The sequence below is a fragment of the Ostrinia furnacalis genome, unplaced genomic scaffold (genome assembly GCF_004193835.3).
Source record: "Ostrinia furnacalis isolate ACB-3 unplaced genomic scaffold, ASM419383v2 OfSCF0629, whole genome shotgun sequence".
Classification (NCBI taxonomy): Eukaryota; Metazoa; Arthropoda; class Insecta; order Lepidoptera; family Crambidae; genus Ostrinia; species Ostrinia furnacalis.
The window spans coordinates 117635-189723 of NW_021130868.1; the positions used below are offsets into that span (position 1 = coordinate 117635).

The window sequence follows — 72089 nt, forward strand, 5'->3', positions numbered from 1 at the left end:
AGAGTTTTAATATTACAGTATGTTTTGATTCATTATTTCCAAATCAATAAACTTCTCTTCACTAATCTCGACATTCGCAAATATTACTAGGTCTCACAGTACGCGTGGACGCACAGGGTCACACACGAACCAATCACAGAGGTCTATTTAACGCTATACGTTTGATTTGCTGCTTCACTTAAGCAAGCATCGTTTGTGAATACGGGTGTAACTCTACATTTTTTCTTTTGGCCACCAAATCCAGTCGATGGACAAATCAGCTTTAAGTTACAATTATCTTGAGTAACATTGGGAAATTCGAAGTTGCCTTGAACTTTAAACGTTGTATTAATGTGATTTTTTACTGTTCTAAGTTTCCCTAAAAAATTCAAAGTCACCCAAGAAAACTGTAACTTTTTAAGCACCTACATATACGAGAATTTAGATTTAAAGGTACTCTTAATAGATACTGCAAATACAAATAACTAAACTGACATAACTTAGTGAAAGTTAAATCTGTAAACTGGTACGAAACTGTAAGCCATCGCGCGTAGGGTTGCCAGGTCCAGAAACACATAAGCCGGACTCGGTGCTTCGTTCGTTCGTTTCAGCCAAATGTCGTTCACTGCTGGACAAAGGCCTCCCCCAAGGTTTTCCACAATAACGGTGCATAATAACCACATAAAAAGCCTAACAAAAGACGGACCGGCTGGACAAAAGAATATTTGGCCGGACAAGTCCGTCAAAAACCAAGCATGTCCGGCTAAATCCGGACACCTGGCAACCCTATGCACGACCTATTTTAAATGCACTCCGGTGCACCGCTTATGCAAATACAGCAGAGATTAGAACTTGCCACGTGATGCGAATTCTCAAAAATCTGTACACTGGACGCGGAGTTCCTAAGTTGTAGCGTTTAATAAATTAAAGAGTACTGGAAAACCAGATAAGTACGTGGGCCTTAGAGCACAGTGTTTAGAATAAGCATCATATTCTAAGATTTAATGTAACTTAAGTTGCAAGAGGTAAACGCCATCGCAGTCATTAAAAAAAATCGTTTATTACCAAAATAACATTACATATTTTCTCATAATAACGTTGGACTCCACACTAGTCAAGCCTGTGTCCTTTATTCATAATCAGGTGTTTTATAGGTATTTTTTAAGCTTGTTTTTTTACCTCTACTTAAACAGTATACGAAAACTTAATAATTAGGTTTAGTAAATTTCTTTACGACTTTTTATAAATACTCTACCCATAGACTATACCATACTGACTGCTCTTTTAATAAAACAGAACTGGAGGTCTAATTCAAGAAACATAAATATTTATCTTTGTAACCACTACACTAAAAGTTGTGCGCTCAACATTGCAGATATAGTAGGTATCTATAAATAAAAACTCATAACTCTTTTTTTTTGCAAGTAACCTTACAGGCTTTTACAGGTATTAGTTTAACCCTAACACTGCTTTGGGACAATAAATGGGCCTGTGCTGAGAAGAAGCAGCGCAAGGAACTCAGTCGCCTTTTTTAAGTTTTTTAACTGCCTACTATGCAGTATTTACATAAAATAACCATTCCACACACAACGGACGCAAACTGCGCAAACTGACAAACACATCATCGCAGAATCACTGAATATTCCTTCGAAGTTTAATTGAGACGACAAACAGCGGGATTACCATAACGCAAAACTTATGTAAACGACTTACCGTGAAATATGAAGAGCAAACTCCACCCTTAACCTAGCTGTTAGACGGAACGATTTGTCGCAGATGCGTCTAATCGCAGATGAAAAACCGACTAAGAGAGAGTTGGACTCGCGGACTAAGCGTTCCGTACGATGCGTTGTTGTATGGGAGCCCCCCTTAAATATTTATTTTAATATCAATAATAATTGAATTATTTATTTCTAGAGGGAATATACTCGTACAACTGAATATTCTACATGTCGAGCAAAATACGGCAAAAAATCACATTTTTTGTATATTTTTATTGTTTTTTTTTTTTTTTTTTATTTGCTAGACAAGGCAGGTATTTGACCGCAATCGCACCTGGTGTTAAGTGAGATGCAGTCTAGGATGGTACATATGTTATTTTAATCTGTTTTTATTGTATCTTTTCAGCCAAATGACGCCCACTGCTGGACAAAGGCCTCCCCCAAGGTTTTCCACAACAAACGGCCCTGCGCTGCCCGCATCCAGGTTCTTCCTGCGACCTTTATCGTCGGTTCACCTAGTAGGTAGTGGGTAGACGTAACGTGGGTAGGCCACGCTACGTCTTCCGGCCCGTGGTCGCCACTCGAGAACTTTTCTGCCCCAACGGCCATCGTCTCTACGAGCTATGTGCCCCGCCCACTGCCACTTGATTTTAGCAATTCTATTGTGTATTGTTATATATTTCAACTGTGTAGCTATCAGGGTTCATGAGATACAGCCTAGTGACAGACAGTGTGAAGACTTAGAAATTGGGTCCCGTTTTTAAGCTTCAGGTACGGAACCCTAAAAGTTTTCGTGAATGGTTTAGGCTGTCGTTAAGTTCTATTTATTTTTATAGGCGGCGATCGCAACGGAAATGGCAAGGTTACCTGCAGAAATACCAGTTTCTGGCTTACGAGGTTAGAAAAAGATGTAAGTTTATTTGCTTAAACGCCCGTGTGGCATCTCTAATAGCCATTTGAATTTCATAGAAGAATTGAGCGAAAAGTCGAACAGTCTATGTAACCCATATTTTCTAACGGGACGGAATGTGAGTCGCAATATCCGACGAATAGCGCGCATCGTAAATAACTGCTTACATTTTATACGTGTTTTTGTAAAAGTTTACTTTAACCCTTAAGTAACACCGTGGGGTAATTTTTTACCCCAGGCGTATAAAAATTGGCATATCTTTTTTTCTAGTGAAGCTAGAACAATATCGTTTTGTGTATTCTCAATGCAGAGCGTGCGCTTTAAGCTCGTAGACGTGGGATGTGAAAAAAATCATCCGTTTGGCTTTTACAGGTAGGTGGGGTAGAAATTTACCCCAGGGTGTTAGTTACGCATGTTTTAATTTATCATCACCTAACATGTAATTAATAGGTTTTTATGATATTTAAACAAAATGAATAAAAACTTATATGACGATCAAGTAGCACATTGTCTCGAGAATGCAGAGAGATAAAAAGAGCTAGATTTACATGATACTTTTCGAACTTTGAAGACATCCCCTCAGAACAGAGCGTTTATAAATTCGAAACAGAAATAGAACTCGAAGGTGATAATTACGTAATAATTCAGTGTGTTTGATGTGTTCTGAAAATAATAATTAGGAATAAAATAATATAAAAATTAATTTCTCACAATTTTATAAAAAACATTTTTTTTTTATTTTGCTTTGTTATAAGTCCAGAAATTTTCGTTTTATTTAACTTTGAGTTCAAAATGTGTATAAAGCAGCTATTCGATGTCCGATTAGTGCAAGTTTTTGGTTCCCACAATAACTTTCCAAGATTTTTCTAGAAGACCATTGTCGACACTATTAGTTGCAAATGGAAAATTCTTTGTTTTCTGTTATGGTTGATTTAAGATGTTTCTTTACGCTAGATAGACGATTTTTTAAGGCAATCGTATAATGTAGTGAGCCCGCTAATACATATAAATCACAAATTGAATTTATTTTCAATATTTATTTAAAAATTTTCAATTTCCGTTTGGGGTATTTTTTTTACCCCAGGGTGTTCAATGTGTAACCAAAAATAAGGATGTTACTTAAGGGTTAAAGATATTATCTTGTGCGCCGCTAGACGATTTTGAGACGGGGACTGGTTTTCAGCGGCAAATGGGTTAATACACTGGACCGCAAAGAAAAAGGGCCGGTTAAAAATATTTTATATCTGTATTTGACCTAGCTTTATGAAAAAAAAAATATACTGGAAAACCTCGTCTTTATTTCATAATGCTAGGTTGGGTTTTTTTTTATGTGACAGGAGGCAAACGAGCAGACGGTTAGGTACTTTTGAAGATATTGAAGATTTTTTGAACCTTTTTTTTATGCGGTCTAAGTAATGTATTTCGTATCGTATCGTATCGTTTCAGCCATAGGTTCTTCCCGCGACCTTTACCAGATCGTCGGTCCACCTAGTAGGGCGTGCCCACGCTACATCTTCCAGCCCGTGGTCGTCACTGGAGAACTTTTCTGCCCCAACGGCCATCGTCTCTACGATCTATATCTAAATCTATTTCGTATATTCGGGATCAATTTGTCTAGCAGACGTCTTTAAATTATAGGAACTAAGTTATTTATTGATTGGTTTGGTGAGATAGATACAAAGAAAAAATTTAACCTTTAAGATAACATAAAACTCTTATGGCACACACAAAAAGAAAATACCTGTAACAAGAAAAAGCTAAAGAACCAAATTTTTCTTTTGGTCGCGCATTATCATTATTTCTATTTGTGTATAAAAATCCTGTCGTTAGAATTACGGCACCCACACAGCTTGGTAGAAAGGGCTTATATTAATCATTAGAATTGTAATATAAATGATGCGAACATATTTGAAGGAATGAAGGCAGCTTATTCTTATTTTTTGTCAAAAATATAAATGACTTTTCAGTTCCCTGAGTTTAAAATTATGGGTTGATAAGATATTTTTAAGAGCATAAAAATTAAAAACATTAAATTAGCTTTGAACTTAACCCTCCGTGTACGAGGTGACTAAAAGTTACGTCCCGTACCAGGTGGGGTGTATGACACACCCCAATATACAAAGTGATAAAATGTTCATTCAACATTTTTTTAGGTGGAATTTAATATTTAATATTGATTATTTACGTATGCTAATTAGGTTTAAGAAATGCTCTGAGCTGAAAATATGTATTATAACATTTTTATCATAAAAAAACAAAAAGACAATTTCCGTTGTTCTTGTAATTTAGGAATCAGTTTCCTATGTATAATTTTTAATTAGTGCCTTTTATTATGACAACCGTTTTTATTTAACAAAGTACAAGTATTTACTTATAATATAAAAGTAAATTAAAAACTGGAAGGGTATAAATTTGTTTTGATCATCGGTTTTCAATTTACCACAATCCTGATGAAAGAAAATGAGTATGCTCAATGCATAAAATGGGAGCGTAACAATTTTATTTATTTATAAAATATGTTATTCCATTTCAGTAGCCCATAAATTGTATCACCAAGTATAAATTGTAGCCCATAAGTGTATGTTCACATACATCTTCGGATCTCAGTACTAAACTTCCAGATTCGCACTAAAAGTCATCTCATTTGACTAAAAGTGCTTGAAAATTTCAGATACCGTAAAAATCACGAAAAATAATATTTGTATTGAATTTTATTCAATTGACAAAGCTAAAAATATATAAATTACACCAAAACTGTTAGATTTTTTTTTAAACTTTTTAACAACGTCCCGTACCAGGTGGGGTGTGTGACACCCACACGCACTTTAAAGGCATGTAACTCAGTTGGTAGTCACCGCTGGACTGATTTTGCAACGCTGATCGAAGCAGCAGTGTCATAATTCCAGTTACTGAGAATTTCAAATGCAGCACTTGCAAATTTTTAAAATTGTGGCTATTTTTAATGGACTGGGGTGTGTCACACCCCACCTCGTACAGCGAGGGTTAATTATGTAAAAACTAAGAATATATTAAAATAAAAAATAAATAAATAAATAAAAGTTTATTTAACAACTTTAACATTTTACATTGCATTGTACATATTTTTCCAAAGACCCGTTTAATACTAAGGTTGTACCGACATACGCTTCAGTTCATAAAGTAACTGAGATACTGAGGCTAAGCCTGTCATGTAGAAGAAATATTTCAAGTTCGATGTTATTTGGGTCTTCATTTTGAGAAAAGAAAAAATAAAAGTACCTATCAGTTATCTGACTTAAAAAAAGACTGCCAAATACTGCGGTCAAAAACCTGCCTTGTCTTGCATAAAAAAACTTGCAAACTCTACTTCGGTTACCTATCAAAAAACCGTTAACAATAACACAAGTTTAATTTTACATATTGTATTTTTCCAATTTCATAAAAAAAATATTTTTTCTAAACTTTTTTTTATTCCAGCCATCCATTTGTTCAGCGTACTACCTCTATTTTTTTTTGCTCGTTAAAACCCGATATGAAAAAGCGTTAAAAACCGCTGTCAGTGGAGCTCCAATATTGTTTATAGTGGAGCGACGATCTTCAATAACTGATGGGTATCGTTATTTACCTTATACTTATTTTATAGTTCGCCGTAAAAGCTTTGAGACCCCGAACGATGAACTTGGACCAGGCATACGGTCCGTGATAGAGTTTGTTAGTATTGTCTATAAATCGGTCCGCTTATTTATTTTAGTACTCAAGAATATCGCCTTGAAAGAGAAGAACTCGATGGCTTAGAACCATAACCATCGAATTTTTGATGAGATATGCCGTTGTCAAATACTTAGCGATTTTGAAAACGAGTCTATATATTTTATGGACTTCTTAAACGAAAAGTGAAGCGTCATGTTAAGCCATTTTGGTTTTATTCTTCTAGGTTAATAATGTGTAAAATGGTGGATTTATTAACCATTATGACGTGTTCATGAATGTGCATGTGTAGGCAAATAAAACAAAACAGTTCAACATCACATAAGTTCTCTCAAGAAGTATTCGTGAATTCGTGAGGTTTCAGTAAAATGCCACACCTTTAAATTAATAATTTATCGTCCATTCAATAATTATTTGCATGTTTTGATTATTTTACTTAACACCGGATCACACGATGCCTTAAAAATAAAAAATAACATTAGTAGGTATCTACTAATAAATCTCAGAACTGGCATTAAAGAAAAAAAACTACCGAAATGATTTAAAAAAATATTCTTTCGTCTTGAAGTCAATTGGCGTCTGTTCTCTATATTTTCCCAAGAACAGTGAGGGAATACAAAAGATAAATCTTAAAGATACATCCATTATACTGCAAGACAACCTCAAAGCATGCTTTACTTAGAAAATCTATTCCGGCAACGTCTTTGAAAAATATCTCGCTGGAGGGAAATTAATATTCCAGGATAATAAAAGATAATTGGATTATCACAACGTAAGATCAAAGAAAATAGGTGCTACTTAGCAAGGATTGGCGACCTTCGAGGAGATTGCTATTGGCTATCTTAAAACTAAAGACTTGAAAAAACTCAAGACCGAGACCGACAAGCTTTTGGCTCTGGGTAAACAGAGGTCACATTAATTTGAACTTTATGCTGTGAAGATACGGTTGAACAGCAATGATTTTTTTAGCCTGGTTAAGGGTAAAGGCTTTACCAAATAGAGCGCGCGTGCTAGTCGACTCGCTTGTGTCTTGTGGACGCAATGTATTGGCTGCCAGTATCTCGCCAACGCGCGTATGATTCTACGCGCGTAGGATTCGCGGCGAATTTGCCCTCCTGGACAAGACCTTAGCCTGAAGTCGCACAGTTTTAGTGCTAGTACACAACGTGCTGCAACTCTATTAACGTTATTAATGCGTTATAATATAATGTTAATATAGATTTTAGTGTAGAATTTCACGCTAACATACATACATAATAATTCATATTTTCTATATTTCGGCGTTTCTGAGTAGGACAGAACTGTTAACGTCAAGCCTTATAATGATATCACAATGTCTGTCTGAAATTTAGAATAATTTCATGCAATTTACTTCACCTAAACTGATGTTTGAACAGCCATTGTTTTAATGTAAAATAATATACCTACAGTACTATAAATACGTTGTCTCCTCAACACCATATTTTAGTAGTTTCATAGAACCACTACAGTTACTTACCAACCGGGCGATGTGGAAATCATTAGGGGAGGTTTTTGTTCTGGAGTGGTCCCGTGGCTGAAATGATGATGATGATAAAAATGCGAATAGAATCAACTGATAAGAAGATAGTGCACGTTCTTTCGGACTTTTTTATTTTTTTTCTTACTAAAATATACAGTGGTTTGTGTACAGACTAATGTTAATTATTTTGAGTCATAATCGTCATGACTGACTTATTTGCCTCTAGGATTATTAGTACCCAAAACTAGAGAACTAGAGTAATTCACTACACAAATCAGACAGTTACTGAAATATGCCAGTAATCCTGGATTACCTATTTTACGAATAAACTTTTTAAGTTTTAGTATTAGTTCAGATAAGACAGTAAAACTGAGCAGTTCTAAAGAATAAATCTTCTTTCTTTATACAGGGCGATTTTGTTATCAGTATCCAATTTTTTTTAATAAGCTCTATAGAAAAATTAACAATACAAATCTTAAATATTTTTATTCGTGGTATATTTCGCGAAAAAAATATTGAAAATCTAATCCGCGGGTGCCCCTATCTTAATTTTTAAAGGTTAAGGCTTATTTTCGCGCACCATTATTTCTATTAAGCTTTGCAGTTATCTGTGTGTACGTATTTTTCTATGAACGAAGCAAATTATCCACGTATGACAATGTTACAACTGCGCGCAGCGGATAAAAATAATTAAATATGAAAAAAAAATATTTTTCTTATATAAATCGATCTTACGTAAATCGATTAAGTTACTGATTATGAAAATTTTGAGTTTGAAATTCGCTCCTAAAAATTTGGATAATGATAACAAAATCATACTATATTAACTTCCAAAACATTAGTATAAAAGCCAAGTTTATTGAGTGTAAAAACTCTTAGAGATATATCAAGCAAGGTATAAGTCATGACGCTTAAAACGGATTCCGTTCTTACGGGCGAAATTTATGGCTATTTTTGTGTTACTCTTATTTTTTGAATGGGAAATGCTTCTGAAAAACGGCATTTCCCTTTGTAAATCGTGTTTTTGCTTTGTTAGCGTAGTAAGCGGCTTGTTGATTCTTTTCGCTTTCATATTTTTTCCGCTGTGGAACGTTCCGATTTAAATGTGACCTATCATAACAAATTAACTGCGTTTCAGGTCGGAATAATGTTTTTGGTACTGAAATTTTGTTTTTGAGTGTAATTTAATATTTTTGAAATAAAAATGAGCATTAAAAAACGGTAATACTATTCACACATATTAAATCCAACGCAATGTAGAGCATTTTAGATTATTTAAGTTGAGTTGCTGTGGTTGCACCACCTAACTTTGACCGTAACTATGACGATAACCGGTGTTTTTATATGGAGTTTGGCAGATTTTTGACGTTTGTCAAAGTTAAAGTAGGATGGTGCAACCCAGCCTTAATATTTTTCAGTTTTAAAATCAGTAAAGTAGCCTCTACCTATTTTACTCTTAGACAACACATATCATGTTATATGTATACTGTCTCATCTTAAAAAAATGTAAATAGAGCTTTTTTGTAATATTAATACACCAGCACATCAGACTGTGCATTCTTGTTGAAAAATTACAAGTATACATAAGATACCATACTGTTTACGTTGATGTACCGCCGTCTGTACATTGCGCATGTGTACATCAACACGGCCCCAGACCATCCCTTCAAAGTCAGCTTAATACGGCAGTAATATGATGGTAATATTTCATTGGCCCCCATGGGACTGCACGGAATCGATGTGCCCAGCTATTTGGCAATCAGGCCGACTCCTGTTGATGATGGGGCATTTGGCACTGTTTAGAAGTTACAAATAAAGTTTTATTTGGAAAGTTCCTACAACACATACAATGCAGGCTGTATTGTGTCAGAATGAAAATCAGATTTTTTTGTTGTAAACTAGAAACTCTGCTCGCGTGGATTTTGGTAATTTAATGACACGATTTTAAAAAATAGCTTCAGCAACAATGTGCGTATATTACAGCCTGTTTAAATTTCAGTTGTTTTTCAACCAGTTGCATTTGAATAATTATGATTTTTTTTTGTATTAAGTACTTTGTCCAGCAGTGGACATCATTCGGCTAATCGCTCAGCTGATAAAAGCGCGCCAAAACGTATGAGACAACCTGAAAATCGTTGGATACTACCCGTACCCAATAGCATGCTACAGGCTAAAACGAAGTACTACTTTATAGATACCGCAGTATAGACCAAATTGGCATAAATGTAGGAATTCCCACGTATTTATTTGCCCGAGATAGAAAATAATAAAAATAATAATTCAAAACAATCGTCGTTCGTCTACACGTCGTCGTACGTCACACTCACACACTCTCCCTTCTCTTTCACACATCCTTACGTTCCGTTTCGCACTCATATCCTACATAAATATTCATAGAAGTAAGTGAGAGATAGAGGTAAGATGTTGACTGTAAAGTTACATTTTTTATTTAGTCGTCGAACATCTACCGTGACCAATCAAATTGACTTTTAAAAATCCACTTAACAATCTACTACGACTTATCTTTGAAACTGTTATTACCTAAGACAGCAGAAGCCAACTCTTTACCGGCTCATTTTGGCAGCGGTTCAAGTAATGGAAACTTGATGAGCTGCGAATGACACGTAAGTACAATTCCGTACTTTTGGGAAACAGGATCTGGAGAATCAATTATTATTTGTGGAGAAATGAGGAGTTATTTCTTCCTTACCTTCAATTGACTGTACTTCATGGCTTTTTAGCAAATGGAAACTACTCTGAATCAAGAAAACGAAAACCATAACTTTTGATTATTGTTTGGAGGACTGACAACAGCAGCTGTTGTCAGTCCTCCAAACATTTTCACCACAATCACAATAAAATATTTGGTAGTTAATAGTTTGGTGATATTTTATGTGGTTTAATATACTCATAACAATCTCACGAACCCACACGCACAATTGTTTTTTCAACGACGAAAGCATTATTTTACTATCGACTACATAAACGTTTGTTATTACTATGACTATTCATATTATATTTTTGCAAATTCGCACAAGTGTATTACAACTACTCAAGGTGCTGCAGCTACAGTCATGCCTACGTCCGTCATCTATAATAATCCTACATTAATTAAATTCCACTCCCATATTACTTTTTATAAAATAAATAGAAAATAATCTACCCCTAATAATATAAAAACACAGCGGAGATCCTGTAACTGAATCAAATGTCCCGATTGTCACCATAAGCATTCGGAAAATGTTATACTTTCCACATTTCACTTTCCGCGGTAGGAAAGGGTCAGGGTTCGCGTCCCTTAGGAGACGTCAGGGAAAAAATAATCCCGGTGATGGATATTACAGGCCCAGTCGTTGGAAATAAAAATATGAAACTTTGCACAGTTTCAAGGAATAGGTATACTCCAATGGGATTTCAGGATTAGATTGGTAAAATATACTTCACAAGTTAAATAGAATTCGTAACGTTATAAGTGTTCGTTTCATTGTTTTAAAAGTAAATTGGAATTTTGTTGAGCTTGTATTCAAAAACGGCCTGAAAATTCTTATGAAATAATTCTATTAACCTCTCGAGGTGAATCAAAAGTAGGTAGGTATACTCGTTTATTTGAAACGAATATTAAATTATAACCTAAATAGGTAACTTCTATCGTATAATTAACTAATTAGTACGTCTGACTTAGGTTGATTAAACCCATAAGGCACACTTGCGTTTCACAGCTTGTAATTTTATTATTTAATGTGTTTTTTTATGTCTGACCATGTTTACTATCTACATCTATTATGTACTAAGGAAAATCTATTATGTACTCGTCTTAATGCCAGGAATTTAACCCAAGAAAGATTTAGATATTTTTTGTCACCATAGAATCAACAAAAATGATCTCCACCAAGTAAAAATCTATCAAACAAGCATCACCTTACACTTTCAAGGAAATTTAGTTCAAAAACCATTACCCTCCTTCACCCAGTCGGTTGCAAATTGTTGTCCCGTTGTACCGAATCCGTTGACAGCAAGTGGAATGCACGGTCCCAGCTGCACATTTCCCCGTGAGCGCCGAAACAAAATGCCGTACCTGAATATTTTATGAAATTGTGCCACGTCGAGACAAGTCTTAGAGAAAATGACACGATGCGTTGCGGCGGCAGTGCGACCCTGGAGCGGTGTCGCTGCGTCGTCAGGGCGGTTTCTGACTAGTCGACGCGGTCGACGCGGCAGCGGCATGACAACAGCACGCTCGGCATACGCGGTACCGAAATCTTGTGCCGCAAGAGCCGAAAGTCTGTGCCACGCCGCTGCCGCGTATGCCGTGCTAATCAGGAACACTCCATTTAAATATAGGCGTCCGATAAGCTTCATAGAGTATTATTTTAGTAAGCTTTCGGTACCGCGTATGCCGATCGTACAGATGTAGTGCCGTTGCCGCACTGACCAAATCAGGGGGTGTAGTGCGAGTTTACATTAAACGTATTCGATATCGAGTAGGTACTTAAAAAATGACATTAAATGTATGACGGATTGTACAGCGTCCCTAGCGAATACTTTCAAGAACAAAAATCTTCACAGATTTTTTTGACGCACTCGATATTTATTAGCCGCCAGAAAGTGGCTTACATATAAATATCTGTAGCGAGCATAAGAGCGATGCGGCGCCAAGTCGCGGGATACGGCGAAATCATTGCGGTGCGGCGCCGCAACGCATCGTGTGTTATGGCTCTTAAGATGGAGTGATCTTGAAGGTGCAGATATTTCTCGGTAATACGGTTATCGTGGCCGTTTTACGGTAACTTGGTAAACAGTTGGTTTATAGAATGTTTCAGTTTAAGGCAAGACTACCATACATAAATTATGTGATATTACCTATATGTCTGTCGTGTGAACTTTGAATAGCTTTATCGATAAGTCATTTTTAATATTTAGGTAACATAATCTCTTTTTTTTACTCATCTAAAAAAGGAATATTTAGTCAGTGATTTTTTTCCCTGGAAATCGAATCCAGGACCAAATCAAAAAGTCCACTATTCACAAATAGACAAATTCCTACCCACGCTTTACACCTCACAAAACAATTCCTATTTCTAGGTATGATAAAACCGCAACTGTAAAATAGTAGCAGCTAGTTTAATCCGGCTTAAACTCAATTTCCAGGTAGACAGGTATTCGACAGAAATACCTTTGTAATTACTATTAGAGGAACTCATTTATAGCTGTGTAAAATACTATTTTAACTAGAACTGTAAACTTTACATTCGTCGCAGAATAATTGCTAAAATCAAGTGGCAGTGGGTGGGGCACATAGCTCGTGGAGACGATGGCCGTTGGGGCAGGAAAGTTCTCGAGTGGCGACCACGGGCTGGAAGACGTGGCGTGGGCAGGCCTCCTACTAGGTGGAGCGACGATCTGGTAAAGGTCGCGGGTAGAGCCTGGATGCGGGCAGCGCAGGACCGCTCATTATGGAAAACCTTGTGGGAGGCCTTTGTCCAGCAGTGGACGTCATTTGGCTGAAACGAACTAACGAAACGTTACATACAACCCGATCGAGCTAACTATAGCGCACCTCGCTGGAATGCGACTCTCCCTCGCACTCACCCGCACACCTCCCCGCGTTCGCCCCGTTCGTACCAGAGCGTCGATGTGACGTCACGGCTGCCAGGTGCACAGTTAACTCAACCGGCTTCTAACTATTGTGCTATTATCAATCACTAGCTTTCTGCCCGCGGCTTCGCCCGCGTGGACTACATATTTTTTCCAAAATAAAATGTAGCCTATGTTACTCGTGGATAATGTAGCTTTCGAAAGGTGAAAGATTTTTAAAAACGGTCCAGTAGTTTTTGAGCCTATTCGTTACAACAAACAAAAAAAACAAAGTTTTCCTCTTTATAATATTAGTGTAGGTAGATAAGTAAAACATTTTTGCTGTGCAATTCCCACTCACAACATTCGTTCTTTCTTAAATGTTGACATGCTTATTAAACATCAAACATTCATGTTGAACGAAACATAAAAAGAATGAGTCATAACATAAAGCTGTCATAAACAATACCATTCTATACCAAACCAGAGTAGAAGAACACCGCAGCTGCAACTCGACCGGCGAAAACGAAAATGGTGCAACTGAATATTTTATAAAATTGCATTTCCCTCCTTCTGCGTGGGAGGACTGCGCGACGGGGTGGAAAATAAATAGGTGAATTATTCGAGTGCAAATGACATTTTCGCAGTTTTAAAGGCAAACCAGAATATTACTTTGAGTAAATAGTGCTTGAGAATATTAGTCCTTATGAACAGACGCGATGCGACCCTCGTTAACTAATCAGAGTTATTATGTAATCATTAATTATAAACTAAGTCTCTTCAAGGTAACACATTATTACATTACATAACATTATGTCAAACTATGTACTTAGGTCCAATAAAATATCTTACATTTTGTATTGAGCATACTCAATTAATATTAAAATAAACCCAATATTCTGATAAAAAGATTAACCGGTAGAACTGTAAACATCCACTTACCTTTTCATAAGCTTTCAATATTGAAATATCAAATTTAAAACTCATTGAAACACGGGTAGGGCGAGTAAAACGGCGCTGTACATTATTATCATTTCATTTTATTTTTTGTAAACAGTCTTATAATCGAGAGATGAGTTTACACACAAAAATGTAAACAATACTTCCATTTTGGCGGTTCTAAGCGAAACATCGGTTACACGAACTAATAATCAGGATATCTACATCGTTGTGTACTTTAATTTACAATGAACATCCTTAGTCTAATATTTACAACAATTGAAACATGTAATTGAATTACGTTCCACTTTTAAAGCATAAAACGATCTTAACATTTATTTACATGTCGTTATGTAAACTACGTGAATATGAACAAGTATGTCGTTAATAATAACAACGTCCAGATGGCTTGGCTGTTTGCAGAGTTCCCCTTAGCCGGTTCGGTCAGTCCTAGTGGGAAAAAAATGGTTTTTAATAAAGTTTCTTAAGTATTTTTCATTTTTTATTAAAAAGTCGGTACGAGGTCTTATTAAAATAAAGTAAATGTTATAACCTCGATAAGTACCAATAACTAATATTTGTATTTAGCTTCTATGAATGATTATTTAGTAGATTTGCGCAGTTTTGGACTTATAGTTTTTTGATTTTATTACTATAGATTAGTTTGTATTTTTGTTAGCATATATTGTTACTCAGTCCTATGAACTTCAAAGAAAACCTTAACTCCAAAACTACCCTTAAGCGCGGAACTTAAATGTGGGCTTAATCGATAGATAAGTATGATAATTTATGTATAAATTAACGGCCTTTATAAGCTTTTTATTTTAGTGTGATAATAAGTTTTTAATTAGCATAGTATTTATGCAGTTATCACAATATAAATCAGACGCCATCTTTCTGTCAGATCCGATAAATTTGATATTGTCAATTGACAATATATTTATGCATGGTCATGCAGCTGACTTATTTGAATTGGAAATCAACTTACAGGTTAATTGTATAATTTAGACATGAGTATGAATATGGCTCCAACATTATAGAACTAGGTATCGACCTTGTCATGAATCCGCACAAAATACTGACTTACGTATTAAAATAATAATGTAAGCAGTGTGTGGATGGTCTTCATTTGAAGACCAAAACAAAGATTCTAAATTAAGTTAGCCATTTACCAAAGAATATTATTATTTCCCCAATAAAATTCGAGTTATTTCATTCGAGGAGTTCACATAAATCAGGTCATTAAATATGTATAGAGCCCTTGGCTGAAACAAAGAATATCTTGAGGGACGCGACATTTCGTAGGAACATAAACATAAAGTAAAATAAAAAGTTGTTACTCTTACCTCCAGCTACGCTGATTTGATTGCTGAAGTCTTCTGAGTATGAATTCAGTTTTATTTCTGCAATTTAAATGAATAAATAATAAATATGAGTTGGTAAATTTTTGCTGTTGGGCGTTGAGTTTTACAAAGTAATTTTGTAAGATTTGTATCTGCAGTTAAAAGTTGTACGTTTTATGCTAGGTTTCCTACTACTTATTCAATTTTATCATTATAAAACAGAGCTTATTTAATTGCTTCGAAGTTAAACAGGTAATTACGTTTTTGAATACTACAAAGACATCAAATTAAGTCACGGGAATTTCATATCTCGGTAACTAGTTTTCCCTACGACTTCGACTATATTTTCAAATAAAATCTTTACAAGGTTCACAACCAGCAATAAATTTTTAAATTAATTAGTGGCGCACATAATCTCCAGGATCACTTTATGCCAAAACACAAATATGTCGTGCGAGTTTAAACGTAGTTTATGGTAGTTTGCCATAATTTGCAGAGGAGTGCCCATTCGTTATGCCAATAGAGTATGTCGGGACGTGAACGGTGGAACTGTACTGTTTCTGTGTAATGTACATATAAATTGGAACTTCGCGACGAATATTTAGCAATGGATGCACGTATGTGTCGCCAGTTCGGGGTATGTAATGACCATGAGATCTTGATACGAGTGTATCCTTTGGAAATTATGATTTTGGCTGTACGGGATTGTACAAAAGGTTTTTTAATTTATAAATGTACATTTGTGCTATTTAAATCGTAAAATATTAAGAAAGAAGTAGGTATACATAAATACTTTTACCCTTGAAAACCTTTTCGATATTAATTCTACAAGAAGAATGAAACAGCCAATTTTTATAAACGTTTTTACTTTCTGAAGAAAAAGGATTTTTTTTCTTGCAAATAAAGTATTTTCTGATAGAGTGGCTACTAAATTACCCAGAAAACTAAATAATAATACAAAACTTACCATATAGTCTAAGAGTTCCCTCGCTTTTTCCTAGAGAGTTGGTGCTCACACAGTTGTAAGTCCCGATGTCGCTTTTGGAGAACTGCCTGATGGTCAGCCACATTGACACTTTGTATGACGACTTCTCTTCCCGGATAGTGTACTTGGGTCTGGAAAAATGCTTAGTTTAAACACCTGGGAAAAAAGCGAGTGGAAAATTTTCCGGCGATTTATTTCCGTTAGCGTACCACGACGCGACACGATTTTTAACTTTACTTATTAACGGACTTTGAGTTATTAAGAAACGGGATAATAATTCAGATTTACATTTTAACGAGTGAAACCAACAACTGTCAAATTAAGATGACTCGTACGAGCCGAAAATTGTTATTGGATTAGGACAGCTTGAAACTGACAGAAATGGGTTTCAAAAGCATGTTCTAGGTTCTTTATTACTATAAGATAAAGTAGGTATCATATTATAAAAATAACCATTATTTGACCAATTTTAAAAAGCTCTAAGACTTTAGTTTTACGAAAAATGAAAATGGATCATAATATTTCAGAAGAAAATAGCATTCAAAACTATTTTATTTCCATCTTAAGTCTAATAGATTTAAGAGCATATTTTATCATTTTCTTCTTATTTATTCATACAGCTTATCTAACCGGCTTCAATAAATTCATAAAATTCATAAATTAAAATTCATTTATTTTTGCAAATAGGCTTTAAAAAAGCGCTTTTACACGTCCCAATATTAACCCTACCACTGCTTCGGGACAATAAATGGGCCAGTGCTGAGAAGAAGCAGCGCAAGAAACTCAGTCACTATTGTCAGCCTCCTTTTCAAGGTTTTACAGTCTTTAAAATATACAAATTATAGTCATAAGTATTAATGCGAGCTAGGTAGTTAAACATTCCAAACATTTTTATCCTTTATATAATCATCAACTTTATAGTAGCCCTTTTTCATTAAGGTGCTTTTGATATGTGCTTTAAATTTATGAATGGGCAATTCTACAACAGTTTGTGGTATTTTATTGAAAAGTTTAATACATTTCCCCATAAATGAATTACCAATCTTGTGCAGTCTGAAATTTGGAACGGCAAGTTTATTTTTGTTTCTTGTATTGAACTTGTGTAAATCACTCTTTCTAGTAAATTGCTCTATATTTTTGCGAACATATAAAAGGTTTTCATAAATGAACTGTGAAGCTACTGTCAGTATATTAATCTCCTTAAAGAATTCTCTCAAGGAAAATCGGGGTCCAAGGTTATAAATGGCCCGCACTGCTCTCTTCTGCAGAACGAACACAGTTTCAATGTCCGCAGCTGAGCCCCACAACAATATGCCGTATGACATTATACTATGAAAATAGCTAAAATAAACTAGCCTTGCCGTTTCAATGTCAGTTAATTGCCTTATCTTTCTCACTGCAAAAGCAGCTGAACTGAGCCTTGCTGACAAGGTTTCAATATGAGGACCCCACTGAAGTTTAGAACTAGCTTTGGTCGCCCGCTACGCGGGCTACAAAAGCTAGATCTGCGATGCTGGCCGCTCCGGGCTTCGCCCTACGCGGCGCTCGGCCTGCGGCCTCGCATTCGGAGCTCGGCCTTCGGCCTCGCAAAAATTACAGGGGGTGTTTATTGTCTGTCACTGTGCTCTTGTGCTTTTTTGACGCAACACAAGTTTAACTATGGTAACTCTCGGGATTTGAACCATCGCTCGGCCTTCGGCCTCGCCTTTCTGTCTGTCACTGGGCTCTAGTCCTTTTTTGACACATAAAAATTAATCTATGGCGACTCTCGGGCTTTGAACCCCATTTTTACTTTTTTTCTAACTTGACCCAATCCCGTAAAACAATTCCTTAAAACCACCCATGTCCCAAAATTTTGAGTTTCCATAACTCCCAGTGTTGCCAGGGCATCGAGCTAAAAATGGTCAAATGTCATTAGTTTGACCTATTTGCAGGAGGCGTCATTCAAATTTCTGACCGAAAGTCGTTATTTCCATTTTTTACATTTTTTGACCAAATCTTCCAAAGTATGGCAACACTGGAAATTTTTGTTTTCCCAAACGATACTCCTTGACAAACTACGTAATCGCCCCATACAACGCCATCAGTTTGTTGCTGACTTTGCATTGTTATGTTTGGCAGAGATTTAAAATCCGTAGTAGGATTGCCTAGATCTAAGAGATTGTTTGCTGCCAGGATATGTTCGTTAATTTGTTCCCTGGCTGAATTATATTTAGCTGTTATGGATGCAAGCGAGTCATGCAAGTTTGTGATTTCAGCCTGCAACCTTTCAACGTCCAAGTTATGAGTGGACCTACTCTCTACTAGTTTACTGTGGTAAATTTCTAGACTGTCAACCAAATCTAGATTCTTTTTCCTTAACAGAATACTTTTGTGAAACTGTTCTTGCCCTTTTATTAATTTTTTTGTTTTAGAAATAAACCTATTAATTTTAACATACTTTTTTAATTTATTTCTACTAGAAAAAGTCAATGGCCGACTAACGTTCTCAAATGATTTAGTGTCGCAAGATACATTTAAGTCTGGTAGCACTGCACGTCCACCAGGACTCCCAATTAGCTCTTCGTATAAGTTCAGAGTGTGTGTGAACTCCTGCTGCTTTCGTTCCTCTTCGAAGTGCAGTATGGTCTTATTGGCGTCCCTCAGTTCAGCTTCTAACTCATTGTTGCGCATCAAGGTCTGCTGAAAGATATTGCTGCACTGGTCGAAGGTACTGATTGTATGCAGTAGTTCATCACGGTGCTCGGTTACCTCCTGGAGACGGACATGCAGTTCTGCCAATTCTTGTTTTAGTTCTGTATTCTTTCTTATTGTACAAGTAATTTCCTCCTCGCCCTCTTCTCTTTCCCTAATGAGTTGGTTANCGATGAATTGTTTTAACTACCCTCACAATGTCAAATTTGAATATTATCCACCTAATATCTCATTATTGATCACCGTGCGGTGCAGGCAAACTTTACATGTTTCATAATCTTGGCACCGACTCCAGAAGTATCAATCATGGTATACCTACATAAATATTAATAATTCGTCCTAATAAATAAGTAGGCAATTAGTAATTATTTTTTCTACGTTTTAGTGTAGGTTTTTTGGAGTCGGTTTTATTTTTTTTTATAAAATTTTACTTATTGTCTGAAATTATCCAAAGGAAGTGTATAGTGGATATTTATGCAAAATAGGGGGTATGAGTTATAACAGTTATTATTTGAATTTTAAACTTTATTTCTAATCTAATTCCACAAAATGCAACTCTCATGAAATCCTTTTTATAATTATTATTAGTCAAATAAGCAATATTGAATACTATACTCTGCAATTTTTCTGCGGGTAATATTTTTGGTTTTCAACAAGGATTAAAACTACATTTACTATTAATAATTTACACAATCAAACAAACAAAAGATGTGTGAGGTGTCAAAAAGTATATTGTTGAGTGTGCTGAGTAAGTTTGTCTGCGGCCAAGGTGTTGTTATCTTCAACTTTACTTCCACTTATTGTCAAGTAAAGAGAGGCACAACAGAGCCGAATCGTAATGAATTATATAGAATCTCACTTTCATGAGGTTTGTGGAGTATATTGTTGTACTGTTTGATTGCAATTTACTTCCCATAAAGAAAGTGACAAAGCAATGTTTAATGATTGAAAACCACAAAAATATAACCTCAAACAGATTGCAATATCAATTATTTTGAAATACAAAATTAATNGGTTACAGCTTTCCTGACTCTGTTTCAGTTCCTCGAGTGCCCGCCTAAGTTTCAGCTCAATGGCTTGTGCCGCTGCTCTGCGTGTGAGCATGTTGAATGTGGTTTTTGTCTGAAATTATCCAAAGGAAGTGTACAGTGGATATTTATGCAAAATAGGGGGTACGAGTTATAACAGTTATAATTTGAAATTTTAAGCTTTAGTTATAATTTTAACTCCACAAAATACAACTATCATGAAAAGTTTTTTATAAATTATTATTAATCAAATAGTAATATTGAAAACTATACTGTATTTTTTTTCTGCGGGTAATATTTTNTACTGATTCTATGCAGTAGTTCATCACGGTGTTCGGTTACCTCCTGGAGACGGCCATGCAGTTCTGCCAATTCTTGTTTCAGTTCAGTATTTTTTTTTATTATATAGGTAATTTCCTCCTCACTCTCTTCTCTTTCCCTAATGAGTTGGTTACAGCTTTCCTGACTCTGTTTCAGTTCCTCGAGTGCCCTCCTAAGTTTCAGCTCAATGGCTTGTGCCGCTGCTCTGCGTGTGAGCATGTTGAATGTGGTTTTTGTCTGAAATTATCCAAAGGAAGTGTACAGTGGATATTTATGCAAAATAGGGGGTACGAGTTATAACAGTTATAATTTGAAATTTTAAGCTTTAGTTATAATTTTAACTCCACAAAATACAACTATCATGAAAAGTTTTTTATAAATTATTATTAATCAAATAGTAATATTGAAAACTATACTGTATTTTTTTTCTGCGGGTAACATTTTTAGCTTTCAACAAGGTTTAAAATTACATCTTACCACAGAATAAGTAATAGTACAGGTACAGAAGGATTACTCCGCAAGACGATTTAAATAAATGCGAGTCTTGCTACGACGCGATACAGTGGAATTCAGCTCGCACAGCATTACGTACCTACAATTTTATTCACCTACAAGTTTTGTCTCTTTCTATCGCGTGCCTCTGAACTCTTCTTACGCTGTTAGGGTTGCTGTCTAGTGAAAAATAATTAATCTACTTATTTGTAATGAGGTACGTATGTAGGTAAGTACCTACGCATTCATTATGGAAAACCTTGGGAGAGGCCTTTGTCCAGCAGTGGACGTCATTTGGCTGAAACGAACGAACGCATTCTGAGCAGTAGTCATGGTAGGTTAGGTTCCTATATTACTATCGTAAGAATTATTGATTACCTACATGGCCATCATACCTTTCAGCATCTTTGAAGCGAAAAAAAAGATAAATCCGGTAGATTTCTTTTCGAATTTAAACACCCGAACGCCGCACAATATTTCTTTCTCTTTATGTCCATTTTTAAATAATACTTCGATTATAGAATTAGGTAGTTACTACAACGCACGCCAGCGTCCTGACGGGCCCGCGCGTGACACTCGACTGATATAATACCCGCCGGCGGGGCGCTTCGCTGTAGGTAATTATCGGATGTACCGCGCGGAGTGAGCCAGGCCTGATCTTACTATTAACAATCAAACAAACAAAAGATGTGTGAGGTGTCAAAAAGTATATTGTTGAGTGTGCTGAGTAAGTTTGTCTGCGGCCAAGGTGTTGTTATCTTCAACTTTACTTCCACTTATTGTCAAGTAAAGAGAGGCACAACAGAGCCGAATCGTAATGAATTGTATAGAATCTCATTTTCATGAGGTTTGTGGAGTATATTGTTGTACTGTTTGATTGCAATTTACTTCCCATAAAGAAAGTGACAAAGCAATGTTTAATGATTGAAAACCACAAAAATATAACCTCAAACAGATTGCAATATCAATTATTTTGAAATACAAAATTAATATTTAACATATATAGACCTAAAGTAAACAGTATTTTTGAAAACAGTACTCCCCTGGTTTAAACGGTGGCTCCGATTTAATTTTGTACGTTGGTCGTAGCTGTCAATTTGGTCGCCGATTTTATCTCCTTATAACTATGTGTTTACACCAAGTCCAGTTTTGCAAACACTTGTACACGATATTTACACATTTATTTCACTAATTAAGTGTATTTTGATACATTATTACGACTATTTTATAATTTATCTTAAAATTAATCTAACAGCTGATCTAAGTACGTCTGACAGGCAGGGCTGCCAGACGAAAAAAAGAATAAGAATAAAAAAAAAATATTTATCACCTGCCTTCTTAAGGATACTTTCAGGCTCGTTTAACTCTTATTTTGACTGATGTGCACATCCAAAAGCTTTTAGAGTGTTATATTATACGTAGATGATATTCGATTCAAGCTTTCAATGCCTTTTGAATGGCAAACGTAATGTGGTAGAAGAAAACAAAGAAAAGTAGGAAAATAAGTTGATTTCGCCTTTGGTATATTTTTAACCGACTTCAAGAAAAGGAGGAGGTTCTCAATTCGGTTGGTATCTTTTTTTATGTTGTCCGCTTTGCTATCGAGAAACTTCTATAGCAACACAGCACAGAAAGACTATCTTGTTGTCAAAATACCATCGAAAAATCAAATATATTATACAGGGTGTTAGGTAAATGGGTATATGAGCCGACACTTGCCCATGTTAACATGGTCATATAAATGGTATGTTGAGGTCAGAAATTTGATATCATCATTTTATTTTTTTTAATTTTTATACAAAATAAATTTTATAAAATCCGATTTGTATTTAAATTAAAATAATTAAAATTAAGATATCAATTTTCTGACTCCACCATACCATTTATATGACCATGTTAAACATGGGCTAGTGTCGGCTCATATACCCATTTACCTAACAACCTGTATAATTTTCAAATTAAAAGTGGCATTATTGTTGCGGCACTAATAAGTAGGTACTGTTTCATAATTACAATTAATGTTTCTAAGTCCATAATGTTATAAAGATTTCAAATTCAACCGCACCAATTCCATCTGGTCCGAGAGCAAACATCTTGGGGCAACATAACAAAGGACGAAGCGGACAAATAAGTATTATTTATCTATGGAAACTTGTATACGACACACTTTGATACTTTAGAGTCGACTGCGCTTGTGTATAAAGTGACTTGAGACAACATTTTAAACAATGGCAATGAACAAGAAAGTTTATTTCGTAAAATAACTAATAGTCAACCACCAGTATGTGAAAAAAGTTTGTCATATCATTGCTGTAATTACAGCAATTACTTGATTGAATCAACGCGAACTATGGGTAGACAGTTGTATAGCCTACTGTAGAGTCGCGTATTGTAGCGCACTGTCACGTAGTCGTGTCGCTCTCATATTTATGGCATTTTATTAAATGAATTGGCACAAAACTATACATTATTTGTATAGCTTAGCGTCGTGTCGCGTATTGTAGCACAATGTCGTGTAGTCGCGTGGCTGTCGTATTTACAGTAATTTAAATGAATTGGCGTGAAATATACATTAGTTGTATACTATACAACTAATGTACAAGACGCGACACGATGCTACGCTATACAATGTATAGCGTAGCATCGTGTCGCGTCTTGTAGCGCCATGTCTAATTAGTAGCTTGACTCTCATATTTACAGCCATTTATTAAATAAATTGGTGCAAACTGTACATTAGTTGTAAAATGTAGCGTCATGTCACGTTGTGTAGCGCAATGTCGCGTTGGTAGCGTGGACTTACCCGTCTAGAAGCATCTCCCCCCTGTTCTTGATCCAGTAGTTGATCGTGTTGGGGTAAGCTTCCACGTAACACTTCAGCTTCACGTCCGTGCCCAGAGGCGCTCCGAGCAGCTGGTTTGGCACTTTTACTGTAGGGGCAACTGTTGAAGACAAAATAAAGTTAAATATTTACGGTCGTCAAGAAATGTTTGTTAAAATAGTTATCATGCTCATGATTTAATTATTAACATAGCCATTTGCTACATCATCATCAGTTACATAAATAGTAGCTGGCCACTGGACATATGCTCCCTTTTACCTTATCTATGGCTTGTTACGTCCAGATTCTGCTAGTGACCTTTCGTAAGTGATATTTGTCAAGAAGGGCGTTTTACACCACACCATAAGAATGGTGACAATACTAGAACTAGGCTACGCTACCTATTTGAAATAATTCATTTCTTTTTTCCTTTTTATTCAAGTGTACATCAATCTCAGTTAAAAAAGTAAAAAAAGAAGAAGGCTCATAACCTACAAGTGATCGCACAAGTAAAAGGAATTTTAGATAGAAACATTTATAGCACTTTATAGCGAGGAACGTCGCAGCAGGTATAAAAACAATAATAAACGAGATAGCACATTGTCTTCACTAGCATTCAAAGAGAAACTGCAATAACCGCAACATGTGGTATTTGATTCCCAAACATCTTAAAAAGAAAACATAATAATCCCCTGGAACTCGCCCAGAATAGGCCAATCCGTCTTTCAGTAACGTGACCCGTTCCCATTACGAGCAAACGCTTTATCGAGCCATTGGAACCGTATAGCCGGTTTTTATTCGATTCTTATAAATATTACACTTTTATTCGGGTGTATATTTTCATTACATTGACTGTGTAATGTGCGCGGTGTTATGTTTGCTTTTTGGGAGCAGTGCGGAATACAAATTCAGGTTTGAGGGTTTTATACGAACATTTTAGTTAAACAACCCCTGGCTTATCAATGTATCGCGAATACACACAAACATGGCGGACCCGCTCCCATTTCAATTTGGAGGTTTAGATACCTACGGTGATTGCTGTTTCGAAAAACATTGCGTTTCTGCTTAGCTACGTCTATTTCTTTTTTCGGATTTTAAGACGCATCTGAATGTGAAAGACAGAATGTGTGAGAAAGACAAATATACGTACGTACTCGTAATGAGGAATTCACGACAATCTGATCAATACGGGAGGAATGGCGACGGATTGTGAAGCTTTCCACCAAAACCAGGCGTGACGCCCACGACTACTCAGTCAAAAGTGTACTTAGCAACAAAGAAGAAGACAGAAGCGTGACTCTTATGACCATAGGCAAATGATGGTGTACACTCCTCACACTGGCCAGATGGGTTGGAAAGGCACTAAGGCAGTATGATTCAGAACAACGTAACAAATAATTATCAATTAGGTACATACGGACACACACATACACAAAATGGACTGACGACCTCATAGCAGGAAGGCGCTGGATGCAGGCCGCCATTAACCGGCCATTGTGGAAATCATTGGAGGAAGCCTATGTTCATCAGTGGACGTCCTATGGCTGAAATTATGGATGACGATGAGGTACTTACAGTTGACTAAAAGTATGATCCTCTTGCTGACGGCGGGAGGGACGTCGTTGGAGGCGATGCAGAGGAACGCGCCCATCTGCCGCCGGTCCACCCGCCAGAGGGGCAGGGAGCTGCCCACGTAGCTCTCCACTGGACAAAACAATCATCATTATCATCATCAGGTCATTAATTTAGTACCCTCTTCAGAAGGATAACTACTACCTATAGCATGAACCGAAAGTTTTCGTCTTCAAATCGTTTGCGTATTCCAAAAAATTCGATACTCACCTTCGCATTAAACGATAACTTGACAATGATTGTCAAAATAAGTTTCGTGCAACCATTTCTCATGCTAAGTTCACTTTACGATGCGTTCACATGGGCGCTGTTTTAGTTTCATACTAAATCGTTTGATGGCGGTTCGAATACGCAAACGATTCGAAATCTAAAGTTGTTCGTGCTAGAGGTACAGAGAGGCAGGGAGCTGCCCACGTAGCTCTCCACTGGATAAAAAAAACATCATCATCAAGTCATTTATTTAGTTTCCTCTTTAGAAGGATAACCAGAAAGGCAGGGAGCTGCCTACGTAACTCTCCACTGAAAAAAATAATCATCTTCATTATGTCATTTAGTCTCCAAATCAAGAGGACGATCCTTTCTAATTTAGCGCCACAGTTTTATGAGAGCCCACGTAGCTCTCCACTGCACAGAACAAAAAATCATCGTCATCATCAGATCATACTAGACGCACACTGGACAAATAAAAAAAACTCTACTTACTATACGACTCTCTCTAATTTGCCAGAGGCAAATGGAGAATTGTGGAACTATGCCCACGCTGACCAGACTGATGGGCTGGGAAGATCTTATGTTCGCATAACAAAATAGTTTTATTCTGTCTAGGCAGAAAATATTTTTAATACTCTTACAACAAACTGATGAAAAATGAATATTATAAATCTTCTTTCATTTAAAAATGACAAAATCGACATAGCTTTTTAGGCACAATTTCTTAGTCAGCGTATACTGCCACAAATTGATAAAATATAAATGACTTTTTGAATATCGTTACGAACGATGAAATGGATATAATCTATTGATCAAGGAACGTTACACGCACTTTGATCATTAATGACGGAATAAGTATTACGAGTGTCATCTATCTGTACATTATAATAAATCTATGACATTCGGTACCTTATATGTCAATACATACATATAGAGAAAGACGCGGGTCTTAACTCAATATTTAATTCTAATTACTATTTAACTCGAAATGGATCGCGAAAGTTTAAAATTCGGTACCTTCGTACCTACTTTGGACAGCATAATAAACTTTAAGCACTACGACATCTTACAATAAAATATTGTCGCAATAAGCACCTATTGCGTTAAAAAGGTATACACAGCTCTATGTGCTGTAGGAGTTTATTAATAATAATAATAATGATTTTAGGAGTTTTGTTGCCTATTCGATATTAAAATCAACAACTAACCCCCATAAACTACATCTACCTGTTGTTTAACATTGCATGCAATTTGATGCCAAATAAACATTTTATATGTCTTTCTATAATTAACGTTACGAAGAAAATTATCTTGACAGGCAGATGTAGATAGACACCTTAATTTTATAAGGCTTCTCTATTTTCCGTTTGACTTATGAAACCCTAAAAAAGGATAAACCAATATGAAATATTGCACACCATGGTAACAAGTAACATTGTATTCATTTCTAGGAAGATATCCTTCAAGCTTTTAAGTGCGAATCCGATAACTCTTTTCCTGAGAAGCATTCTCGAATGACATTGACATTTGACAGCTACGATCTTTCTTCCCGAGAAAACGCAATTATCGAGGAGTAGAAATGTTTATGTCAGAAAAGGAACATCTTCATTGTCAGAACAAAGATGAAGATGAAAACAACCTAAATCAATGTGATTGTGCATTATTTGAATGATTTTGCATTTTATTTTAAAACAATACTTTCTCATCTGCTTTGAAAGCTTAAAAAAATATACTAACTATATGGTTAGATAGAATATGGGTACCAATTTTATTTCCGGTTAAAAATAAATATTTTAGCTTTTCTTACAAACTTTATCCTTTGGCTAATAACTCTTTAAGATCATAAGTAACAAACACACGTAAATACAGGCCATACAAACCATATTTTTGACATTTCTAATTTCTTAGGCACAAAATATCGTCGTTTCGCACCTCGCGTTTTATTTATTGTATTGCTACAATCTCTGATGTTTCTACACTTTATATCACACCTACTTAGGCTGAGTTGCACCACCTAACTTGACCGTTGCGTATAACGATAACCGGTGCTTTTTGTTTGGAATTTGACAGAGTTTTGCCCAGCCTTAAAGGTTTCTTCTTATGTGGCTTTCTCTAATAATACTAATGTACATTTTATCCTTTCTGCGTACACTCGTAGATAATTTGCAGTCCTAATTATTTATCAACAAAGGTGAGTAAAGAGTGGTCTCAAAGACACAAAAGGGAGAAAAATACACGAACCACAAAGACTGTTATGTACATAAGATAAAGGAAATCAGTAAGTTCTAGCCAGCAGATTGACAGTTAAAATTATAATATGTATATTTATGAACAATAAATAAATAAATATCCTTGGACATTTGACACTGCGCTCCTAGTCCCAAACTAAGCAAAGCTTGTATTATGGGTACTAGACAACGGATATAAACATACATACATTTTAAGTTAATGTATTATTATAAAATTTATTCTCTAATAAATGGAAATTTTTAATACTTTTTTTTTAAATACATACATTTTATACATAGAATACAAACAAATATGTTCATGCACACAAATGTTTGTACTGTGCGAGAATCGAACCCACAACCTCTGGAATAGCAGTCGGTTTCGAACCACTACACCAAACGGCCGGAAAACAATAACAAACTTTGTTAATTAAAACAAAAGAGAGTTCTACTGTCAACAGCACATCAGACAATACATTTGTCTAGCAGAGTTTAGCGCCTATTACATGACATTAGTAGATGCTTCTTTGTAAACTCTGATAATAGTAATAATACACCCCCCATCATCATCATTTCAGCCACAGGACGTCCACTTCTGAACAAAGGTATCCCCCTATGACTTCCACATCGCACGGTTGGTAGCGGCCTGCGCGCTCCACATACTTAAAACTTAACGCCAAATTATGAATTGATCTATGAATATTGAATATTGCTGCGGTAGTTTTATAGGAAAATCGGGCTTATTACAGTAACCTAAAACTATGCAGTAATAGGCTTAATGTAACGACATCCAATTGGTTATGTAGTTAGATATTATCAACTTTTTTAGATTCTGTTTTGTTAGGCCATAAACTAAGAGACAAGGGAGACTTCTGGACCTACTAATGCTATGTTATATGCTAATATTATGCAAAACATTAGCCATTCCGTTTTGTTGCGCCACCGAGGCTCATTCCTTTCTGAATTAGGGACGGTAAAGACGCGTATGGGACAACAAAGGACATAATAGCGGAGTTGCTTCATAAGCGAGTCATTTTGGAGTATCTTGCCGTGTACTTTATTAAAATATCATTTTACAAGAGATTTTTTACTTTCGTTGTAAAATAAAGAAACTTATTACTCGATACATTAGGTAATAAGATTTATTATTATGCTAAGCTATGCTATTGTGTGAAATCATATTACTGATCAATAGGTGAGGTGGTCTTACAATTTTAGAATTGTGTCAACAAGATCAGCGATAGTGCAAAAAATAATTATTAATAAGTATACTCGTAGTCATGGAACTTGGGACTTTAAATTAAATAGGTCATCATCATCATCAACAGCCCTTTACAGTCCACTGCTGGACTATGAGCCTCCTCCACTATAGTGGAGGGTTTTGCCATAATCCCCACGCTTGGCAGGCGGGTTGGAGATCGCAGTTTAAAAGATTGATGTTTTTCAGAGAGCGCTGCTGCCCGTTCTCTGTTTGATGTGTGGACCCTAAGTCGCCTCTTACGACACCCGCGGGAAGAGTAGGGGGTAGGAAACCTTCTGGAATGTCAAACAAAACAATCCAATAAATCTATCAGGACATGACGTGAGAACAAGATAAATCATGGTATTCAAGCGAAAGTCGCTCTACCTGACCTTTAAATTAATATCTTCCTTCAAACTCCAGTCCAAATTGCAATTAGTCCGTCCTAATGATTTAACGTAAGACAACTCAATACAACTCTATACCTCTTCTTGTAGGCGATCTACCTTAATTTTGCTATTACAGAAATTATTTCCTTGCTTGCATGCACGATACCCCGGCACTCATTATCTTGGTTCGTGTAGGTGTGAAAGGAAGATTGTAATAAAAATATAACCAGTAGGCTTATGCTTAAAAGAGTTCTTAAAATCGCTTAAAAGCCGGTTCGTATGAGTACCTACTCGTATGGATGAGTAGGAGTGCACTCCACTCTTGTTTACATGCGTTTACCTTAATCAGTTTTCAATTTAACCTACGCTGGTACTGAACTGCTGTTAGTGCTTTACATACCCGTGTGGAAAGAAATTTTTGTTTCTTTTTCAGCCACCACTACGAAGTGCTTGTGAAATTCATATAAACATTTCATAAATATTGTAACTTCACTGTTACCTATTCTTCAAGTTCTAAGATTTAACATTATGAAATTATTTTTTTATTTTCATCTGGTATCATTTCTCTAGTTAGAAATTTTTCAGACTTATGGAGGTTGGTATGGGCAAAACGTCACAAAATCTTTCGGAAGTTGTTATGAGTAAACCTACTTACTAATCATCTTTTGGGGTATAACCAAGACCTCCTCCTCCCACCAATTTGTAAACACACCTGTGCCAGGCTTACGAGGGTTAAAGTTTACGTGAAAAAGTCAAATTTTAATTAAGGATCCGATATCTGCGAGCGAATTTGCTTTTATTTGATATTTTTGAACAGAAGTAAATTAATTGGCCTCATAAAGTTCAAAAACAAGTAACTGAAAAATATCTATTTACACTGAAAATATAAATCTACCTATCTAAATTACCTTTCCAACTTATTTCCTTTAAGATTTTTCTTAAAAACTAGATTTTTGCGAACATTTCATTTATCAAAAAAATCTTTATGCGGCCACTACAGCCTTTTGGGTGTCTCAAACAACAAAATTTCCATACTTATGTCACTAAAGAAATATTCATACCATCATCGTCATATAGCCATACAGGAGCACAACTTTTTCTAATTTGCCAAAAGCAAATGGAGGATTTAACCAACACTACACTGGGGTTAGAGAGGTCTGAATATGTTCACATATTGCCCTTTACTTTTATTTTACAACATCAATACCAACCTACCATCCATACCATCGGTACCGGAAAACGCAGCGTGGGACGTCCACCCACAAAATGGACCGACGACCTGATAAAGGTAGCAGGAAGGCGCTGGATGCAGGCCGCTACCAACCGTGCGATGTAGAAGTCATTGGGGGAGGCCTATGTTTAGCAGTGGACGTCCTGTGTCTGAAATGATGATGATGAATACCAACCTTTATCAAACTCTCTTGACAGTGGTTTCTTCAGCAGTATAGGCTCGTGGTCTTCCCTCCTCCAAGTGATCTTCGGAGGAGGGTGTCCCGTAGCTTTGCAGGTGAGGGTGGCGTTCTCCAACTCCTGGACGGAGACGTCTGATGATGTGTCGTCGCTTATGATGTCCGGGGGCACTGTAGACAAATTTCGGAGTCAGATCTTGAGCTTGATAAAAATGCTGGACAATTTCTAATTTCAAAGTTTTGAGCAAGGAGCAAATACGGTAAGTTGACATTACCACTTATTTTAAGAAAGTCATTCTAGCTCTCTTCGTTCTAAGCCTCAATTACTTAAGTTGGTGCGTGTCTATTTTCCCTAAGTTCTTATGAAATATTTGATTAACTCCGTCTAGGGAATAAAATACCTTTGAGTATTTAGTGTACTTAGTACAGGCAATTTGCAACAAGCTTAAAATCCTGTTCGCTGTTTTTATATTTTTCCTTTTTTTAACGTGATGCAAAACTTAAAAGGATTTTTAAAGCCTGTGTTAAAAATATTCCACGGCAGCTTCGAGTATAAACTCATTCATCAGTACAATAATTTTATTTTACAATCTCTTACAAAACTCGAAGTTATCTCGGGCATATTCCACACAATAAAATACTACGGCCGTCGGTCCTGCCGATTTTTAACGTGGAAACTTGAACAGGAGTTGGAGGAACGAGGATTTTTTGTTTTGAAACTACTACAATGTTTCTTTGGTCTTGTGGTTAGTTTGAACTGGTTCGGACACTAGTGAATGTTTTTATCTGAAAATCTGTCGAGCGATTCTGAAAGATATTGGTTCAGTTTAAAGATATTCGCAGACGAAGTTTCGATTTCACTTGTTAGGTTATTTCAAGGTTTATTAGAGACCTTTTTAGAGTCCGTGCCTTAAAAAATCCTAGTACTTACATTAAATAAATTGCGAATATTATTTGTAAATTCTTAAGAGAAACAATTTGAATTTGAACTGCTAAAATTAAAAGAATGGTATGTCAAACACAAGCTTTTACGTGTACTTGCCTTTTAGCAGAAGTAAAAGGAAGGGCTAGGTATGAGAGATGTTACGCCTATAGGCTAACGCATATGGGTTCACACCGTAGTGAATTTACACGAATTTAGATGAAAAATAGAAAACCATGACCATGGTGCGAACATTCCCGTGGTACGACAGTGTAACTAAACAAAGTTGGACAAACAAAATTGTAATTCCTGTCCCAACAGGATCCTCCTAATGCGCAAACTCAAACACGTTTGGAGTAAAAGTAAATTTTCACATTTCCCTGTGATTTAACCTACAGGGTGCTGTGTACTGAAACTTTTCCAGCGTTTGTGCCAAAACACACAAAAGGAACTACATTAGGGATGTTTTTGTAAAATTAAGATGTCTTTTTTTTATTTTATACAAAAGTAAATGGAAATATGACAAAAAAGATAGAAACTTTTGTAAGTCACTTTTCTGTTTCCTGAAACGCGAATACGGTTGCAATAAAAGGTTTAATAATAATTATCATCCACAACATTTCTTTCATCAACTGTACCTCAAGACTCTGCTGGACAAATTCCTTATTCTATCTCTTACTCATCGCTTTCCACATTCAATTCTTGAAAAAATCTTCACAAGTTAAAAAGGGGGGTACACAAACAATCTAAATCTAATTTATTTTGGTTAAAGAAGGTTTTATTTACGTAAATAAATCCTCTTTACAGCCCGCATATTTTAGATTTCCATTATAAATTAACAAAGATTCGTGCCGCCTGCAATTTCATTTACATTGCACTCGGTACGGACTTGCTTGCTTTAATTTATAACTTAATTACTGTGCAGAACTTCAATTAAAAGAAACACTTGCAGACCTTATTATGAAGGTTGTAAGGACAGGTTTGCGTAAACATAAACAGTAAATTCAGATCACGCAATTTGCAGTCCGATCTTTTCCCGGAAATTCATGACAGACATGTGTGAACCGGCCGTAATACGAACCTGATTCAGTTTTACACTATGACGTAAGACGCTATTTTCGGTGCCTAAAATTAAGTCAAGTCAAAGTCATCGTAGATACGAACTTAATGTTAATAATTAAATTCAAACATGCTTGAAACATACATAATTATGTATAATTAGTGAAGATATCAATACTAATTATAATTATTTTTAAATACAAACGATGGATTAGCGCGGAAAATTTGGAAGTACCTACGAAATTACCTTAGTCGCTGTCTATTGGATTGACATTTCATTACGAAGTCCATCTACAATATACTATACTAACATACCAAAAATAAGTTATTGATACAACCATATTGAATTTAAAAGGTTTTGTTCCGCACGTCTGAATACGAACTAACACAGAGGCAACACAAAATTGTTAAGGTTCAGTTTGGAATATTCCACACATTCAAAATACGAGCGAAATGGGAATTTAATTACCACCAGCTTAAACGTGTATCGATTTTACATCAATCGAATATAGTCCCTAATGACATGCTCTTGTAAGGCATTGAAACAATTTCAAAGATGGTACCGTGACATCGTATTCAAAATATCAAAGCGTATCTACGTCAAATAAGGACGTGTACACACATACGGCACGCAAATTGAGGCCGTTTTCGTGGAAAAATGCAACGTTTTTACACGAATTAAAAATGCAAAGGCAGACAGTGATAGAAAAAATACCGGCTCGCCGACTCAACGTCCGGACGTGATTTTTATGTAAAATTCACGTGGAGGTTTTAACCGTTTCATGTCTTCATTACTTCTAAAAAATAAAATTTATTCTCTAGTACATAATTATATATTTTTTTTCCTTCTAAAAATATGTAGCGGAAATTGATATTTTGTTCTGCCTTACCTTAATAGTCAGTTTTTGTATACAAAGACTCGATCAGCCCTTCAAAATATATAAAGTTTGTTGGATTCTTTGTATAAAAAATTGCTTAGTTAATCAAGGCTATCTTACGAAAATATCTAGATTTTTTAGATAACTCTGATTAATTTGTACTGTCTCTTAGACTAGTATTCCCTTGTCCAGTTCAATAAACATATTCATTATTTAGTTGTTAGTGAACAATAAAATATTAAACTTTAAATTTCAAATTTAGAATATTTGGAACGTCGTTGTGTACGCAGCCTTACAATAACACTCCACTTACATTTCACGTGATGGTTTTATTCAGCCGGTGCCGATCGCGTCAAAGTGCAAATACGTGCCAATCAATCATGTCAGAATGACGCGGAGGAAGAAATTAAGCCGCATTGACACTTCAACGCGCGTCACGTTCGTGTGACACGTCACGAAACTGACATAACTTAATTGACGCCGTAATTGTTTTGGTGTGTTTCTTAATTGTATTGACATTGATATTTTAGTCTATCTATAATACTTGGCACGATCATCAGATGTTTATCCTATTTCCTTGCTAATAATGGAATAAATGTAAAAGTTTCTGACGTACGTTTGTGTTTCATCATCATCCTCATCATTTCAGCCATAGGACTAACTGAACATAGGCCTCCCTTAATGATTTCCGCAATGGCCGGTTGGTGGCGTTTGTGTTTACGTGCCAATCATTTGAAGCGAAGGAAGAAATTAAAACATACTGACACTTCAACGCGCGTCACGTTTATGTGACACGTCACGAAATTGACATTTAATTCACGCTGTAATTATTATGAAGTACAACATTTAGCTTTTTTTTAAACCAAAGTTTTAATTCATAATATCCTCAAAATCCGCCGCATAATAAATACGCAAAATTTGAGTATGCAAAATCCAATCGCGCATTTACAAAGTCACCTAGAGTTTTGTACAAGTTCGAAATTGGAAAAGGAATCGCTACACCGTCTCGGGCCATGCAAATCGCGGCGGCAAATAAAAAAGTAAATTGGTAAAGTTTCAACGTTTTGCGGTGGTATATTGAAGTTTTAGACGGCGGAGACGTTTGTGTAAACGCACCGCTCGTGGGTGTGATGGGGGCTTCTTGATGACTGGCATGATTTTAAAAATATTTTTTATAATTCTTGCAGGCTGGAATTCTTACGGCTTTGGCTGCGAGTATTTACAAAATATGCAGCCCATGACCATCTGCAAAAAGTATTTATAGTCGAAAGCAGTTTGCAAACTTGGTGTTTATTACAAATAAAAATAGCTTTATATGCCGACGACTGCTCCTTTGAAATCCAAAAATATTTCTTTTCGGTTCTGAAAAATAAGCTACAGCGATTTAGAAATCACAATATAAAAATATATAACACTGTGAGTAGCTTTACCCTCAGTTGCTTAACCTAAGTGAAAATTGTCTGTCTCATAGTGTGAATTAATTCACACGCGTTTTTCTTTCAAAAATATTTAAAGTAGGTACCTATGGATTACATTGATAAGACGTATTGTTGAGAAAACTTTGTTGTACCTGAATACCAAAACTTTTGGTCTAACAAAAGTTTGGGGATTGAGGTACAACGAACTTTAATTAGTATAGTCTTTACTGTACTAATTAAAGTTCAATAAAGAACTAACCATGTTTGTTTCCATTGTCTCTGTTCTCTAGAAGGCTAAAAAGAAACTACTATTAACTACTTTCCAATAATTCCCGTAAGGAATACTTTGTTACGGAAAATTCCTATATAATAACTTAGTTGGCCATAATGGAGAAAATCTATCCGGTAGGCTTAAAATATTTTTACTAGGTACATTTCGTCTTTCATGGGTGACACAATTTACTTGACATAAAAATATTTTCAATTCAATATAAACATAATATAATATTTCAGAGATATTATGTTTTTTGACATTTTATAAAGATGGAATAAATACCTACTTAACGATAAGTTTGTTAATGTCACTGTTATATTCCATTCAGCTCACGAATTAATTTTCAGGATTTCATTTGATTTCAGGGTCGTGAATCCGAGCCGCTGAACTATTGTTATTGTTATGAACGCATTTCACTAACACAAACATTTTAAACCTACTTGGTTAATAAGAATAACTGGTATTCGTGTATAGTTCTTGCAACTCACGAAGGTGAGTGAGCTTTACTTGTGTGTGTACGTGTACATGCACATAATGATAATGTAACGTCTGAAAACTTTTGAAAAACGAACAGAGCGAGCCACCACACATGTAAAGCTCACTCGCCTACGTGAATCGCAACAACTTTAGCCAAAAGAAATTACTTTAAGTTATATTTAAATAAAATTAATTCTAATTAATTGCTATTGTCTTTGAAATAAAATGGTGTCAAATGGGTTGAAGAAGAATTTTGAATTTAAGAAAAATAGGCCCACTCCATCACACACACAGTATCGCAACTTAACTCGTACTATTACAGAGTATAGAGTTATCTGTCCCCACTTGAGCAGATGGAGTTCGCGGCAAACTTTATTTATACCAACTTCCAGGGGAAATGTTTAACGTTGAATTTTTATTTTTACTTCCTTTGAGAAGGTTGGACTCGTTTGCTTGGTATTTCATTTTAAACGCAGTACAGACTACAGTGTTCTTAGTGCGAGTTTGCATTGAACGTTTTCGCTAGCGAGTGCGTCAAAAAATCTATGGAGATTTTTTTTTTCTAATGATTATTAACCATTTGTATTGCACAAATGACTAATAGTCCCGTTAGCCCCTCGTGTTAAGCTAAATAAGCTTGTGTTACGAGTGGGCTCACCACAAATAGTCGAGCGGCGGTGGGATTCGAACCCGCGTTCCTCGGATCTCGAGTCGGCCAGTACGACCCCTTCGCCGTTCGGCTATCGTGGCTACAATTCTATAATTTTAGTTCTTGTAAGTATCCGCAAGGGGCGCTGTACAATCTTTAATATATTTCATGTAATTTTTTACGCAGTCGCTAGCGATAACGTTTCGTGTAAACTCGCACTAGCACTCAGCACGTTAGACTACGAGTACCTATACATTTTTGTTGCAAACTCATCCCTAATACAATCAACATAAGATCCCCCAGAGTTTAACTTGATTAGCGTACTGTACGTACAGTCAGCGTTAAGTAGTTCGTAACACCAGAGTATATACAAATTAGTAGGTCATCTTCATAGAAACGCACGGGCGCGGTTTGTATGCGAGCGCGCCAACACGTATGCGGCGCGCACGCACACACTGACAAAATTCGGCGCAACCACGACTGGCTCCCCGCTAATCCCCGCTAAATTTTGTCAGTGTGTGCGTGCGCGCCGCATACGTATATTGGCGCGCTCACATACAAACCGCGCTCGGTGCGTTTCTATGAAGATGACCTACTCATTTGTATTTACTCTGGTAATACCCAAAGTAGCCAAAAAGTTCGCAACACGTCTTTGTAACAAATGGAATAAGGTTTGTTGTAAACTTTTTGGCCACTTTAAGTGTCACGACAAACTATTTACAGTACAGTCAGCATCAGACTAAACGTTTTACTTTCAAAATAGCAGCTATTATAATAACATAAGTATCATCCTTAGGTTCATTTATGCCGTGGTCTATTCGTTCTGAGAAGAGGTTGTAGGTACACATTTTGACTAAAACAGGTTTTTGAGAGAGTTCACGTTGCGTAAACATTTTCCACTGTGTTTTGAAAACGAGATATTTTAAGCGAAAACGGAAAACACATTTTAAATTGTTTCGCTAACAAAAATAGAATTTCGTTGGAGCTTGCAATTGCAACTATCAAGTAAACAGATGTGGACCGACGCTGTGCAACTGTATACTAGTAAGTACATGGTATATCTTAAAACTGCTTCTATTAGATCAACTGTAGGTATACTTAGTAATTATGTTTAATATTTATAATGAAAATACGTATGATAATAATGATGAAAGTCTGTGTTACATTTTCTATGAAAATGTTTGATTACAGTAATCATTACGGCAGTCTGTGAAATCAGTGCCTAGTTTAAAGGCAATAAAGGCCTTTAACTGTAAATTTTTTTACTTAGCCATTTTTCCTTTTGTGCGCGATCTGTCTTGTAATTTTAGTAGATTAACCAATTAAACTTTAGCGTTAACATGGGTAGCGCCTTAACACGGGCCTTAATTCTGAAAATATAACGTGATACAGAAATTTTCTAGTGTCACCGAGCCCTACGACGTCTACTCTTGGACGTCAACTTGACGCTTGACGCAGATTTGACAAAGGCTTTAAACATCTTGTGTAATCATCAACCGACTTTATTATTCTTATTCTTGCTTTTATTAATCCACCGTTCATAATTAAGGTCGCCAAAATTACCTGGAATTTATAACCCGAGCCAACAAAAGAACCAGCTAATTTATTAACTCTTCCAAGTTTCTGAGTTTAGCAATTTCGTGCCCGGTATTTGCATGCCGGCCCGCGCCAAGATTTCTTTTCCAATTTCGGACTTGTTCCTAGTTTATTGAGTCCGGGTGTCATTCGGGGTGACAGCAGTTAGGTTAGTGAACACCCGGGTGAGCGGTTTGGGTCGGTTTAAGGGAAGAGTTGGTGATGCGACACGTTGAGGGTTAAGCTTGTGATTTAATAGCATCATTGAAATCACGTATCTAAATAAATAAAAAATAAATGTCACGTGTTTTCGGACCCTTGATACCATTAGTTAATTGCTGATAGATTTGAAAAACGATTTCAGAAACTCATTTTCATTATTGAGAATTCCACGCAAATTTTCATTTGATATTTTTTAAACTTTCAATTGACCTGCACTATAAATCATGTAATATTTTACAACACCAGTAAATTTTAAAGATCGCTACTTACAATTTTCATTTTCAGCCGAGGCTTCATTTCAGAAGAACTGTAAGAAAACAATACGGGCCAAAGCTAACAAAAACCAGACTTTACACTAAAAGGTTCGGAAAGTGGGTCAAAATCTTGCGTTTAAATTTTCCTTTTTACACGTTTTTACAGAATTTAATCCCCATTACAGCACAGTTTTGTTATTTCTCTGAAACTTACGCAAGTTGCGCTGCAAAAGTGCGAACTTTTGTTTACTTCCTTTTTACTTGTTCCAGAGCTTTCTGGATCGAAAGAAGCTCCCGCTTTGCGCATAGAATGAAAAGCTTAAACGTGTTACTGTTTATGAAGAATGGTTAATTAATTAATGTTGAAATTATGGTAAACTTTAGAGAAAAAGTAATTTTACTTTTCTTCTCTTCTTTGATCCGAACCAAATACTTAATAGTCAAAGTCAAAATCAAAATGTCTTTATTTGTTTAGACTAATAATAATCGTCAAATATTTTGCTCTTAAAGAGCCTCTACATGTCTCATAACCTTTTTACCCTACCAGCGCTTCGAGACCAACATTTGGCAAGTGCTGAGAAGAAGCGCCGCAACAAACTCAGTCACCACTGTCTGCCGGTTAATATACGAACAATTGTGAATAATTCTATGTTTTTATTTTTAGAAATTGAGCATTTTTGATATTACTGAATGATACTATAAGAATAACTAGGTAGGATAAAATATTGATAACTTTTTCATGCTACTTTACACTGCATCAAAATAATCAAATACATCGAAATCACACGTACTTAACTTTCTACACGTGTAGTTGGCGCTGTTTACATTGACGTATGCGGCATATGACTCACGTCAGAAACGTCTAAGATGTTACGTCAGTGCTAACCACTAGTCGATATAATTACGCTGAGCCATTNGAGCCCCGATTACGGTAACTTTTAACGTCAACAATCCAGACACGCTTCTCGATTCTGCGATACGATTGGTCAAAACAGCTGACGTACGCTGTTGAACGACCAATCGTATCGCAGAATCGAGAAGCGTGTCTGGATTGTTGACGTTAAAAGTTACCGTAATCGGGGCTCTTATCTAAGTACGTCTGACAGGCAGGGCTGCCAGACGAAAAAACGACTAAAGAAGATATGTAGGAAATTTCTAACACAATAGGGAACCGGACTCTATTCATGAATGGGCTTGGGCTCATACAAAAAGCTGGCTCAATTTCAAAGTCAAAGTCAAAGTCAAAATTTCTTTATTTGTTTAGACTAATAAATAGTTCTTACAAATCGTCATTTTGCTCTTAAGGAGCCTCTACATGTCTCATAATCTTTTTACCCTACCAGCGCTTCGAGACCAACATTTGGCAAGTGCTGAGAAGAAGCGCCGCAACAAACTCAGTCACCACTGTCTGCCGGTTAATATAAATACCTAAATAGAAATAGTAGCAGTTCACTGAATTTACCATGCATTCTTGTATGGTGTATCATAAGAATGGGTATACAAGATTGCGTGGTATATTAAACAAGGTAGTGACGTGCTAATATCTAGACTTACATATTAAGGTACTAGTAGAAATGACTCGCATACATAAATTTGAATAACTTGGATTGACCAGTCCCCGAAAGCAGCGCCTGTTCACAGACATGACGAGTGAACCAGCCATCGCTTCACTCGACCATATTAGAGGGAATGTAACGACCCGCCTCACTACGCCACCACCCCAGAGACATTTTAGTGAGAATGACAATTCCAAGTTATCTCTTAAATAAAAAAAATAAAAAAACTAATAATAAAGCTAAGTAACAGTCCAGATTGAGAAGCATGACACTATAACATTTGAGAAATTATTATTAGTTTATACATTACTATTCATTTTAATTATTTTTAGTGCGAGCATGAGAGGACCATAATCCTACTCCCAGGATGACTTATCATTAAGAAAATCTCGAGTTGTATAATAGGCTTTTTTAAGCATGTGATCTTTAACTATACCTTTAAATTTATTATACGGTAGCTCTTTATATTTATCAGGGACTTTGTTATAAAAATGGATACCTTGTCCCATAAAAGTGGCAAACACTTTATTAAGTCTAAAAGCGGGTATAGCCAATTTTTTTTGCTATAGTTTTTTGTCATAAGTATTTCAAAATAATTTATTATTAAAAAAGTGTAGTTTTTTTATTATTTAAATCACTACAGTTAATTATTATTCCTAAATATTAAAATTTTTCATTAAAGAAGAATAACAGTGCTGTTGGAATAATAAACCTTGATTGCGACTATGATCGACCGAGCGTGTATAGATACGCGTGTGCAAACAGGCGCGTGGCGGCCCGGACTGATTTGCAACTTGAAGTTGTCGCGTGCTGTAGGTAATTATCTCGGCCGACATAGGCGAGTGACGGAGGCCTGGAGATACATTGTATCTACAGTCAACTTAAAGCTAGAAATAAATTTATTTATGTCAAATATTTATTTCATTTATTTGTTATGTTTGATTTAAATTTTCATTAAATTTTAATAATAAGTTACTTGTTCAGTTGACTGTTAACAACAGTGCGTACCTACTTACCTAAAATCATATAGCTATCAAACCTCTACTATGCCAGCAGTATCCGTAGAAGTTTTCACTTTCCAGTGACATAATATAAAACGTGAATATTTCGTACTTATAAAAGGTACTTACCTCAATTTGACTGGTGCTGTATAGCTCCCTATGCTTAATTTATTCGGTTCACAAATGCATTGAGTAGGTATTCAAAATTATAAATCAACTTTCGAAATCAAGTAGGGAATGATTAATTGAGCCACATAGTAACGTTTGGCGAAGAAGAAAAAACAAATGAAAAATGACGGGAAATTGTTTTTATGTCAAATTTTTAATGGCGTCAAATTAAAACCAGCCAGACTAAACAGACCAAAGAGATTTTATTCAAAATGCGATCATTGTCATGCGTAGTCGTAGAAGCTAAAAGAGTATTAAAGGACAGTGCCAATCCATGTATGGAAGTTGGACCAAGTGCTGCCCAGAATGAAACTATAGTGCATTTTGTTCCTCAGGCCAATACTAATTTGTAAACCGGAGCGCACTGAAATCTATCCCTGGAGTTAAGAGAAAAAAAGAGTTTTGTTTTGAATTATTTACATACAAAATATCATCGATGTATACCTACTACGCATAAGATTTCGCGATTTTGGCATTAAATAACACTCGCTATGTTGAATTTAACCATACTGCATCCGTACACCTTACTTTAGTACGACTTCGACATTATTTATAAGCGATCAAGCGCTGTTTTAGTAGTTTAGTTAGTTGACCGAAATTAATTATTTCCAAAATGGAGCAAGAAGTTTTAGCTTACAATAACTTCAATAATCGATTGTAATACACCAATAAATTGATTTTTCGCAAGGATAGAGAACTAAAACTTCTTGCTTCATTTTGGGAATAATGATTTCTGTCAACTAACCAAACTATTCCAACAGCGTTAGATCGCTTATAAAGAATGTCTAAGTCGCACTAAAGTAAGGTGTACGGATGCAGTATGGTTAAGTTTAACATAGCGAGTGTTATTTAATGCCAAAGTCACGAAATCTTATGCGTAGTACGTATATATCGATGATATTTTGTATGTAAATAATTGAAAACAAAACTCTTTTTTTCTCTTAACTCCAGGGATAGATTTCAGTGCGCTTCGGTTTACACATTAGTATTGGCCTGAGGAACAAAATGCACTATGGGTTGATTCTGGGCAGCACTTGGTCCAGACCCTGGCACTATCCTTTTATTAAAGTATGTAGCGCTATTGATAATAATAATTTAAGTATTGAAGGAATATTATGATGTATTTCTATATGGTGGTAGGTGTAGTGCGTATACTGGCTACATAATATAACGTTACTAATTTATTGTTGATTTTTTTTTTTGCTTAATTCTGATAAACTTAGTTCTGATTTAAAGGTCACCTTAGTTTGACTAATCGTGCCGGTCGACACTTATAAATTTATAAAGTGCTTATTATCCCACATAAATATAAAATAAGCACATTTTTATTATACCTCAGCATTGCCAATTATATGTAAGCTGGCGCTGCGAAAATACCGGTCGAAAACCAGAAGGCAATTGATATAATTTATGGTTTCCCTTACAATATTTAGCGGCCGGTAAGCATTTGGTTTCGTAAGAGCCCTTAGGTTTTTTATTGCGTCACTGCTTCGCGATTCAAGGGCAGACCCTCGAAGTATAATATTTTAGTAGTAATCCCGCGGACGGAATAATCTGGTGCGTGGGAGCGTTCTCTAACAACGGAACCGGGATTTATTGGGAAACCGGTGCAATTTACACGTCTTATCTTACCGGTACCGGGATTAAATAGTAGGAAGCGCAGGTTCTCTTGGATCCCCGGATAATTTGTGATGAAATATGTACCGTAGGTTGGAAACAACGTTCGTTTTCAGGCACTTTTCTTCATGTAGAGCTTGAGTATTGAATTGATTACTTATTGTGTTATTGAATTGTTAATCTTATTGGGCTCGTACCTACTGGAAAAAATATGTCCGTAATAAACCTAAGTACTGATTGTGAATAGGTACATTTAAATAACAAAATATTATGTTTCATCGTTTGAATAGGACTTGATTAGTACCTATTCGTCATTTTAATAAAATATATGTAAGTGTATAAAAATGTTATGTATGTACAGTCGCGGAATGAAAAGGTTCGTCACCTTAGTGTCGGTTTTCGCTTGTACTGTAAGAGTCAAACCTGCCAACATAACAGTGCAAGAAACAGTGCTGCTAACATTTAAATAAATAATGATGACGTTTGCTAACGAATAAGGTTTTGCTTGTTTATTTTTCTATCCCATCAGTGCAATGCAATGATGACATTGACCAATTGACAATAGTTTTTTTTATTTATTAGAAATAATAATGGCAGGTTGAACCAACAAGAAGGTTTTAGTTTATCAATCATAATAATCTTCTTGACAAGATAAATCGTCAAACAACTTTGATCTGAATAATTTTGAACTTTACTGACGAACAGTTAAAGATTATTTTCTCTAACTCGAGATTATTCTGTAACATAGTTTCAAAAGGTAATATGTGCTCGCGATTCGTTGAAGGAATCAATTTGAAAACTGACGAACCTTTTCATTCCGTGACTGTACTACATTGGTTGGCACCTGACATTCAAAATAGTCATATAATGCATTTCGCAAAAACTCGCTGAAAAGTGCTAATTGGGTGGATGTCCTCCAACATGTATTTTTTTTTGTATTGGGTAATAAACATTTTAATAAGTAGATGTTTTTGTAAATGCACAAAAACGCAGTTGACCATGGTGTGTCATTACCATATCACGAAATAAATATAGGTAGTTATAAGTCTAAATAAATATGAAGTACCTACCAATGTCTGTTGGTCTTCAAATCATAAAGTTACGTTTAAATCTCAGCGGCGCTCTTTCGACACTTACTTGTCGTTGTTTTTAGGGTTCCGTAGCCAAATGGCAAAAAACGGAACACTTATAGATTCGTCATATCTGTCTGTCTGTCTTTTTTTTGTCTATCTGTCTGTCTGTCCGTCCGTGTCACAGCCACTTTTTTTCCGAAACTAAATATAAGAGCTATACTGTTGAAACTTGGTATGTAGATGTATTTTGTGAACCGCATTAAGTTTTTTATACAAAAATAGAAAAAGATCAATAAATTTTGGGGGTCCCCATACTTAGAACTGAAATTAAAAAAAAAAATTTTCATCAAACCAATACCACACGTATCGATGGTAGTAATTGTTATAATTTACTCTTATTACTGGTTGTGTATCTCAATAAAGTCCTTATCTATCCTAATCTAATAACTAGTCAGTCCGTGACACGTGTCTCGTATAAATGCCACGGAGATTTACTAGGGAATACTATTCACACATCGTACTTTAACACCCAATCTTGCCTGGATTAAGTAGTATGGAATAGGGTTGCGGCCTTGCGGCTGAATACTTGACTATCGATAGGAGAACTAAGGCTGGGTTGTACCATCTTCCTTTAACTTTGACAAACGTCAAAAATCTTTCAAACTCCATAATATAAAAACACCGGTTGTCGTTATAGTTACGGTCAAAGTTAGGTGGTGCAACTCAGCCTTAGAATATACCTACTCGTAACTACATTATATTTTTATGTTATTAATAATAACAATAAGGAAATATTAATATAATAACCTATGGAATAGAAGACGCATTCTTATTTAGGTCCCGATTTTATTTATGGGCATAAATCTTATAAGATTACGATCAAGATGGGATATTTTAATTTAATTTGGGACACATATTAAGGTAGAGACATTTCGAGCTAAATGTAAGTTATTGTGATTCGAGATGAATATTGTTAAAGTTATTTTTCATCTGCCAGTCCTCCAGTCACCTTTAATAACAACGTGACATGCGTGGGCATTTCTCCTTTACAAAGGTTGTTTATTAAGGTAAATCGAAATCAAATTTCATAAATCCATGACGTAGTTGGAAACAACAATTAACTAATCACAGTTCAAAATTAGGTTTAATAACGCACGAGTAAAGCCGAGGACGCGATGTATAAAATAATAGCATGTAAAACGTAACAGGTAGGTACTCCTAAGTTTGCTTGTGATAAGGTACGAGTAGGTGGACGTGAATGGGCGAAATATGACTCTATTTCATATTATTTAGCAAGTCAGCTCTAAGCATGATTCTAAACAGTGTGCTTACCATGAGTTTACGTTAGGTGTGCTCGCTAGCGACTGAGTAAAAAAATGACATTAATTGTATGACATATTGTGCAGCGCCCCTAGCGGCTACTTTCAAGAAACAAAATCTTCATACATAGATATTTTTGACGTACTCGCTAGCGAGCACACCTAACGTAAACTCATGGTAGGTACACAGTATACTGAAAGCCAAATCGATGCTATATCGTCGTGACATTATACGTGTATACTCGTAATCGCACCTACTGAAGCTTGAAAAAAAAAATAGACAACTAAAATATGTTTATAAAAATAATATTTCATGGCACACAATTTCTTTTTTGTTAAAGCACATAGACGAACTCACTTAATGTAGGTATAGTTAAATGGTTTAGCAATGCCTACGTTAGATAAGTATTTGCACAAAGGCTGAAACGGTTTGGCACTCCATTTGCGTGTTCTAGTTTATTCATTTCTCTTATGTCTTCAAATGTCTAAAGGGTATTTACAGAAATGGAAGATAATAGCTGAGAGAGGGTGGCTTACCCTAAGCGCTGGGGATATTTCGGAGATGGGTCGGCCCGATCGGGCCAATACGACCGATTTCTCTATTCCATTAAGGATCAGTTGACAGGTCAAAGTGAACGCAGCCGGCATCATGTATATGAAGAATATTGTCGAACTCTAATACATTTCGTATTGATGCGAACTGACAATGCGGACACGAGCACAGAACGCAAACCGCACCGCTGACAGATTGCCTTGTCTCGACTGCTGTCAGAATATCTTGCTCGAACCAATATGGTTCATACATGATGCGGGCTGCGTTCACTTTGAACGGGCTGTAGACCGCAGAACGCGTGCAGATCGCCATAGCTGGCGCGATCATAGGCCAATGACAGGTCGCGCGACCCATGACAGTCCGTGATGGCGATCTGCACGCGTTGGTGTGGTTGAAGCATCAGTGTGGCAAATCCTTTGAATTAAATATTATTTCATTTGTTTGGCTAAATAACCTTGTCAGTTGCCGTCACTACACACGTCATATTTTGTAACATTGTAATTTCATAGAGACACTTTATATAGGTACTCGTAGTAAATAAGGTGGAGGTTAAAGTATTAATACATTTCCCATTGTGAAAGGACATTGAACTGTGGGCATACATAATTAACGATTTTACACTACAAACATTGCTGACTTCCTAGAAAAATATGTACTTAGTTAATTTTTAATCAAAGACAGAATTGTTAAGGTAAATGATAATTATGACAAGGTAGGTAAGTGATAGGTAATATTTTTTTCTGCTCTAAGGCACATTATCTGCATCCTAACCAGCAGGCGGTGAAGTAGTTTAAAATCCAGCAGCTGATGACAATATATTTTTAAATCTTTTAATAGTCATTGTTGGGAACCGGTAGGTGGACCAACCGCTTTTGATATTTTTGTCTGTTTTTATACTTTTTTTACTCTTTTTGATACCTTTTTTTAGTTTTTGAAGTGTATGTTTTGATAGCAGTCTGGACATTTAATGCAGAAATAAACCTTTATTTTAAACCGAAGGTATTTTCTTATTTCCGCCCGCCCCAGTGGCTGTCCACTACAGTCATGTTGTTAAAAAAATATAAAATATATACAATTGAAATACCGCAAGTTTAATAGTGGCAATATTTACAGCACAGTACACACCATTCACAACTTGTAATAAAGGCATTTCAGATATGTTCTGTGGTATAACAAAGAGAATATAATTTTGGTCTTGTTTCTCTCACAAGCGTATCCAATAAAGAAACCGCCAACATGAATCATACCACAGAGCCCTACAGTTACATTTTACAGTGAAGTGAAACACCGAAATACGCCGCAATATTGGCCACATAACTTTGCGCTTACTTCCGCAAAATGATGAGTGGCACTAAATGTCCAGAACATTGTAAAATTATGTCCAACATTTACCTTGGGTCGCGAAATACGCGCGGTAATTGTCAAGACAAATTGTGCAAGTTACGAGTACGTGCGACGTGTTATACATTTTCAATATTACAATATTGTCGACGCAAGAACCGCCTTTGGATATTTGACGTGGAGCTTCAATTTCCAGGTGAAATTCACATAGGGTCAAATTCTGTTTTCATTTCGTTCTTGGCAGAGCGGTCGTCGTCACGTTGAGGCGTTGTTCACATCGGTTGTAGAGGCGGATACAACTCTCCGCACGATCTCCCGATCACGATCAACGAAGAAGCAAAAATAACAACAAAGCTTCTATTGGACACCCTAGTACTACTTTATAAAGCCCAATATGTTGTAGATATACAGCATAGGTATTTTATAAAAAACTAATATCGAAAGTGTAGTATCAAATGAACTGTATCTCAATAAAGCTACACGTAACATTCAGGATACATATTAGATCACGTAAGAGATGTGTGTAATAAGGAATTTAATATGCCGTGCGACACGCTACACGTTTTCGTACTAACTTCTCAGTTGAAAATGTTCGTTAGCAAGTATTGTGAATAATGGTTTAAAGAACAATTACTATTATAGAGTAAAAGCCTAATAAATAACAATATAATAAATGACTGCTATTTATGTAAGTAACAATACACTTGCTTAATGATTGATATGTCATTACCGCATCTAGTGTTGTTTGTAAAAATTATCCATTCCGAGGTTTTGTCAAAAAAATAAAAAATTGTGGGTGTTTAAACAAAGTACCTACCAATTCAAGTTTAAATCGTGTACCTAATTCGTATGTTACGAATCGCCCACCAAAAACAAGAGTCATTGACTTATATCGTATAAAACTTTATCTAACCACCGAGGTGAAACTAAATTGAATCAAAAAGTTTTATTATGGCTTAGCGCGTAGATACAAAGCAATAACTTTGAATAGGTTTAATTCTGCCGACGGTTAGAGTTGTAGTCAGCAGACTATTAGTTTTCAATAAAACTGACAATTCATAGAATAAAATCCAACTCTAGAGGAGATTCAAATATTTCAGGAGCATCACGTATTTTAAATTGAAATTCAACAACACTCTCTTGTATGTAAAATTCTGAATTGTTAATCCAGGGTCACAAAGTTCAAAAGTTTTTGAAACGATATTCATTCAGTAAATACATTTTAAAGTAGTCTGCAGATACTTGTATAAGACCTAAGACCTTTTTTATATTTTGACTTAATTTAAACATGACATTAGTGTAATTTTGTTGTATTACCAGCTTGACAGCCTCAATTAAGTTTCAAATAGTTGCTAACATCGCCGCGCTATCAAAGAAAGTTTTTGCTGCTTAACGATAACTAAATATATATCTGCATCCAAGACTAGTGAAACCAAGGTTTTTGTTTATTTATTTGACATAATACTCGTGATCCTTAATATGCTGTTATTAACACATTGGACGCCGTGCGGCTCATTCTCACAATAGATTTCTATTGTGTCTAGAGTCCTGGAAATGCCTTAACAAAGGCATGTATTAATTGAAACTTACATAAATAATGACCAGTATTGTCACACTATTACAGTTGATTGAACTTAAATAATTAGTAAGTATAGTTATTTAACTGAAAATGTTTAGGCCCCCGGGGCTGGAGGTGAGTCTGTCCCGCTCCGTCGAACTTGCGGTAATTAAGTTGCAATGAGTTCTGAGACAGTTAAATCAAATAACGATATCGCGGGTGTCGGCACCCGTCGAGTGCGAAATATTGTCGCTGTTCCAATCCTAATTATAAATATAAATAAATAATAAATAAATCTTTGGACAATTTCACACAGCGCCAGCTAGCCCCAAAGTAAGCAACTTAATGCTTGTGTTATGGGTGCTAGCTTAACGGATATACTACTTATATACTTTTTTTTAAATACATACATATTATACATAGCAACACCCAGACCCGTCACAGAAATTAAAATTCATCACTTCAATTTCTGCCCGGCCGGGAATCGAACCCGGGACCTCTCGGCATAGTAGTCCGTTCTGAACTACTACACCAAACGGCTGACTAAAATATGAAAGTTTGTTATTATTTCAAGCAAAAAGTACTGAACGGATTTTTGATTATTTATAGTAGGTATTATTAACAAATAATGACATTTAATAAGCCTTATTTTAACACTAGCGGCCGCCCGCGACTTCGTACTCGTGGATACCGTTTTACCCCCTTAGGAGTGGAGTTTCGTAAAATTCTTTCTTAGCGGATGCCGACGTCATAACATCTACCTGCATGCCAAATTTCAGCCCGATCCGTCCGGTCAGTCAGTCACCTTTGAGTTATCGCTTCAAATGTCAATTTTTTGTGGTAAGGAAGAGTCAATTATTGAAAATCCTTTGCATGACTAGGTATCACATTATTACAAACGCGTGTGAAGTTGATATAATCACATGATTTTATTATTATTATCAGTTTAATATGAATCATCAGCAGTCATTAGTTCACACTTGGCTAGGTCCAGATCGCTTCCGAAATATGCAATTGCACTCCAGATAAGTCATAATAAAACTATATTAATGTTTAAGAATTACTCTGAAACGGATGGATATTAAATTAAGCAATTGAAGACATACAAGACTGTAATCAATCTATACTAATATTATAAATGCGAAAGTAATTCTCTCTGTCTCTCTTTCACGCCAAAACCACTGAACCGATTTTGATGAAATTTGGCATAGAGATAGTTTGAGTCCCGGGAAAGGACATAGGATATTTTTTATCCCGGGTTTTGAAACAGGGACGCGCGTGATAAAGTTTTTCTGTGACAGACAAATTCGCGGGCGAAGCCGCGGGCGGAAAGCCAGTGTTTAATAATAAATAATGTAACCGATATCTGCTTGAGGCAAGTAGAAAAACATTGAAGTAATAAACAATTTCAAGAAAGCAGTCTCTTTCCTAAGATAAAATAAAACTATCGCAAAGACAAAAATAAAACCCAAACAATATCAAAACGCACAAAGAATGAAAAAGTATGTATTTATTTGATCTACAATAATGACTTTAGCCATGAAAGTAATTTATCGGGGAAACTTGGCACTTTGCCAAGTGTGATAAAGTGTTAACTGATATCAAAAAGTCTGGTACAAACGTGTACAAACGGTCAAATCGAATGTAAGAAATAGGAAATCTCACTGTACTTTAAGTAATTTTCTGCTCTTTTTCTGTTTTTTTTTTTTACTTTTTATAAAATGAGATTCTAATAACGGCTAAAGCGTACCTTTGTTCCACTTTTTTATCCACACTGTATCTACAGCAATGTTGATGGCACTTTAATTCGACAACTACCTTCTTAGAGAGATCACGCTCCAAAGAATCTGGAAATTTATAGACTCAACGGGACTAAGCAGTGAACTCTAAAGACAAGGGCTGCCACAATAGATCAAACCTGGTCGAGATGGCGCAAATGAAGGCCCAAAACCAATAATAATAATAATAGAGAGATCATCATTATCATCACGAGCCCATTACTATCTATTGCTGAACGTTTATAATAATATCTTTAATAATGTATAATACGATAATAAATCTGTATGTAACTTTTTGGGTTATAGATAGACTTTAAAAAGATACGAATAAGCTACCTTTTGTTGCAAATAACTTGAAGAGGGTGAAATAAGGGATGAAAGTTTGTTTGGGTATCAATCATTCTTTTGAAGGTACAGAAATGATTTATATTTGGAATTTTGATAACAATAAAGTGTTTTTGATTTCATAATATCAAAACTTCTTAAAAGAAGATTGACTGACGTGAACGAAGCCACGGTCGGGAACTAGTAAAACATAATTTAACAAGAGAGAAAAAAACGAGTATAACGGTTTATTAAAAAAGTTTATTGCACGAACTGATTCGCTAATTCGAATTCGGAAGACTACATCGTTTCTTTTTTTCTGAGACTTATTTTTGAAATTTTAGAAGATCCATAACACTTGAGAGGCTCGGTGGTAGGTAATTGGCAGAAAAATGGATTATGAACTAACAATAAGGCTAAGTTACTTCAGTTTTAACAAACGTCAAAAATCTGTCAAAATCCATAGAGAACACTGTTTCTTGTTGTTATAGTTACGGTTACCTAACCTAAAGTATTAAGTTGGTGCAACTCAGCTTAGCCAAGGAGCAGACCACCGATTTTAGTTGGCCGATAGTTGGATCAGGCTGTTGACCACATGGACATGATGAAAGTCCGCACATTACACCGATTTGGTATCGGCCGATTCTTCATACAAATTAGAAACCAACTAAAAGTCGGTGGTCTGCGTCTAGGCTTAATTACATTACACAGCAAAGTTATTCAATGAACTTACTATTACGTACCATTAGATTCTATCCTAGTATCTTTCATATAGGCCGTACAAGGACGTGACATGACAAGCAATAAGTATTAGGCAGCGCTCGTCAGTGCCTGCTAATGAATGGGAAATGGCATCGGTATACCAGATCTGATTTCCAAAATATCGTGACCTAAATGGAAAGTGTGGCTGAGGATAAAACGAACGGGATGCATAGCAATGATCCCCGGAGTCACTATGTTACGGTTAATGTGATAAATTGAAAATTATTAATAATAACCGGTTATTATGAATAATTACCGACAGTCTCGGTAAAAGTGATAAATTAATCACATTTAACAGTGATTATTTAATAATTCAACCTTAGTACTAACAAATTTCATAAAAGAGAACAACATCTTGTGTACTTGCTTGTGTACAGCCAAACTTTTGAACGTTTTGATATCATATATTAATAATTTGGCATAATGAGTTTGGAATGTTTCTTGCATAATATTATTTTTCCATGATGCCTATAACATAATGTTTTGATTTAAAGTGAAAAATAGGTTAAGGTGCGGCGGGGGTGGCCCTTGGGTCACCCCTAAGCCGCCTATTTAGTTTTATACACACATAAATGACCTCATATTAATCACATTTACCAAATCATGCGGTAATTATTCATAATAACCGGCGATTATTCATAATTTTCACATTTATCACTTTGACCGTAACAACTATACCAAATTATATACTGATTCTTTTTAGGGTTCCGTACCCAAGGTTTGTCTGTCACTAGCCTGTATTGAATGAACCGTGATAAGTAGACTTTTTAAATTTTCACAGATGATGTATTTCCGTTGCCGCTATAACGACAAATACTAAATACGTACACATTATTATTTAAGGGGGCTCACTACTATCACTCACATCACATACCTACTACAACAAATTAGCTTTTTTTTGCTCGAAAACTTTAATTTCAGAAACAAAAATTTACATAGGTACATGTGTAACGTAATCCTCGGTGCGCAAGGCAAACTCGCACTTGCCCGGTTTTTTAAATTACTGGCGCATTAAATTGGGTACTTACGTAAAAATGTGGGATTAAAGGAGCCCCATTAGGGTGCTGGCCAGTTTAAAAGTTTAATGCAATGATCCACTAAATGCGGGACATCTGGTAGGTGCCTAATACTGATTAGCATATTATTATACCCATCCTCTGAGGTGATTAGTGAAATGCCGCAATGGATATTGCATTATAATGTACCTGATACCTGGAATTGCGGGAAATAGGGTAGACTGGGTACGGTTGAAACAAAGGACGGTTGAAACAGAGTAGAACTTATAAGAGGGAGAACCCATAAGTGTACATTTAATTTTGACTGCTATTTTATTTATCTAATAGATCGCATAAGACCGAGGTAACAATTGGTTCCTGTTGGGCCTCGATTCGCTGGTAGAAGGGTTAAACATAATATATTTTTCATTACTTTTATAGTCCAGTCATTTAAGCTTAAATTAGGTAAGAATCTCGGAATTCGAGATACCCAGCTGTAAGTCTGTAAATACTTGTATATTGACACCCTAAAAGTTGTCTCAAAACCTATATATGGTAGGGTGTAAGCAACTATTAAATTTTATGGTCAAAGGTCACAAAAATCGTTTTTTGCGCTTTTTTTGGAAATATCTCATTTCCTATGGGTTTTTTGCTATTTGTATTTATTATCAATATTGTAGAATACTAAATTCTCTACAAATTTTGTTCAAAAAAAATTTTTATACGGTGAACCGTTTTCGAGATAGAGGGCGGCCGCTAGTACTTATAATAAATCTGTAGAGGTCAATTCTATACATGAAATATATTTTAAAAATAACTATCAGGGGGTGATTAGTGATAGATACTGATGCCAAAAATGCAATCAGTAAAATTTTTGTCTGTCTGTCTGTCCGTCTGTATGTTCTTTATAGAAACAAAAACTACTCGACGGATTTTAACGAAACTTGGTACAATTATTCTTCATACACCTGGGCAGGTTAGGTTATAGTATACTTAGGAATTCCCACGGGAACAGGAATTAGCGGGAAAATCCTTTTGTATGAAAAATCTAAACGCTTAACGGAAGTTAGACGCTTGAAATTTGGCATGTAGGTACCTTAGTAAACTTAAAGCTTATTTACAACAAGGAATTCCCGAAATTCCCACGGGAATTAGCGCTTAAGTTGACCTGAAGTGATGCAGTGACCGCGCTCTCTCCGCCCTCTATCTCGAAAACGGTTCACCGTATAAAAAAATTTTTGAAGCAAAATTTGTAGAGAATTTAGTATTCTACAATATTGATAATAAATACAAATAGCAAAAAACCCATAGGAAATGAGATATTTCTAAAAAACGCGCAAAATACCGATTTTTGTGACCGTTGACCTTGAAATTTAATAGTTGCTTACCCCTACCATATGTAGGTTATGAGACAACTTTTAGGGTGTCAATATACACGTATTTACAGACTTACAGCTGGGTATCTCGAATTCCGAGGTGAACTTACTATAATGACTGGACTATTAGGTACATATTTGTTTAAAAATGTCTAGAATATTTTGCGCAGTAATCTAGTATCAATATTATTATGATTCCGAACCTCAGAAGGAAATAACACCACACACGTGTTCTTACACGACACTGTCAAAGGTCTTGTTCCAAAACTTGTAGAATTTGTAAGGCGTAATAAAGTACTTACCTTGTATTGTATGTATAATAATCATCAATAAACTTTTATTTGGAATAATCCGAACACAATGAAACCCTCTTTTGCCAAACAACTAATTTAAGAAATCGTTCCAATGATTAAACTGTGAAATGTTTTTTTCTTGTTAATATTCTACTTTTCTACTCCAAAACAAAGTGAGGTGTACTTAGTTAATGAAGTGATTTGTAATTAATATAAGTGCTTAAAGCTATTGTGATTTTCGTTAATCTACAAAACGAAATTAATTGAAAAAGAAACACAGACTTCTTTTTCTTTTGTTTTTCTTGAAAACCGTTTAGGATGTTGTCAGGGATCGACCTTAAACTATACTTAGATAATAAGAACATTTTTGATCGTATTTTAGAACATTTTGTATCATTTTAATGGCTAAGAAAATTCTTGGATTTTCCGCTATTTTTGTGCATTACTTTGGAAAGGGGAATCTTACTACGTGATATTGATTCTTGCAGACCGCGCATCGGGCGTATCTCTCAAATCTTACGTTATTGCTTTTGTCTTTCCATATTGAATGTCTTCAATTTTACTTACACAGCAATATTAAAATTTAATATTATTTTAATATTTAAAGCTGAGAGTTTATTTGGTTGAACGCGCTAATCTCAGGAACTTCTGGATTGAAATTAAAAAGTCTTTTTTGTTGGGTAGTAGTGAATTAAAGGCTATGAAACATTACACTACGACCAACAGCTGATCTGAGCATCAATGAAAAATGCGGCAAAATCATGAAAATTGTTCAAACCATTTTCCCGCGTACGAAGCCGCGGTCACAGCTAGTACAACAATAAAATAGTTTTGAATGAAAGTCGATTAAGTATAACTAGCTACTTAATCGACTTTCATTCAAAACTATTTTATTGTTTAATTTTTAATTAATTTTACCTTGATATTATACTAGGCCTTTTGTGATTTTAGTGTTAGATTCGTACACANAAAGCTGAGAGTTTATTTGGTTGAACGCGCTAATCTCAGGAACTTATGGATTGAAATTAAAATTTCTTTTTTGTTGGGTAGTAGTGAAATAAAGGCTATGAAACATTACACTACGACCAACAGCTGATCTGAACATTAATGAAAAATGCAGCAAAAACATGAAAACTATTCAAACCATTACAGCTAGTAGGTACAACAATAAAATAGTTTTGAATGGAAGTCGATTAGTTACTCGTAGTTAAATTAATTTTACCTTGATATATACTAGGCCTATAGTGATTTTAGTATTGTGTACGGACTGTTGTTGATTGAAAGCGTTCTTTGACGTGTCCGCTTGATATTATTGAATTCAGTTGACAAACAGTCAGGCCAACGTATGTGCGTAATAACGTATGAGCACTATTAATTACTTAATTGCTTTGTTTGGTAGCAGACTAGCTACTACTGACTGCTAGTCAAAATAATAGCTATTTCATCCATCATGAGATATCCTCTATTCCAGATAAATATACGTACGTAGTAGCATTTTTAAGCACTAGGTAGTATTTTAAAACATATTATACCTACAGAGTGAAAATTGTCTACTTAAAGAACAACTAACACTGATTAGTGATTAATAAGACTTACACATACTCACTATACGTGTTACAGTCAAAATTCATTCGGTCAAAACCACTTTTGACTGCAAAAAACAGTCAAAAGTGCTTTCGCCTGATTTAAAATTTTACCAATCAGTACAAACTTCATACAAAGTAATGATTTTACTTATATTTTGCCTGACAAATACCTACATTTCTCAAAAAATATAAGAAATAAAAAGCAACATTATTGTGGTTCCTAAATCCTAAGGTAGGTGTGATCACGCAAAAATCTTATAAAAATTATTCTTTAAAATGGTTTAAAACACATTTTTGATCATTTCCAAGTTATTTTCACTAATCATAACACCGTGTATGAATTTAGACTTACTTTGGTTGGTGGTTTTGACTAAAGCCCTTGGTTTATATGAGTTTTGACTGTAACATAAATATTTATCTTTAGACTTTCATGAGTTTATTTTACAAACAGAACTCAGAAATTATACAATTTTGTTGGAACACGGACGTACCTATATCCATATTTTTTAAAAGCCTTTTTATGCGGACACGGAAGGTAGAAAATTGGATTTAATAATTATGGACCTTCAGATAGTTAATATTTAGCATTCTGTAGCAAAAGTAAGTGTATTGGACCAGTAATTACTCGATCAGTATGATAATGTTGATTCGAAAAGCAATGATCATAACAAAATGTTGATTCAAAGTATTTACATAATAAGTAGGTACCTACTTCTTATACCTATTCAAAGAAGTTACTTCTCTAATAATAAATTAATTCTTGGAAATATTACAACAAACCTAAATTAGGTACGAGTAAATATTTATGGCACGTTCTGGGATTTTATTTTGTCCCATAGGGAAAGTAGCTATATTGTATTTGAGCAGTACAGTGACCCTTTAGAAGGGAGTTTTGTAATGAAATAGGAACTTTTGTATTGACAACAAAATAATTCCCAATACATATCAATATTGACGTATTGTGATTGATCCTTTTATCGCGAGGATACGTTTTTGTTTGTTTTCAATATCGTATTAAGATTATATTTAGATCAAGTTATTATGGCCTCACATTCTTGATTTTCATACCGTAGTTTACTGAACACATTACAACTTCTCAAACTTTGTTATCAAGTTATTTTAGTATAAGTAGGATGTGTTTATTTAATATGGATGAATAAATTAAATAAGTTTTAACATAAGGGCAAAAATTAAAGTTTTTTACTAGTTTTTTTTATTCTTTATAACATTTAAACATTATTTTAAAGACCAAAATCGTTATTTCCAATTAACAAAATGTCGTTTCTATTTTATTCCCGTCCCCTTTTTAGATTTATTATTTCAACGGATGTACGAGTAAAACTATTAATTAAAGTGGAAACTGTTTAATTACGATGACGAGTTTTGTATTTTGCTAAGCTTCGAAAGTTTTGTGCATGTGGTCCAGGGGGTAGAGTTAGGCAAAAAATGTATTTTTGAATGATTTGTATTCACCCCGTCTCCTTTTCCAGTGCTTCAATGGTCGTGAGCTGTCAGCCGTGAGCGAGTCTCCGAGCGGGAACAGCTGGGCGCGCGCCTGGCGCCTCCGCCTCAACGAACCTTCGGACTCCGCCGCTTCCCCACCCAGCATCTCCAATTCCAGCCTCAGGGACGTCGACGAGGAACTCACGGGCGAAGAACTAGCCACCTACATGTACCAGGTCAACTGCAACCTAGGCAAACTCACCTGAGTCACGAGCGTGTAACTGCTGACGCAGTTCGGACCATATCTGAAGGCTGATAAAGTGCACTTTAGAAGTCACTAGTTATCGTGGTAGAGTAGTTCAGTGGTTCTCGCTTTACGGGTCGAATTTAATTAAGATTGAAATGTGAAGTCAATAGATCAAAACAATAAAATAATGCTTTTAGAACTCTGTGTTGTCTTTAACTGCCAAGAAACGAGATAAGTAACAGAACATCTATTGTTTTGGGTCACCGGTGCCTCGTGGCACTAAGACAATAAGATGGAAAATTATTTCGTTACATTGTAAACGATTTTTGTTCCAGTATTTCATTTGAGTAAAAGCACAATTATGTATTATTTTATTTGCACACCTGTGAAGTTATAACATTATAATGTTTCATGTTTCCTACGCATTTTAATGCTAGAATGTAACAAAATGTTTTATTATTGAGATTTCTTTGGACTCAGCGTCAGGTTTACCGGTGAGTTGGGTAAAGAGCTTATTACAAAAAGTCTGTAATTTTATTACAACAAAACAATTTGGCAGGCCTAAATGATGTTTCATTATTTGTTGAATTTATGAAAGGACTTGTTTGCCGTATTTTGTTTCGATGTCTGTTTGCGTAGAACTGAATCAAACTGTTACTGTGAAAATAGTGTTGTAATAAAATTTTACTGTGCTAGAAAAAAACACATCCATAAAGCCATGCTTTCAAACAATAAATTATAATACAATTGAACGTTGACTTATTTGTAAGAATTTTGATGGTGTAAATAATGTACAATTGAAAAATGTGATGTAAATACTTAGCTAGAAATGTCGCAGTCATATTGAAAAATCCATTAGTGTCGTTGATAGTTGAGTCGAAACAAAAAAAAATACAGTTACCGTTACCGTTTCTATACTAACATCGAGCAATAAAAACATGTGAATTTTAAAGCTCTATTTGGGACTTGTACTGAAATAAATGTGCAGACATTTTATGGTTTTTACTGTGAATATATTTTGATGTCAACTGTACGCGTCGCGGAGCTTTTTATGTAGGTACTAAGCACTAGCGAGTTATTGGCTTTATTGGAAAAGAATTATGTCCCAGACTGGAATCAACATCCAAATTACTGTCAGATAAACTTTTTTCATTTAAAGTAAGAATTACACTTAGTTTCAAATATTATTTTGGTCCACCTTAGGAATGCGATTGGAGACCACTCAGATGTCAAAATAGATTTACATTGACGTAAAGTCCTCCAACACATTAAAGATTAAGCCAAATTATAACTTTCAAGGTTTTTGTTTTCGTATTACAATTTGTATTTTTTATTTGCGTTCATCTAATCCTTAATTAATTGGCTATAAGCTAGTTTCCTGAGGGAATTTGGCAACGTTTTAGAGATTTAATTATTGTGTCCTTGGTCAATAGGCCTGTCTCCAGGCTGGGTTGCACCATCTTACTTTAATTTTCACGAACGTCAAAAATCTGTCAAACTCCATACAAAATACACCGGTTATCGTTATACTTACGGTCAAAGTTAGGTGGTGCAACTCAGCCTAAGTGAACCAAACAAAGTGATTGCGCCCAATCAAACTGTAATGAAATACGTACACGCGAGCCATAGAGAGGAAAAATTCTAATAAAAAGGGACCTTAACGCTACAATATCCGTATGATACAAATAAAATCTCAATATTCATTATTATACTAAATAGGTAGGATAGTGCTATAATGTGTGACGGTATTTCATAGTCGATTTTAATGTGCCTGCGACAGCTATTGACTTTTTATTGTATAAGTATGTGCTAGGCACAGTAAGGTAAATTAAGATGATACTATAATTAGGGTAAAGGTGTACAGAAATATTTATTATGTTAATTGACGTGTTGTTGCTGTAATGTATATATTGAAACGTTAATGTTGCTGATATTTGGATACCAATGTAGAGTTATGTGCTCATTTAAAGTGCAGGCCCCACCACGAACAGGCCAAGGTGAATTAGTTGATATTATAGCGCGGGTTTGTCAAATTATACATATAACAGCTAGGTAGTTAACATGTAAATAATTATGCTGTGCTTATTCATTGCACAATAAAAAAAAAGTTCAAAACACGAGTCTCAGACTCATGTTTCAAAAGTACGATTCGAAAAAGATTTGATTTCAAACTCAAGTAGAAACTGTGGTAAGTAAATTTTCAATATTTGAACGAATCTATTGTCTATTTTTGACTGTGACCTAAATAAGTGTCGTATATTGAACAATAATAGGGATATAGGTAGGATCATCTTACGTAAGTTTTTCAAAATGTATCATCGTTCCAAAATGTTAAACAGTGTACCTACCATGAGTTTACGTTAGGTGTGCTCGCTAGCGAGTACGTCAAAAATCTCTATGAAGATTTTGTTTCTTTAAAGTAGCCGCTAGGGGCGCTGCACAATATGTCATACAATTAAATGTCATTTTTTTACGCAGTCGCTAGCGAGCACACCTAACGTAAACTCATGGTAAGCACACAGGAGTTTGTCGAAACGCAATTACTATTTATTTTAAATGGTTTGAAGTAATAAAACATGTAGATAATATGAAACGACACTGAAATGTATCTAAATTTCGAGAATAAATTGGTAAATATTGACATTTAATCAATCACAGTCTGAATCTATGCTTGAGTTTGATCGAGTTTTGTGCGTCGTCTCAATTTTGTCAAACACATTCAAGTGAAAATAGACCTTATTCAGGTCACGTTTAGTTTTGAAATCTTGGTAATTTTTTGGTCGGCGAATATCATTTTAATTTAACAAGACTTATCTTGAAAAGTTTGCGATGTGGCCTACACTTTATTGCCTGTTAGGCACTGAAAATTTGATTTAAATATGAATGAAATGAAGGGCTCCATTAGAGGAGACCCTAAAGGGTGATGTTTAAGGGTGATTATTATTCATTTATCTTATGTAGATTAGAGCTATTCAATGTCTGCATTTTTTGCTAAAGTCTGCGGTTTGTTGTGATCTACTTGTTATTATTAGTAATAAACTTACAGAAACTATCACTAAACTATCCCAAATTTCAGTTTCTGAAATAAGTATCCTAACACAGTATACGGAAAGTTTAAATTATATAAAGTAAAGCCTAGGCGTGGCCTAGGTACTACCTAGTTTCTAGTTTTATAATTATGCGCATTGTTAATTGACCGTTAAAACTCGAAAATAATAAAAACTCTTTTACGTTATTGGTTGTGGACAAAATAATTCATATTATCTTCATTGCATTCTTCGTGATTAAAAATGTAATATGTAAGGATTCAAAGATTTTGTTATAATTTGTACTAGTACATACTACATCAATATTAACCTTCCTAAACTTGTGTATTGGTCCGTTAGACCGAAGAGTAAAATGATTTTAGGTTCTACTATTTGCATAATTAGACATTTTTTTTCTGTTTTTGTGGTAAACATGATACCAATCCGTCCGTCTGTCGTACCTATGCGAGTAGGTGTTCCAATTTTGTAAAATTTATATATTTTGTTAAGTTAGAACATGAACAAATATAATTATGAATAAATATTATTAAATAATAACATTATATCGCACTTATACTACCAACGTATACCTACTCATTTGTCATTTTTGTAGAGCGCGAGAAATTATTTTATAAGCAAAACCAAAAGTATCAATGTTCTTAGACATTGAAACATTTGAGATCTTTTATAAAATTATCATACTTTTGCAAAAATGCAGGTCCCTCGGGAACATACACGAGTTTAGTAAGGTTACTATTGAATATGTATCCGACCTTTCGTTGGATTTGTGAAGTGGAACTTAAATTTTCTTCGTGAACTGGACCCTAAGCCTATTAATAATGGTTTTTGAACAAAAGAACCAAAAAAACCTCTCAAAAAGAGCCCATTTTAAGCGCAGAATAATTACTTTACGAAGAGACTTTGCAACTTAAAAACCCTTTCTCTACAAACGCTAGGAATCCTCGTCGTGTAGATGTATAAATAGGTAGCTGAAGGCTTAGTGTGAGTTTACTTACATCAAACGTCCTCACTAGTGAGCGCGTAAAAAAAGTCATTAAATGTATGACGGACGGACGGATTTCAAGAAATAAAATTTTCATAGGTATATTTTTAACGCGCATTTGTGTAAACTCACACTCAGCCTTCTGATCTTTGCTGTAATATTAAAAGCTGGACTGTTTTTGACTGAAAATGACAAGTATCAATATCCAATTTCCATAACGGAATTATAGGAATTTGAACAATGTTTATTTGGGTAAAAAATAAGTTTGTTGAAAAAAGTTATTTTTACATTAGATAGGAGATTTAACTGTCAAATATTGTCATAAATTACTTCTATTAAAACTTTTTAGCTTACTAGCAAGCTGGTAGGTAAATATTAATATAGCATAAACAAAATGATACGGTTTGTCGATGACCTATATTGCATTTATTACAATAACGAAAGGTACTAATTTCCTATCCAATATTTTGCCATTGAATCACAAAACTCTTTCTAGTCTGAAAGTAAATAATATAATTGTAAAATGTTGTGGATTCTTGTTCAATAAATGACATCTTTTATATTTCATTGACTTTTATTCATTTTAAGTACCTAATATGTAATTGGTACATTTTTTTACTGGTGAAAAGACTGAAATTATTTCCCTTATGTGAAGAGCAACGGAATAAATATTATCCAACAAGAAACCATTATAATCGTAATAATGAGTGATAATAACGTCAACAGTACCGTAATCTGATCGTATTATTATCTTATATAGATAAATGCTCGGATTCCGAAAAATAATTGGGGTCTTTGAACTTGATTTCTATGAAACATTTGATTTAGGTAATTATGAACACACGAGTAACACTGTATGATACCATTACTTACAATATATTAGGTTAAGAGATTTCTTCATAAATAAAGGAATTAAAATAACATTTAAATTTAATTAACAGACATAATATAGCACCAGGATATGTTAGCGCGTACAGAATTAAAATAAAATTTTGAGAATGAATGAGCGTGATAACAATCATTCNGCTGTGAGTGTGACGCTTGAACGGAAGGAAGTCAACCTAACCTAACCAACTGCGTATTTCCAAACTGCGTATTTCTATACTGTGTAGCCGCGAGAGCTCTTTGGCGCGCTGTCTTCGGCGAAGTATTGCGCGCGCAGATTTTGACAGCGCGAAATACCTACTTTAGCAGAAATACCAAGCCTTAATGGAGGTACCTACTTACCATGGGTCTGTGCATTTGCTGGACAATATATTGGTAATCTTTCAAAAATCACAAGCAAATACATTGATCAAGGATTATAAATGATTATGAATCATAGCGAATAACCCATGGCCATATAGTTTCTTAATTAAGTTTTCAAAAACGTTATGCACATACTTATCATTATGTAGGCTAAATTATTTAATTTCGACGGAGAGTTCAGCTACAAATTATTGTCTTCGAGAAAAGCACGAAAAAGAAACGGACGAATGTTGCTCTTGCTATGTCCGATATTCTTGCCTGATATTTATATTCGCAGTTTTATCACGTGATATTCAGCTTTAAATGTTAATACGATTGCAAATCTAAATGTTTTTTCGTATTGTGAGTGGTCTGTTCAATGTTGTGTTTTTGTAGATACCACGCATTTGATTGTTTTTGCTAATCCTTTCTTCACTATTTTCTCTTTCCCCTTCAAGGAAGGTTTCCCACCGAAAGTAATTGAAATCTAATTTGTCTGGCTTCGTTTTAGTTTTATTTTTGGTTACCTCCTTAATATGTGTAGTATAAAGTTTTAATCCATCTATCTTGTTCATTCTTTAATGATACATTTAATAATTTTATGTCACTTTACGAGTAAGTAGTACAAGCAAACCTGGTGGCGACTGTACCTGCTACTAGTGTCAATTTGTTATAAAATAGAGTTGAAAATTTCAAAATTGTTATTTTCTAGATGATATTGTCTTGTTGATCATAAAGCTCAAGTTTTACAATTTGATGGATTGGATTAGAATTTGATTCTGAGTAAATAATGACTTCAGTTTCCAACGGGCGAAGTATTATTTTACCAATAATTTACACAAACCGAATTTCTAGTAAATTTCACAAATATTTTATGCAAAATTGGCGCCGACATTATTTATGAAGACGACGGTGAATCCGGTATACTTAGGTACTGACTTGCAATTTTTTTACAAAATAATTTCGTCTCTACGTTAGTTAGGAGTAGATATTATTTATAACGAAAAAAGTTATACTGGTCAGATACAGAAAGAGAGCTCAACATAAATTGGTGTTGTTGTCTTCAGTAATGCGAACATCTTTGTTTCCGACTTCATTTAAGGTGGAGCTGTCTTCGTTTATAGTTTTTTGCTATGATTTAAAATATTAAGGAATACCTGCTGCTGGTATTTTAATATTGAAATGAAATGGACTTTTCGCTACCGTATTTTTGTTCGTAGAAGTTTGTGGAGACTTTAAATTTATAACCGCAACACGAAAGCGGTATTGAGTAAAGTTTAGAAAACGTCATAGCAAGTCAGATCTGGGAATAAATTGCGTGTGGTTATTAGGTTTCTTTCGGAATCGTATTACGGCAAAATGAATGACAAAACAAAACAGCTCTCAGCGGTTAAGCTCAAGGACTTTGCTTTGAGGAGTTTTAAGGATTTGCGGATGTCTTTGAAGATGTTATTAAAACACATTAAGAAGATGTAATGCTACTTAAAATTACATTGCAAAACACGAATTCTGGATAAATGAAATTCTAGGACGTTAATATTTTTATTTCTGAAATCTAACGCTGGCGTTTCGGCTATAGCGAGATAATAACTCTAATGAATTATAATATTCTCATGGAAAGATGACATGATGTTAACGTGAAATGAATAAAAATATGTTTCGAATACTCCATAAATTACATTCATGTGATTTATATTGCCATAAACATAAATATGGCTTTATAATACCTCAGATCTACTATTTCAACATTTTACTGATAATACAGAGGCCATAGTTAAAGCCTACAGTATTGGTTATACGTAATACATTAAATATCGATCGAAAAAACATACGGGTCGAATTGAGAACCTCCTCCTTTTTTGAAGTCGGTTGAAAAATAGTTAGTTTTTACTTCAGTAAAATAATTCACTGGTAATGAGTTTTCAAGCATTTATGTTACGATCTTTCATCCTTTGGGATTAGGTAGTAAACCTAAATTTCCTCGTTGTGAAACCTACAAAAATACCTGAACTTTCCTTACTCATTTTATCCTATTGCATAAATTATATCCGTTTTTTATTCAATAAGCGCCCGTGGCGGCCGATCTGACCTTTATTCTTCAATATTTAAAGGATGCGAATGTACCGCCAATAAGAAGAATTAGACCTTTTGTCAAAATTGAGGATCGTCAAAAATATTCAGTGACCTTCGTGATTATGTAATGAAAGGTAATAAATAGAAAAATGAAATTGTGTCAAAAAGTCTGCATTTTTTATAGACCCATATCCCGTATTTATTTCTGCCTTCATGCGAGTACAGCAGGCGTAGATCCTCAATACAAAATATTTCTAATATTTCTATGTAACAAAAATAATGGTAGGTACTCACGTAGTACCTACCTACGTTTACTAGTCAGGTGTAGATATACAAACATATTTGCTACCATTTTTATTATTTTATGCTACTAGGTAGACTCGATTACGTGGTCACCTAAAAATTGCAATCAGTAAAATTTTTGTCTGTCTGTCTGTCTGTCTGTCTGTATGTTCCTTATAGAAACAAAAACTACTCGACGGATTTTAACGAAACTTGGTTCAATTATTTTTCATGGTTATTGGGAAAGTTATAGTATACTTAGGAATTCCCACGGGAACGGGAATTAGCGGGAAAATCCTTTTGTATGAAAAATCTAAACAGCTTAAGTTAGACGCTTTAAATTTGGCATGCAGGTACCTTAGTAAACTTAAAGCTTAGTTACAACAGGATATTGCAAAATTCCTACGGGAACGGGAATTAGCGGGAAAAACACATTTGTATGAAAAAATCTAAACCGCGTAAGATAGATGAAGGGGTTAAAACGGGATCCACGCGTACGAAGTCGCGGGCGGCCGCTAGTTTGGAATAAGTTTAATGTTATGTAAAATTAAGATGATAATCCGTATAACTGAAATAATTATAACTGATTCAATAAACAATTGAATGAATATAAAGTTTTGTCCAATGATTACAACAATAATTACTCGTGACGACAAATATTGTATTTTATTACTCGACTCTACATCAAATAAATCAATTTATTATATTGAATGTCGAAAACCGTTAATAAATAGACCATCTGACAGGTGTTATAAAACTTTTGATACATCGTTTTTCGTCGAAATGATATTTTTGTTATTCTTGGAAGACACTATGTACACACGGCCACACTATTAACTATCCATTTCTGTTTTTGCTCTCGCTCTCATCAAATAGTGATTCTTTGCGACAGAACGAGATGACATTACTGGTAATGGGCAGTTAACACTGTTGCCGATAGTACATTTGGATATAGCCAAATATCAAGTTACCATTGGTTTTACCAATTATTTTTTGTAGTTTCTCTTGTCATTATTTCTTGTAGTTTTCCGTTTCCCTTTCCGTCTTTTGTCTTTACTCATCTACTTATAATTATTTGATATTTTTCGCCATTCTCTTGTTTTTTTCTGGGTTTTTTCGTGCATATGTTGTTTTCATAACTAATTAGTTTCCGTTAATGATCGTATTACCTATTAGTTATTTTTATAGTTAATTGGGAGTTAGAATTTCTTGGTTCCTCTTATTTAGGAAATTCAGTATTCCTTAATAAATAATCAATTTGACTCGTACCTACTTACGTACGACTTAATCTATTAATAACAGTAATTAGTGCCATGAATTAATTTCTAAAGAATTGAGAATTAATTTTCTTACTATGGTGAAATTGGTGTAGGTAAATATTTGTTACTTTAAATTTCCCTTTTTCAGTTATGTATTTATTTACATCAATTTCATCAAAACTTATTACCTACTTCTCTTGGTCAAAAACTATATACCAAATAATAATAAAATCTCAAACGGTTCAGTGATTAAGGCCGGGTAGCAGAGAAAATGGTAAAATTAAAGGCTAAGATTTTTATTGGGCATAGTTGAGGATATTTTCTAGGGCTATTAACGGATGGAAACACGATTTGATGAAGTTGACTCGATAGAATAAATTCCCAAAGTTACCTCTATTCGTTTTCTATTTATGGTTTTATTTTTAAAATAAGCGATTTGAGATTCTAACTCTTTTACTAAACTAAAGTTCAGAAATAACTTGAGGGCTTTTAACGGATGAAATTTTTATATTACGTCTTATNCTATCTACTTATACCTATATGAAACTCGTTTCATCATAGATCATAGGGCGAAGATGCATAGTTGTGTCAAGAGCAAGCAACGCGTAAGTTTTAGAAGTGCGAGTTCACAACTTAGGCTGGGTTGCACCATCTTACTTTAACATTGACAAACGTCAAAAATCTGTCAAACTCCATACAAAAAGCACCGGTTATCGTTATAGTTACCGTTAAAGTTGGGTGGTGCAACTCAGCCTTAAGTTTTTGAAGTAGACGTCAGGATCTGACAAAACCAATTCTCGCGGTTGTAAACGTAAGAGGAAGATATTGTACAGACGATAGCACATAAAGCTAAGAACATCAATCTTGTGTGGCGGTGATAAGTGCTATTTTCCAACAAAAATGCTGATGTGCCTTTACCTATCTACCACCACAAGGAAGAGAGAAATAAAATAACGATAATGGCTCATTCTTTTTATTTCCACGCAATTGATTTTATTTATTGCTTCACACGTGAGTGCGATAACCAGGGTGGTTTTTCAATTTTCGTATTTGTGTGCCCCCAGACTATATATTCTCTATCGATTTCGATATCATATGGATCTGTTTTGTTTGGTTATTACGAACCTGTAGTAACAACAAACCTAATTATCATCATCATCAGCAAGTCATTAGTCCCCACAGTAGACCTATCCTCTCCAAATTACCAGAGGCAAGCAGATAGATAATTTGGCATACCTAACCTACTCTTCCCACTCTGGCCAGACGGGTAAGGGAACTTCATTATGTTAAATATAAACTATGTACCTCTTACATACTTAATAAGACCCCTTTGGTACTCTTGGGTACGAAATCCAAAACGTTCAACTAAGTAATTAATGACAAAATTATGCCTATAAAAATATTCCTACATTTTAATAAGTAAAATTTTAACTAACAGTGAAATATACGTTTGTTAGTATGTCTACCTATGTATTGATAACAAGCCGACTGAACAAAGTTTTGATGGAGTGTGCTATACGCTGTATTGCTTCCCATGGCGGTCGCCATGGCAACGAGACAAATGATTTACAACTCAATTAAACTGACCTCAAGATAGTTGTCTAATCTATGTGACCCGAAACTGCCTCTCTTGTTACAGTGTCGATAATATCAAACCATTTCGTGTGAATTATTTGGACAAACTATACCAATTTCACTAAATAACCAGTCTGTATTAGCCTAGGCACACACCACTGATTTTTAGTTGGCCGATAGTTTAGTCGGGCAGTTAATCAGTATGGGCATGTATGGAAGCGCGCACATTACACCGATTTGGTAATGGCAGATTCTTCATTCATTGGACTGGGTGTTTTCTATGTATAATATTTAGGTATGTATTCGTAAAAAAGTATGTTTACATATTAATTTGAAATCTAGGTACGAGTATGTACAAGACTTTATTCGATATTACGTCTAAATAAAGGATTATAAAGTCAGTAACTATTTTAACAAAAAACGTGACAACGGTTGTCCTCGCGAGATTAACTCGGCCGTGCGTCCCTACTCTACATTTTGTGATTTTTGCGACCCTTATAATATCTGCATTTGTACACGAATGTTATAAAGAAGAATCTTCTTTCATTTCACACTAACAAACACATCCCTTAACTGTAGAAAAAGTAATGGACAAACGAAAATCTTGGGCGGTCTTATCAGTAAGAAGGCATCTGAGATGAATTTGGTTTGGCACTTAGCGGGAATTATCGTGGTATAGATCTATAAAAGAATAAGTAATTAGGTCTATTCTGTGAAACAACTAATTTCAGTTTTATGTTTACTCCGGATCTCCCATTTTCTTTTCCAGGAAAACAATAAATAACTTGATTTCCTAAAGCTTTGTTCAGGTTTAATCTGCCACGGAGTAAATTGAAATATCTTCATTTTGTAGAGTCTACAAGAGACTTGTTTTCTGAGATAATACTGACAAGGATTGGCGATAGGAACGTTTTAATTACGTTTTAGCAGGTTTTTCGGGAAATATAAACATAATCATGTTATTAATTATTTGGGAGCCACGTGTACTTAATACTCATAATATCAAGTACCTACCTAATCCTACTAATATTATATGTGAAAGTTTGTATGGATGTTAGGATGTCATGATGTATATTTATTACTCTTTCACGCAAAACCTACTGAACGGATTTTGTTGAAACTTTACAGTATTATTTTTTGTAACCTAGATTAACATAATGTAGGCTATAATTTATGCCGATCAGTGACACTAAATTTCACGCGAGTAACGCGGGAAAAAGCTAGTGAAATAATAAAAATGAAATATTTGGCATATTGCTTCGAGTATGATAGAGTTTTATTAGATAATTATTAGTATTTTGATTCGCATAAACTAATAATCCCGGTAACCCCTTGTGATAAGCTAAATAGGTATTACTACGCTAATGTTACGAGTGTTTTCAGCACAATATTCCAACAAAGAGGTTCAAGCCTGTTTTAAGCTTCGACCACACCAACGCGTGCAGATCGCCATCGCCGGCGTGATCATAAGCCAATGACAGGTCGCGCGACCCATGACAGTCCGCGCGACCTGTCACACGCGTCTGACACCGTCACCAAACTATGTATTAGGTAATCTGTGCTGACACTGTTGGGCTAATTCACATACTTTTGGTTTATGTATCCTAGAGCTTATATTAAGTTTTTCTAGACTCTATTGTTCTCTAAACAAAACATCTTTATGTACGTGGAAACTTGTTATTTAAATATGTATTTAAACTCCTTTTCGCTTCCCATGTTAGTGTAATCGTCTAGACAACACAAGTCTATAAGTAAGTAGAATTTACATAGAAAACTGTTTAATACTGAGACAATCTGTCTTAGAACTTATGAAAAAGTTCTATACATAAATGCATACAGAGTAGAACTTATACTCGCGTCAAAAAAGTCTAAAGAATTACGTAGAAACTACGAGTTATTTGAATTTTGATATGGTTTTTCATGTTATAATAATGTTTTTTGCTATTTCTTTAGAATCCTTTATAGTGTAAAACTTATGTGAAATAGGTTTTATTAAGAACTCAAGTATTAAATCTGTGTTATTAATGGTCTAAGTAATAAAACACTTAAATATTGGGTTTTGATTCTACGGTTGAAGAAAAATTGAGTATTAATCACGAACAGCATTCGAGGAGAATTCACATTTAGGTACAATGTAAGTATTAAGTATTTATTAATTTGTAACCATTAATGTATTGAGTATCTATCCGTTATCTAATAGTAATTTTACGACTTGATAACGCATAGATATACTTACGTCAATAATATAACGCTAAAAGCTTAAACAAGCTCATCAAATATACCTACTTACTTACATAAGTTAATATCGCTTGTAAAATGCTGTAATTTTTTTAATGTTGATTCGCTCGCAAACGCGAGACGATACTGAAACGAATATCACAAAAATAATACAAATTCATTATAAATTATGAAAAGCTTCAAAATTACACGCTTAGGTTCGGTTCTTTGGTGTTTATTTAGGTATTATTTTTCTTTCCTTTACAAAATTGAGAGCATGATTTTAATTATATCTACATATTTACTTATTTATAACAAAGTAAAATTAAGGAAACATTTTAAACGCCATTAACTCACCTTCTAACTTTACCATTTTGGCTTAAATTTTTAATGATCTAAATTTTTCCAAACTCCTATTTCCTGTTTCTAATAAACATTACATCACAATTTCCTGTGTAAAGCTGTAAAAAAAAGATGTTAAATATTTTCCTTAATCCTGTAATTATATTTTAAAAGGAAGGCTTAATTCTTATAAAAAGTAAGTTAACTGCATTCACATTGGATATGTTCCAATATCACTGATCAGTGTTCTACACCCATTGTGTTGTAACAATATAAGCAGAATCTCATGAAGGTGGGCTTGTGGTTAAAACGAACGAATACATGATGAACATATTATGACCTTAATAGTATGGGACAATCACCAGCTCGATGGACCGATGACCTCAAAAAGCTGCCAGTAGCTCAATGAACATAAAATATTGTTCTTTTCCGCATTTTTTTTATCAACACACCTATTGTCATCGACTCAAATGGCGAATATGGTAAGGATATTCTTACATGTTACATCTTGCAAGATATTAAAGAGGCATAGGAAGTAATCTTAGCATTATACAGGGCCACCGGTTTCATTCAAGCCGTATAAAGACTCGTTCTATTGTCAAGATAAATGACATGACCTTGTATTTTTCTGTAAAGGTACACACACACAATTAAGAATTACATGGCAGTCCTGTAACCAAACTTTCATTTGTCCTAAGCTACGTTAAGGTTTCGCATAAACTCTCAATATAATTGATAATTCCTACTCTATACATGAAAACACCAAATATTTTTTTTTATATAATGCAGTCTACACACAAATCCGCCGACATAAATCGTCGACTTTTCAGTCGCCTACTAGTACTTCACATCGCACTCAAGTACTAGTATTCAAATTGGAAGACTTTGTAAGTGGGACGACATCAGCAACATTTTTGGCAGTTGCTATCAACTATTTAATTAGGCAGGCGCAGACCACCGACTTTTAGTTGACCGATAGTTGAATCTGGTTGTTAATCAGTATGGAGATGAATGATAGTGCTCACATTACACCGATATCGGCCGATTCTTTGCACAAATTAAAATCGGGCCCAACTATCGGCGAACTAAAAGTCGGTGGTTTGGGACTAGGCTTAACGCGATAGTTACTATGACAACCGGTAACGTATTTTATATTTCTCGAGTGTCGGCAAGAAATCGCAGATAAGTTGTCATAAGTCATTTTATTTTATTTTATAAAAAAGGTTCACCAACAGCTTATACACTAATACATATTAGATAATTTTAT

The 72089-nt window shown here is 35.0% G+C and overlaps 1 protein-coding gene across 1 annotated transcript; it reads right to left on the reverse strand.

Moving 5' to 3' along the window:
• Positions 1-14558: 14558 nt before the first annotated feature.
• LOC114366352 (lachesin-like) lies at positions 14559-46427 on the reverse strand. Its single transcript, XM_028323211.1, has 7 exons — positions 46268-46427; positions 31098-31271; positions 25568-25696; positions 23975-24113; positions 16622-16770; positions 15658-15714; positions 14559-14761 (listed from the first exon to the last, which is right to left on the reverse strand). Exons 1-7 carry the CDS (start codon positions 46425-46427, stop codon positions 14670-14672), a joined length of 900 nt encoding a protein of 299 aa, XP_028179012.1. The 3' UTR covers positions 14559-14669.
• Between the last annotated feature and the right edge of the window lie 25662 nt (positions 46428-72089).

Bases quoted from the DNA above. Each gene is read 5' to 3' on its own strand.
- LOC114366352 (XM_028323211.1), bottom strand. From the start codon at position 46,427: ATGGCGATCTGCACGCGTTCTGCGGTCTACAGCCCGTTCAAAGTGAAC. The intron at 25,697-31,097 runs GTTGGTATTCAT...TGTTTTGTCCAG, and splicing joins GTCAAGAGAGTTTGATAAAG to TGGAGAGCTACGTGGGCAGC. The intron at 16,771-23,974 runs GTAAGTCCACGC...GCATTTTTCCAG, and splicing joins GGGGAGATGCTTCTAGACGG to ACCCAAGTACACTATCCGGG.